Below are 72,089 nucleotides of genomic sequence, written 5' to 3' on the forward strand. Positions count from 1 at the left end.
CAGTGCATTTAAACATAATTCTTAGAATATACCAAATTGATGTTTAAAAATATATATTAGAATATAACATGAAACGAAAACAACATAATTTTGAAACGAAAGGAACATGCATTTGAAATTGATTTAAACATGCTTAACAATTTATCGAAACGAAATATTCATATATCAAATCGAAGGAATATATCATGTCGATCGATTTTTAGAAAACATACTTAAATACTTTAAAACATAAGCCCACTTACCGAAAAGGTGCTCCAAAACTACGGAAGAAACAAGCTAGAATTTATCGTCCGAAAATCCGTAAATTAGCTAAACTCGGTTGAAATCCGAGCAGTTTTCTTGCCGAATTGTTTCACAAAATTTGACCGTATGGATGAGGCTGAAATTTTGATATGATGTTTAAAACATACGAAAGTGTAATATGAACGGTGGAGATTAGATTTGAATAAACCGTTGGACTGGAAGTTTTTCTCGAAAATGAACAGAATTTCTAGCTCGAAAATATCACTCAAGAAAATGTTGATGGTGTCCAAGCTTCATTCATGCTCTAGTTTGAGAGGTTTATGGTGTGTCTTCCCTCATTCTCAAAACATCTATTTATAGGTAAGATTGGAGAATAATTCTTATAATTTAATGCATGCTTTAAAATATTTTAATTATTTTAGTCAAAAATTTGGACACAATTGTTTTTCAATGTTTTGAACTCTTGTTTTTTTTTTCAATGTTTTGAACTCTTGTTTTTCAATGTTTTGAGCTCATGTTTGTCAATGTTTTGAACTCAATAATAGATAATAAATATAATACTAATACTAATAATTAATAATAATAAATCATATTCTTACAGTAACTGCTGCTGCTGTAACTGTTGCTCGAAGAGACGAGCCATACCCTCTAATGCACGAGTAGCAAGATCCCCCGGTGGTGGTGGTGGTGGTGGTACGTTTCCTTGTTGATTCACACTGTTCTCTGCTTGGTTTCCATTAACGGGGGCACGTCTAAGAGGCATTTTATCTGAACGTTTTCCAAATTTCTTAACGTAACCAACATGCATTTAAATCTAAATTTTCTAATCATGTGACATAGCCTATCTCATTTAACAATTTAAGCATGCACGCATAAATACTCAAGAATCTAATAAACATGTAACGTAAACACCTTATTCATGACATAATGCAGGTAACACCATATAATCATATAACGCATGTATACTTATAATTTGAGGCTTGACGACTGATCTTTCCGGCGCTGATGGTGGCACAACCCTTTACAGGACCCTTGGCTCTGATACCAACTGAAACGTCCTGCCCTTTTTATTGCTTGAAAAGTACTAGAAAATTTTTTTTTCTAACTTTCATCCATCACATGAAAATATCTTTATAAAATATTTTTCCCTTCTTAAAATAAAATACCAACCATCTAGCATTTTAAAAATCAAATGCAATAGTCATAAAAATGAAATCGTCGCATGTTTACCAAACCTAAAAGCAATAAGTTTGAAAAGTATAGCCCATACTAAACCTCTCAAAAATCTCTCAAATCATAAATAAATAGTCTTAAAAACCTCTAACTTAAAATCATAAAACGTAATGCGGAAAATAGTAGCGCTGGTCCTCGGGTTTTGTACGTCTTTAGTCCAGTCAGATCATCCGTCAAGACCTCCCTCATACCCACCTGCATCCATCACACCTAGTGAGTCAAAAGACTCAACACACCATAATCTTGATAACAAATAATACATATAAAATCACATGCAACAGTGAAAAATACTTTTACGTAAAATACATTTAATGACATGCAAATATAATCTTTTAACTTTTTCCTTTATCCTTAACATGACATAACACATTTTAACATTAACATAAACCTTTTCCTTTCTCCTTTGTTGAATTCAGATCGTTAATTGTGACTTTTCTCACATGACATGATCGATGGATCCATCTACATATAACCACAGTACTGGGCGGCGGGGACATCAGCGACGCTCTCACCGGCAACTGAGCCTTGGCCTAACATGATCGAATAGAAATACGATCGTCGGGGCTCCCTCTGGGGCCTTCTCCCATAAATGAGCTCCCTCTGGGGCCTTCTCCCCTCACGATATTCTCATTCTTCCTCAAACCTCATAACCTCATATTCGCAATAATGGAAACACGATCGTCGGGCTCCCACTGGGACCATCACCCTCACGACGTCGCCATTATTAACGAATTAGTCACAATCACTTCACCTCCTCCAACATTTTTTCCATTCACATCACTTTATAAAAATCATGAATAACATAACATTTTTCATTTTTGAAACCAAGCATGCAACATGTTTTTTAAATGTCTTCCTTAAATCATAAAAATCAATCAGACATTTAAAAATCATAATTTAATCGTGAACATTTCATAAACATTTAAAATTTGATATAATATCATGAAAATAGCATTTAGGGCACTGCCATGACGCTTACTAATTTTTAGGTGTAAAAAGACCGTTTTACCCCTAGACGTAAAATTTTACGTTTTTGACTTTTTCTTAATTTCGTTGACTCTAACATGTCCCAAATAATTATTTAAGCTTACACGAATTTTCTCATAATTTTATTTGGCTTAAATCGATGACTTTTAAATTAATCTTTAAATGTGACGTATTAATGCGTTTTAATCCCGAATTAACCCAAACCTTAATATAAAATTCCCAAAGTAAAAACTTACACTTATAATAATTATTTAAGCTTAAACCAAATTTTCATAATTTTATAAAGCTTAAAACTAGGCGTTTCAATTAACTCTTTAATTAACGTTTCGTGCGACGATTAAATCCCGAATAAATCCAAAACTCGTTATTTTGAACTCAAATTTTAAACATAACATTTTTAGTATTTATTCTACCCTTCCAAGCCATGAGCCACCCCCGTGGACCCTTGGATCAATTTTTCCTTCTTTAATTTTTGTTTTTGACACACTAACGAACTCACCGAGCCATCTCCCAAATTACTCGAGCCACGCCCGAGCCACCCTGAGCCAAAACCTAGCCAACCCATCTAGGGACCCTACTGACAAAGCCTAGCCCAAAGAACATGACCCTAACCCACTCAAAAACTTGCTGGAAGTCGACCCACGTTTCCGCATGTGTGTGTGTGTAGTGTCCTTGAACAAAAGAAACTCCTATCTAGTCTAGGACTCCTCCCAACCCTTAACCACCGAACCCACCTAACCCTGACCATCCCTAGACCACGCCCAGACCAAGCCCAGACCAGGCCAGCCGCTAGAACCCAAGCTACGAACCACTGAACTCACGACAGCAACCTGCGTGTGCTTGCTTCTCCTCACGGTTCCAGCTTTTTCTTCGAGCCAGCAGCGGCCCAGCCGCTCCAGCCCCTTGCCCGACCCCTGCCCATGACCCTTGGACCCTGATGGACCTACCCAGGTCGCCCTTAGCCCCGCTGCAGCCCCCCTCCCGAAACCCAGCAAAGCGCAGCGCATGGGGGGAGAGTCCCACCTCACGTGGACTCTTCCCCAGCCGCCTCCCTCGACCCTAGCCACCCTACGACCCTACCTCACCTTTGAACCTGACCCTGGCCAAGCCCCCAACCAGCCCTGGCTAGCCCCATAACCCCATGCAAGGAAAACGAGCCACATGCATGAACAACACACTCTCGGCCCTTCAATATAGCATACGGTTCTATCATGCTTTTATGTGCAGCGTGTCGTGTCTTTTCTAGGACCCCTTAGGACGTGTAAATCATGCTTGATCATTACCTAAATCATGGCAGCCCCTCAACACATATTAAACATGTTTTTGGAGCAACAATTCACAAGTTTACCACATATACATGCAATATTTCGAAAATATTCATAAACACCCCATGCTTTTCATTCAAATATAATTTAAACAATAATACGATGTGATAGACGAGAAAAGAAGATGTATGGCGTGCCTTTACGTTTTATACGCTCGAAAATCCGTTGACGACGAGGAACGGAAGGACACCTTGTCTTGAACTTGCTAGCACCTTTGAAAATCCTTCCCAAATTGTATATGTGCCGTGTGTGTGTATGAGAGAGGGGTGGGGAGAGTTTTCTATTTTTTGAAAGAGAGTGGCCGATTGTTTTTGGTTTCTAGAATAGGGTTTTTGATTAATTAATACTTTAAATACTAATTAATCAACCTCAAGGCTTTTAGGCCTATTAAGCCTCCCAAGTAAGCCCATTAGTCTAATTAGGATTTAAATCAAATATTAACAAAGTTTTTCTTTAATTAAATATGTGAATTTATTAGCCGGGTTGCCAAAAAGCTCGTATTTTAGTTGAAAAACCAACTCCGATAAAATTTACGTTCCGGCGTATAAAATCACCTCAAAATCCTTTATTTTCAAAAATACTTCAAAAGCATCGACCATATTTTAAATAATTAAAAATAATTATTTGATAAAAACATTTTACATTTATCAGCCCTCGGTCCCCGTTCCTCGATCGTCACTTGAATATTCTTTCAAAAATACCATTTTATGCATGATGACAATAAAAATCTCATTTAACATCTAAACAAGTATGTCACACAATTAAATGGCAATTAAAATCAATCATTTACTTATTTTTCATTATTTCTTAGATTCGCATGCAGTTGGATTACGTCGTTTAATTTTGGACCTTCCAATTCCTCCCTCCTTTAAATAAAATTTCGTTCTCGAAATTAGAACTTACCGAAATCAACCTTTTTCAGCAGATCTGATTAGTTTGGTTCAATCTAGTTGTCGAGCCTAACTAAATGAGCAGTCTAACTGACGAGCCTAACTGATCGCAGACCTCAAAATCAGTCGGGCTCGAGAAAAGCGTCCAACAAGGCGGAAATGACCGTTCTAATGTTAGAAGATGTCGAGAATATTCCCAAATAGTCATGTTCTTGTGTCTAACATATATATCATTCTTGGAACATATATGATACTCACGGGAAATTTCGGGTCCGATCCCAACGAGCATAACTAGTTCAAACGTGGGCTTTAAGATCACCCTGAGCCTGAAATCAAGAATAAGACCGTTAGAAGGGGGCCAGGAGGGTGTCCTGGCGTAGCCCCTCCGACGCTCAAGTCAGAGACTGAGGATATATGGGGGGAGCAGCTAAGGGTGCTGCTGAAAACAATATAGTGAATTTTTGAAATAAATACTCAAACCTGGTATTTATAGGAGAATACATGGGCCCTTGATGGGCTTCTCTTCCATTTGGGCTTGGGATGGGCCAGGGGTAATGGGCCCATCCATGGGGTATCACCAGTCTCCCTTTCCTGAGTCGAACTGAATCATAGGTTCAAAGTTCGATTAATTGCGTTGTCCTCGGGTTGCAATATGTGAGTTTTGCATTCTCCCCCTATTGCTCATTAGTCCCCACAAGTTTGAAAACAAATTAAATCACCTTCTCATTTCGAAGGGTCAGATCTGTGTTGGGCTCCATCAACTCTCTACTTTATTCTTCTCTCCACACACAATAATTCCTCCTAGCTTTAGACCTCTTCCTTGTAACACTCACGCTTAGCACCTTAGCTAGTCACTGCCCTTGCATCGGCTGTGGACGCCTGCCCTCTAGCGCGCGCTCTCGCCCATCAGCATCCCTCCTGCCAGCGTCTGCCCTCGCTCTAGCCTTGCGCATTCGCCCTCTCCCCGCCTCGCCAGCACCGCCGACTCTCGTCCGCACCAGCACCTCGCCTAGCCACTCTCACCCCTGCCCCTGTTCGCCGAGCACGGCCCTCCCTTGCTTCTCCTCGCCTAGCCTCCTTCACTGAGCACCTCCTATCGCCACTCGCCCCACCGTGGCCGCTCGCCCAGCGCGCGCCTCGCCCTCCCGCAAGCTCGCCCAACTCTCCGCATTCCCGCGCGCTCTCGCCCTCTCGTAAGCTCTCCCCCAGCGCCTGCCTCGTCCTCCCGCAAGCTCACCCTACTCGCCGCCCGCGCGCCCTCTCCACTCGTCCAACCTTCGCCCTTGCCCTCGCACCGCTTTGTCGAGTGCATGCTCGCCCCCGCCCTGGCCCCTCGCCGCGAGCGCACACTCGCCCAATAGCAACAGCAAAGCCTCGCCCTCGCCCCTCGTCGCGAGCGCACGCTCGCCCAACAGCAACAGCAAAGCCTCGCCTCGCCCTCTTCGACAGTGCACGCTCGCCCTGCCCGAGCACAGTCTCGCCCCAGCGTGCTTTGCTCTCGCCCATCCTCACCCGAGCACGCCTGCGCTCGCCTCGCCCAACAGCGTCCACCCTGCACGCCTGCACTCGCCCCTTGCTCCCCCTCCACTCTCGCCCTACTTCGCCTACGCCCAGCTGCCGAGTCTCGCCCAAGCATGCCCACCCTCGTCTTCACATCTCCTCGTCGCCAGCCCCCGAGCCTCGCCCACGCACGTCTCTCGCAAGCCTTCGCCCACACGCCGAGCGCTCGGCCTCGCCCAACTGCTCCCGCCTCCTTGCCTTGCTGCCCCAGCCTCGCCATGCATAGCCCCCCTGCACCAGCCTCGCCTATCCGCCTACAAATCCTCGCCAAGCATAGCCCCCCTTGAGAATGATTATGCGGTTTCTGAAGAGCCCTTGCACGCCCTCGCACTCGCCCTTCGCCCGCAGTCCTTGGTTTCTAAAGAGCTTTTGGGGGCGTTGCCCCCAAGCCCCCACGACCTGACCGGGCAGGTCGATCCCCGTAATTTTCGCAGCGGCAAACATCATTCGTTATCGACAAACCAATTAAATTTTTCTAACACGGTATGCCATTGTCGTCCCATCCTCAAGGTCCTCTACTTAGCTTTTGAAGAAAAATAATTTACACTTCCACGCGCTCTTGACTCCTCAGCTAAGCCGAGCCTTAGCAAGAAAAATAAAACTTCAACCTCCTCACCCTCTAACTCCTCTGCTAGGCGATGTCTTAGCATGAAAATAAAACTCTCACCTTATCATCTCCTAACTCTTCTGCTAAGCTCGGCCTTAGCAGGAAAAATCAAACTCTCACCTCATCATCTCATAACTCCTCTGCTAAGCGGGGCCTTAGCAGGAAAATAAAATTCTCTACCTTCACACTCTAACTCCTCTGCTAGGCGACGCCATAGCAGGAAAATAAAATTCTTCTCCTCCCAAACTCTCTAACTCCTCTGCTAGGCAATGTCTTAGCAGGAAAATACTATGTTCCTCTCCTAGGCGATGCCTTAGCAGGAAAATAAAATTTTTCTCCTCCCCACCTCTGCTCCTCTGCTAGGCGATACCTTAGCAGGAAAATAAAAATTCTCCACCATCACCCTCTAACTCCTCTGCTAGACGACGTCATCGCAGGAAAATAAAATTCTCTCCTCCCAAACTCTATAACTCCTCTGCTAGGCAATGCCTTAGCAGGAAAATACTATGTTCCTCTGCTAGGCGATGCCTTAGCAGGAAAATAAAATTTTCCTCCTCCTCAACTCTGCGTCTCTGCTAGGCGATGCTTTAACAGGAAAATAAAGGTTTTACCTCCTTACCCCTGACTCCTCTACTAGGCTCAGCTCAAGTAGGAAAAATTTAAAGATGTCTTTACTCCACTCCGCTCCTCTACTAGACGACGCCTCAGTAGGAAAAATTTAAAAATTTCTCTACTCCACTCTGCTCCTCTACTAGGCGATGCCTTAGTAAGAAATTTTAAGATGTCTTTACTCCACTCTGCTCCTCTACTAGACAACGCTTTAGTAGAAAATTTTGATTTTTCTCCTCCCACACCCTCTAACTCCTCTGCTAGGCGACGCCTTAACAGGAAAATAAAAATTCTCCACCTTCACCCTCTATCTCCTCTGCTAGGCGACGCCCTAGCAGGAAAATAAAAAACTCTCCACCCTCACCCTCTAACTCCTCTGCTAGGCGACACCTTAGCAGGAAAATTTAATTTTTCTCCACCCCAACTCTGCTCCTCTGCTAGGCGATGCCCTAGCAGGAAAAAATAAAACTTCAACCTCCACTATGTTCCTCTGCTAGGCGACGCCTTAGCAGGAAAATTTAAATTTTCTCCATCCCAACTCTGCTCCTCTGCTAGGCGATGCCTTAGTAGGAAAATTTATTTCTCCTCATCCACTCTGCTCCTCTGCTAGGCGATGCCTTACCAGAAAAATTTAATTTTTCTCCACCCCAACTCTGCTCCTCTGCTAGGCGACGCCTTAGCAGGAAAATTTAATTTTTCTCCTCCCCAACTCTACAACTGTAAGACTGAGCTTAATCTTCCATGCGAATGCTCGCGACCTCTCTTTTCTTCTTCCTTCACGATTCTTTCATAACAACAGCATGCGACTTTTTGGTCCCTGCACAAGACTCCAACTCCTTTTTCCACATGAAACTTAAGCTTCTGATGATAAGTAGAAGCTACGCCTCTAAAATCCTTCAGGGCTGGCCGTCCTAGAATTCCATTATACGTTGACGGGTTATCCACCACGGTGAATGCTATCATTTTTGTTACCTGCCGAGGATCAGTCCCCAAGGATAGAGGAAGAACAATTTGACTCAAAGGCGGGATGGCGTGTCCTTCAAACCCATACAGCGGGGTGGATACCGGCACAAACTCAAATCCTTCCATCTCCATTTGATCCAACGTGCTCTTGAACAAGACGTTCAATGAGCTTCCATTATCAATAAATATCCTCGCCACATCATAATTGGAAATGGTGGTCGTCACCACCAAGGCATCGTTATATGAAGTCACAACGCCTCGGAGGTCTTCCGGCCCAAAGCTGATGACGGGGTCTTGTGGTAAGTCTGCACCCCTAGATATCTCAAAGTTCTCCAACCTTCTCCCATGTGCCTTCCAAGCTCGCCCATAGTCTCCATCAGTAGTACCCCCCCGAGATCATATGAATCATTCCTCTCGTAGGGTGGTTATCCTCATCCATTCTCCTCCTCGGTTCGACGGGCTCCTGAGGAACATCTTGACCTCGACCTTCCCCTCTCTGATCCCCAACCCTTTGATTTATCCATGGAGGGCCTTGACCACGCCTAGGGGACGGGCGATACTTCGGTCGACTCCCGGATGCGGATCCTTCTCGTCTGTCCCGCGAAGGCAATCTAGCACTGCTCTTAACCATTCGTGACTTCTCCCACCTCCCTTCGGGCTCCCTCACCTCCATCACCTCGTCACGACTCCAATCTAGAGGAACATGTGATGAGAATTGTCTTATGTCCCTAGCTTTATCCTCCTGCCTTTCCCCTGCACCCCTCTTCCTTCTTCCTCTCTCTGCTCCCTCAACTCTTCCTCCCCCAGGCCGCTGCTCCATCCTCTTGTGTCGTTGGGCATCCTCTAGATTTATATATTTTTTCGCCCGAGATAACAGATCATCATAACTTGATGGAGGTTTCTTGACCAACGATTTAAAGAACTCCCCTCCTCTCAGTCCTTGGGTAAATGCACTTATCATGATGTCAGGGGAAGCAGTTGGTATATCCAGCGCTACATCGTTGAAACGCCGGATAAATTCTCGCAGAGTTTCATTTTCTTGCTGCTTCATCACAAACAAGCTTAAATAATTTCTTTGTTGCTTTCTGCTGCTAGAGAATCTATGCAAGAAAGCAACAGAAAAATCCTCGAAAGATCGTAGGAAGTTGGGCTGCAAGGTGTTAAACCATTGCTGGGCTGACCTCACCAACGTGCCCAGAAACACCCTACACTTGACTCCATCTGAATACTGATGCAACAGAGCCGCATTCTCAAATCTTCCCAAGTGTTCTTCGGAGTTAGTATGTCCGTCATATTCTCCCACGTTTGGCTATCGGAAACTTGGAGGAAGCCCTTTTTCCAAGATGGCTATTGAAAAAGGACTTCCTCTCTTGTGTACCGGCGCCCTGCTTCCTACCTGCTTTCTCAACATCCATATCTCCTTCCACATCTTCCCCATCTCACTAATCTCCCCACTTTGGAGGGACTGTGACTCTTCAACCCTACTCTGGTGGGCTTCGACATTCTCCTCTCGCTCCTGGCGAGCGGCCTGCTCTCCTACAAACATAGACCCTTGATTCCTCTTCATGGCCTCATCCGCTGTCTGGTTGATAAATTGGCCCAACTGTTCCAGTGTCAAGTTCCCCACATTCTCATTGGGACGGGGTTGCTCGGCCCTGGTCTCGTGACGAGTTTGTTTAGCTCTTGTCTCCTGACAGGGTTGTTCCTGCCTCGTCTCAAGACGCGGTTGTTCCTGCCTGGTCTCAGCATGAGATTGTTCGGCTCTCACCTGAGGACGTGACAATGCTGAGTTAGTTCTTCTGTTTCCTCCTCTGCTTACCATCTCTACTTCTCAGCCCAAACTTCCCACAGACGGCGCCAAGTGATACTCACGGGAAATTTCAGGTCCGATCCCAACGAGCGTCACTAGTTCAGACGTGGGCTTTAAGATCAGCATGAGCTTGAAATCAAGAATAAGACCGTTAGAAGGGGGCCAGGAGTGTGTCCTGGCGTAGCCCCTCCGACGCTCAAGTCAGAGACTGAGGATATATTGGGGAGCAGCTAAGAGTGCTGCTGAAAACAATATAGTGAATTTTTGAAATAAACACTCAAACCTGGTATTTATAGGAGAATACATGGGCCCTTGATGGGCTTCTCTTCCATTTGGGCTAGGGATGAGCCAGGGGTAGTGGGCTCATCCATGGGGTATCAATATAAATACAACATCTTGAAGATTAAATACTGACTTTGGAAGGGGATTCAAAGCATGGGCAGGCTACATAAAGAAATTAGCTAGAATGAGAGCAATCTCCAGTATGAGGATACATTTGATATATACTTACACTGTAAAAATCATCACTCACACATATACATGAGTGTTGAGCTTCAAATTTTAGATGAGTGAGTCTTCACACAAAGACATTAAGATGGTGTTTGTATTCTTGGCATAAGATACGTTAAACATTATGCGGATTTTGAGGTTGCGGTCTACAATCGAGAGTGTGCTAGGAGTTTCGATTAGGCAATGAATAAGTCTTAAGTCGAAATGTGTTTGTACAAGGAGTTATATATATCAAAGTCTTTTATTAAATCTTTTCTTAGGGGAAGAAGGAATGGCATATGAGTTGTTAATCTCTGAACATCTATAAACAAATTTGCGTCTATTTATTTATTGAATTTATTTACTTGTTACTATTTTTAAGATGCATTGTTGAAGCATTTTATGTGTTCTTCAAAAACCGTTTTTACATTTAACTTGCATATTTTTTTAAATATTTTACCAAATATTTAATCAGTTTCAATGAATGATTATTTTAAGTGTGTTCCGCTTAATTTTAAAACCAAACTTGTTTTAATTTAATCGGTGTTCAATACTACAATAACTGAGCTGTTGTAGTTCAATTATTATTCCCCAATTGATCCTATCATTGTGCAGAGAGTTCGTTGAATCTTAAGATAACATTATATAGAGAAATTTGCAACGTTCAGATTTGAATGAATATAATTCAGTCCTACTAAGGCCATTACATAAATAGAACTAAATACCACGTGTCACTTGTCTTTTATCAAAATATAATAGAGCTATAAATGTCTAGTGTACTGTCATCAAACAACCATAATTTTTTGTCTTTTATTCTCATAACATTATTTGATAATCAGAACTGTTTATTATATGTTTTCACCAATTAAAGAAATATATCAGATTCTAGCCGACAAAACGATTCAGTAGTCAGTAAATATATATATATATTTGGATTAATCAGTATAGACTTTCTTCCTCTTAATTCGGTAAACCCACAAAATCTGAGAAAGGATATTATGAATAAGAGCGTGAGGGGTCTGCTCAAAATGAGCGAAGGGCTTCTGAAATATGGTCTGCTAGATTTCTTGTTTTCTGAAGTTTAATACTTGTGTATTTTTATGGCTTATAGCCCATCACCAAAACTTATAAATAGCCAACATAATTTATTCCAAAAAATATTTGTTAACACTTTAATTAAAATATTGATACACTAATATATATATATATGATATCATACGTACAATTATTAATATATTAATTTAGAGTAATATCAAAACATATTTAAGTAATGAAACGATTAGAATTTCGAAATTAATATAATGTGTATGACTACTTAAACTTATATGAACAAAAAGGTCGATGAATTCTTCTGAATTTAGTTAAATACTATATATTTATTTGAGAATATTTTCGAAACGATATAAAAAAATTCATTGAAACTTTGAAGAAATTTATGGAAAAAACATTTGTCCATGTTTTCTCATTTTAATTTATTTAGTGCGTCAAAACAACAAGACGAGTACTGTTTAAAATATAATTTAGCTTTTTTAGCCCTATTTTTTTATTACATTATAGATGTTTTGAATATCATATATTATTTATCTATTATATTTGAAATCATTTTTCAACTATCTTTCTCCATCCCAAACGGCCAAACGTATGGAGACCTTTCATTTATAAATTATTATGTCTCTACAAGCTGATATTATATGTATACACGCACATATATACATAAATCATAAATACATGTGTGTGTGTGTATATATATCTATATATATCTCTCTGTGTGTGTGTGTGTGTGTCGGGGAGAGGGGGGGAGGGGTGGGTTGGGTTCTGCATGTATGTACAAGATGAGTTACAGGCACGGGGTCCCTTGTCCTTGGAAAAATACTGCAAAGATGGGATTGACATTAATGATATGGATAAATATTATCAGTCCAAGTTATGCAAATATTGAATGCATACATTTGAGTATCCAGTCAGACGGATTTCCTATGGGTGATCTTTCATGAAAATAATATTATTTATATTATTAAATGTATTATTTTTTATTTCGATTATAATCGAATCGATTCATCTCATTAATATAAATCTATGAAAGACTTTTGAGAAAACTAGTACACTATCTCAAAATAATTCGTTTATCTGGTATACAATATGCATGGACCTGAAATACATGTTATTCTCAGCTTTTAATTGGAGGATTTCGGAGACAACTGACAATTCGGAAAGAACAAAAAAACATGGATTTTTTTTAAAAAATTGACCGTTTATATACAAAGAAATAAGGCAGATTTTCTTCTAAATTCTCGACAAATAGTTAAATGTGTGTTAAGTTTTTATTAGATCGAATATTTCTATGCAGTTTTTGATTCACATAAAAAATATTTTTGCAGTTCCTGGGTCCATAATTGTTTTTCGAATGAAATTCGATTAAAAAAATTGAAAATATGGAATACATATATGATATTGCAAAACAAAGTGTTTTACATCTGATACAAAGATAAAATTTTGAACATAAAATTGAAACAACTATATTAATATCGATAATTTCTACACTTGTTTGTTTGTTCGAATATCATATATTAGTACCACAAATTTAATGTTTTATACCAATTTTCATCCGAAAAAACATGTATCATTAATAAAAAATTTGTTATACATGTTTGATACTCAAAAATCATATATTAGTGTCAAATCTAAAACATTTAATACTCAAATATAATATATCAATATCAGATTTTCAATGTTTTGATCCGAATTTTGAAAAAAGACGTGTCATTAATTAAAATTTGTTATATATGTTTTGGAACTCGGAAATCATATATTAATATCATATCTGAAAAATTTAATACTCTAATATCATTTATTAATAGTAGTTTTTAAAAATTCCATATCAAATTTTCATATGAAAAAAACGTGTTATTAATATCAAAATTTATTATATATATTTGAGTACTCAAAAATCATATATTAGTATTAGATCTAAAATATTTAGTTCTGAAATATCATATATTTGTTTCAAATTTTCAATATTTTATACTGAATTTCATCCGAAAAACACGTGAGCTCAGGGAATGCAGAAAACATTTTTTTAGTTAGTCGGATACTTTAGAAAAAAATCGGTATGACAAGGAGTAAACACATATTTAATTACAAGGATAAAGATTTATTGAATCATGGAATGGGATTTGAATGCAACAACAACAATAGTAATAATATTAAAATTATTACAAAGTCATTATAATTGAATTATACTTGAGGGTGAAAAAATAAAAACTCAAACATTGTTTGTTAATGAAGATTACGTATCATTGAACGATCTTTTGCAATGAAGAATGGCTCCTTGAATCCCATCCTGCACCTGCAACAGCGAGTCATCGCGGCGGTTGCAAGCCATCTTAGTCGTTGGAACCGCCGCCACGGCTGCCGAAGCCGGCCTGCTCCTGCCGGCCAGAAGCCCCATTTGCATCCATTGCTTTTGACTGGTCTTCGCATGGCCGGACGCCGCCGCGTCCACAACCTTCACATTCCCATCCTTCCCTTTCTCCGCGGCGATAAGTACTGGAGGCAGAACCCCGCTGCAGGTCTCTGCACCTGGTATGTCTAGCTGCCCATAAAACTTCAGTTTCCCTACGTTACCCTTTGAAATACGTACATACAAAGGCTTCACCATTTTAAAGTAATGTTTCTTTGATTTTCTGTCCTCTTGAACTCCATTTGACTCTAAATTCTCCCCATTTTGTTTCGACTCTTCTCCTTGTTTTTTTTCTTTAGAATCATTCTCTTTACTAAACAGAGATGAGAAGGGCATTTTTACTTCCTCAACCTTAAATTTAAAAGAAAAGAACTTGCGACCCATTTCACCATGGTTTCCTTCCGTTTTTGACATGTTCTCTGTTTGTTCAGGCTTAGATTTCTTCAGCTTCAGCAGGACTACACCAAATTTTGCCGCTGCTTTCAGTACAGAAACTGGGAATTTACATTTTTGATCAGAATCATGCAGTAAAACACTTGAAGACTCGATGGGAACTAATTCTCCATTAAACAAGAGCTCGTCTGAAGTGGTCACATTTTCTTCAGTACATCCGTCGCTGGTGACTCTGGAGTTTAGCTTAGCTTCCTTTTCATTATCCGAGTCTTCTCCATAAGACGATCCATGGCCTCCATTTTCAGGTTTTCGAGATTTGTTGTCATCTTCTTGGTCTTTCTCTGTTGGTTCTTCGTCAATATCATCTTCAGGGAGGGTGAATTCCAGATCAAAATACGGCCCGTCTTCTCCATCGGAGGAGTATGGACTCACGTCGGCGGCGATGATGGTATTGGTGGTGTCGCCGTCTTCCGTGAATGTAGTCGCTGCTCCACGCAGGTGTTTCGCCAGTAAACTGAAAGCTTCCATTATTTGAAGCGACAGTGTCTTAATGAGGGGAATGGGATAAAGTGATCGCTGCTATATATATTACAATGCATACATAATATCTCTAAACTGAAAATCAACTATTAATGTTTACAAGTTATAAACTGATCTCGAATCTAGCTCGAATCTATACATAATCTTGTGGATTAAAAGTCCACACGAGATTCGTTTCAAATTTAAAACTTTGATGTCAGATTATAAACTTCTGTCTATAAAATAAAAGTTGATGTAAAAAGAACATAATGAGCAAATAAAGAGTTGGGGACAATAATGTCTTCATAAACAATAACTTTGTGTAAATGTTTACAAGTAATGTCAGGATAGTCATGTGATGGTTGCAGATTGTGGACTCACCAAAATGTCTAGAATTAATTTATTGCAATTCACGGGTTTTTTATGAAATGGAAGGACGATGTTTAATTTTTATATATGAACTTCGATATTGTCGTTTAAAATTATGTTAGATGATATATATCTGGCTTATACTAATCAAGTCACGTTTTGATCTGATCGTCGAATCATCTTCTTTCGCCGGACATTAATAACATGTACGTTGAATATTCAGGGTAAGAAAAATTTAGGATTCGAGTCGAGCTAGAAATTTGTCCTTATCAGATTCATGTCTTAATTTATGAAGCATTTTGAGGAGTCCCCAATATAGGAAGATAAATAGATAGATAGATATCAGTTTCACTCTGATTTGTTTGGAAGGGTGGGGGACTACTAATTCTACTAATTCTATTCCATCATTGCCAACACAAGTGGCCAAGGGACATTTCTACGGTTTCGAATGAGTTTCGGATCCGGATATTTATGCCAGTATATATGGATCCGAACACTGACATAATATATATAAAGTAATTCTATTGTGAGACGATCTCAAGAATCTTTATGTGTGAGATGTGTCAACCCTATCGATATTCACAATAAAAAGTAATACTCTTAACATAAAAAGTAATATTTTTTCATAGATGACCCAAATAAGAGATCTGTCTCACAAAATACGACCCGTAAAACCGTCTCACACAAGTTTTTGCCTATATATATCAGTGTACGTGGTATGATGTGTGCTTGTATATATTAAAAATATATATACATATATGTGTATTTTATGTTTTAGAAATAAAAAATAATTTAGTTAACATTTTGATTTGTAATATATTATATATATTAAATAGATTTTTCTTTTAAAAAGTATTGGTATCTAAATAAATTTATAATATAGAAAATAATTATATATTTGTTAGTTAGCTAAAATTTTGATGTATATACAAATATTTTTCTCATCTTGTAAATTTAGGGGAAAAAAATCATTAAATAAATATTGTGATAAAAAGAAAAATAATAATAATAATTTAGTTATGTAAAACATTTACTGAATTTTTAAATTGTAGTAAAAATGATAATTTGACTTGAAAAATAATTTTAATTTTCAAAAATAGATTTTATGTGACAAATTCGTCAGGACACTTATCAGTCCCGGTTAGAGGTGGTCGGTACGGTATACCGTACCGAAATTTAGGATACCGTATACCGTACCGAAAATATCGATATGAGAAAAATGATATCGTTATCTTATCGACTTTTCGGTATACCGAAAATTCAGCACGATATCGGTAAAATACCGTCATACATAAAATATATAGAAAAATATTCATTTCCCTTGTAATTTAAAGGCCAGTGATTACCAATACTAAACAATTTCTCAAGACAGACAATTTCTCAAGACAGTCAAAGAGACCAGAAAAGATTTATACAAAACAAATCCATAAAGACAATAAATACCAACCGCAACATGTGTCTGGAGATCCAAGACGTCAATTAACACCAATAAACTTCAACCGCAACTTGTACGACTTCTTCATCTGCTATCTTTGCAACAATGTCTGAGGTCCTGTGATTTATGAAGCCTGTCAGCTTTTCAACAAGTCGAGGCTCAACATCCAGTCCTCTAGCTAGCTGTAAGGTTAGGCTATAGAGATAAGACTTCTCAACAGTATAAATTCCCAACTATGAGTCGAGTTGCTTCACTGAACTTTGATTTAAACTATTCTAATATGATGAGTCCAAACAGAAGTTAAATTCTTTATTTTGGTACAGTATCGATATATATAGTTTGATACAAAAAATATATATTTTTTAATTTATATATATTATTTCGGTATATACCAAAAATTTCAAATTATATATCGTTACCATACCGAAAATTTCGGTATCGGTACCATACCGTACCGAAAATTTCGGTAGAACAAAAATTTTGATAAATTTGGTATCGAAAATTTCAAATTCCATACCGTTACCATACCGAAAATTTCAGTATCGGTACCATACCGTACCGAAAATTTCGATAAATTCGGTATTTTTCGGTACGGTATATTTTTCGGTACGGTAACCTCGATATATCGAAAATTCGATATTTTTTCTCACCCCTAGTCCCGTCATAATGTGCCAAATGCTTTTTGATTTAAAAAAAAAATCAAAAATTGAAAGTTTATTTAAGCACAATATGGTCGAAGCTTAACAAAGGGTTAAGGGTTTTGAAATAAATTTTATTTATCAAATGACCATTATACCCTTTTTATTCACGGGAAGTTGTCCGGAATACTGTCAACATGTAACAATTAGACCATTAGTAAAAGTTCGTTTATCAATTTGTCATTTATTCAATACTTGTATCAAATTATTTTTTTTACTCTCATAATATCCTTGTGTAGAACTCTAGCTCAAATCATATTGCTCGTAGTTTACGAGTTGTTGGCGAGCCTTGATAATTTATTAATATAATATAAATATTAATTAATTAGATTTCGAATCTTTCAAGTATTTATTTTCGAGCAACAGTTCGAATAGCTCGCGAACATGTTCGAATCTTTCAAGCCAAACTCGAACCCGAACCCTGATTCGAACCAACTCAAGCTAAACATTTTAAATTTTTCGATCATGAATATATCTATTTTCAACTTTAAATTTTTCATCATATTCAGCTCGATTCCATTAGTTTAGACAAAGTTTAAACGTCAACGATAATCCCAAATTCCCATGTCATATTGGGCTTTGGCTTTTGGGCCGTTAATGTGGATGCAATATTGCGGCTTTTGGGCTTGATGACATCCTAATTTTCTTGAAAATCTATTAATCAAACAGTCCGAAAAACTAATAACAGAGATAACCTTTTTTAAAAAAAGAAATGTAATGAGTAAGAAAGAAATAGAAAATTAAATAATTTAAATCGAGTGATTATTTAACATGCAAAACAAAATATATAAATCTTGATTGACCAATTTGAGATTTTGATGAAGTTGGAGATATTTTTCTCCCACGTCGGATCAGTCGAGGTATAGGTTTTGATCAAAATAACGGATTTTGGACGAATTGGACAAAAAAATATGCTACTTAATATCTTCGTTTAGGACACCAAATCCATGTTTTTGTCATTTTTGGTACCATTTTGTTTTAGAAATAAATGGACTGACGAAAATCTAAATCCGATTCCGATTCCGATTCCGATTCCGATTCATTTTTTTTGGAAATATTTCCCGGTTTTTGTTATTATGAGTCTGTGATGTGCATACCAGCATGGTTTCAATGTATAAGATAATTTATGATTGAAAAAAAAAATTATCGTGAGTTTTGTTTTGTTTTGTTTTTTGAGATGTTATAGTATTCTATGTCAAGTTAATCTTAAAATATGTTATAGTATTCTATAGACTCACGAGTTTTGTTTTGTTTTTTGAGATGTTATAGTAATCTTAAAATTATCGTGAGTTTTGTTTTGTTTTTTGAGATGTTATAATATTCTATGTCAGGTTTTCCAATTGTTGGATCAAGTCTGACCGCTCAAAGAACTCAAACTTCATATCATTTGTCTTTAGACTCGACCATGTATTAAATGTAGTGTACGAACATAACCGTTATAGTCCAACCGTACTGTGAACTCAAGTCATTTCTGTTAAAACATTATTGTGCAGTACCCTACCAACTCCAAATGACAAAATGTTTACCAAAGTTTTCAAAGTCAATAAACTTTTAAAAGGCCATATAAGATAAAGCCGGAAAAATTGAAGGAACATTAAATGAAATTTATTACAGTGTATGATGCAGATAGAGACATAGCCATTTTGTTGACAAGAAATAACAGATGATCACTGAAAAGCATTATCTGACCATTGTAGCATTTCAACTATATTGCAGACTCAAGATTGAAGAACCAATTACTTAGAACCATGATTACAAGCTTACATATTTTAAGTTTGCATTCTTTCAAAAAAATTTTAGCACACTTAAGCAATCATATTTCAAATTGCTCAATGGGCACACATGTATAAAAATATATCAGATCTCCAATGACCACTTTGTGATACCCTACCAACTCAAACCATTCAAGTTAACCGTTGGTTTTGTGTTATTTTCCGGTGATTGATGCCATGCAGATGAATTAAATCGGTTAAAGAGGAACAATGTATGGTATTTGGTACCCTGTCCTAATCATTAGTCAATAATCGATACTAGATGTGTATTTAGGAATGAAAATGATACAATGATTAGAAATAAGACAAGATTAGTAGCACAACGATTAGACAAGAGTAAGTAATTGATTTTGATGAAACTTTTTTTCCAGTAGCTCTTTAGAAGTCATTAAAATATTTATTGTTTATGTTGCTTACAAAAACTTTAAGGTCTTTCGGATGGATTTCAAGAGTACTTTTCTGAATGCTTTATGATACATTAAATGGTCAATGTATTATAAATTCGAGATGAGTGTGATGAGATAACTGACATTTTTTTTAGTATTACAAGTCAGACATATGGATCTTGATTTTTTTTATCAATCAGGTAAAGTACACCAAAGAGCTACTGAAAAATTTTGGAATGGAAACATGTTTTTTAGTAGCGATCCCAATAGGCTCATCAACTAAGCTTGACAAAGATGAAGCAAGGATCTCGGTAGAGGTACAATGTATCAAGGTCTCGTGAGATCCCTACTTTATTTAACTACCAGTAGAATGTTTTCGGTATGTATTTGTGCTCTCTTTCAATTTGATCCTAAGCAATCTTATTTTCTTGCTGCTAAAAGAATTATGAAATATTTAAAAGGATGTTAGAATGTTAGATTGTGGTATCCAAAAAATTTCACATTTAATTTAATTTGATATTCAGATGCTGACTATTCAGGGTGTAAATTAGATAGTGTTCATGCCAATTTCTCGATGATCGACTGATATCGTGGTTCCATACGAATCAGACTTCCATCGCTATATCAACAGCAGAGGCTGAATATTTGGCTATTGGAAGTTGTTGTTCACAGTTGTGGATTCAACATCAGTTACAAGATTATGGAATCCAAGCTTTTCAATCACCTATTTTATGTGACAACACAAATGTGATTGTGATAATATATAATCCAGTGTTGCACTCCAAAACCAAGAACATTGACATCAAACATATTTTTATCAGATATCATGCCATGAAGAAAAATATTAGATTGGAATGTGTTCCTATTGAAAAAAAATTTGATGATATCTTTACTAAACCTCTTCCCGATGCTAAGTTTTCTTGTTTCAGAAATACTTTGGGATTGTACATATACTTTTTCACTATCACATTTGTCTCATCTGGCTATACATATATTCTTTCACTACCCCACTCTCAGTTACCGTTTTCATCAGAAATCTTTTCATATTTTTACTCTCAAAAATCTCTGAAATATTTGCAATATCTGAAATATTTTATGTCCGAATACTTTTTGAATTGCAGAAATGGCAGCCTAAAAATGAACTCTTACCAAGTCAAATTAGAATTCGCTTATGGCATTGAGAATACTTCAATGGTTGCGATGTTCAAATCACTGGAGGCTTCTGGACTTTGAATATTTCTAAGCTTATATGTGATCTTATATGAACACTTTGTTGGAATTCTATGCCAACACCTCAGTTGCAGATGCAAAAATTTTTGTACTCTGGGTGGCAAGAATATTGTTGTCGGTAAAAGCAATGCTTTCTTCTTCTTTCAACTGCCAACCCAAGGACTCTCCGACATATCTCAACTATCTCCATTTGTTATTTGTCAAATGAAATTGAAGTTATATGCTTTTGATAGTTTCATTTCCGTCTCATGCAAGAAAAAATAAATGAAGATGCAATTTCAAGTTCTGATGGACCTTATCTCAAAGGCTCTACTGGTCAATGCTAGATCTTTCGATGCTAGCACTAAAGAGAATTTTTTGATAATGGTTGTTATCATCGCATGAGTCAAGGTTAATTGGTCTTCTATTCTTTTCACTAAACATAATCAATAAGCGATCTACAGAATTTGTCGTTCAGCTCAGCAAATTTTTTAATATTTTTTATGTCTCTTTTTCTCCTACTCAAGATTTGAGCAAGAAAATATGCTAGATGCAACAAACTTTTTGGCCTTTCATACCATGGTTTTTGTCGTTCAAGTTGTCACCCTCAAGAAAGAGCGTGGTGAAGCTCAAGCATCTGCCACAAAAAAAAATCCCAAAGGAATGTTGATTTTAGAGAGTGACTCTGAATAGATCGCCTCTGAAAGATATCTTGTTTTATATATTTCTAACCGATGAAGAAGAAGCCTAGAACCATCAAGGTTAAGGTTTCCAATAAAACAACATATGTTGGTGAAATCTTCTCCAAACCATCTGCAATGCTCTCTCCTTCTGATGTTATACCGATCATACAAGTTTTTGCTCTTACTCAAACTAAGCCAGCACAACCTGTCTCTATTATTCCTTCTAATTCTGGTTTATTATCTCATACTTCATTTGCTCCCAGACCAAAAAGGTCGTCATTCGGTACCCTTTTCCAGAAATTACCAGGTCTGGGTTGGATCTTCCCTCTGTTACTGGAAAAGAGAATGACAAAAAGTTTGATAACCCTATTGATCTACACATAGAAGAGATTGATGCATTAGCTGGTCAGGAGATCGATTACTTTGACGAACGAGTACAAATGCGTACAGTAACAAGATTTGTCGTCTTTGAGAAAAGTCAAAAGAAGTTAAGCAAGGTCGTGAAGCTTGAGGACATGGTTTTTGACAAAGCCATGACATCGAGAAAATCATTCCAACCAAGATCAAAGTGTCCAAGATTATTGAAACTCTCACTGCGCTAAAGGCCAACTATGACCATCAGGGCCCAATTGCTTATCATGATGTTGGAGTCATTTAGCAGCTCAGCAATGACTTATCTACTCTAGTGATGAGAATTTCCATCATAGAAGTTGATTTTGCATCCATTGTTTCAGCAAGAAACAAGCCAAGTAAGCTGCTACTGAAAAGTCAGTAGAGGAAAGTGCAAAGTTTCTTCAAAGAGATAATACATCTAGTACTCTTGCACTTTCTATAATCATGTTTACCGATGTTGTTCAACCTCAACAGTCATCCTCTCTCCTCTCCACAAGAAATCTAGATTTATCAATAGTGGATGATGTGGTCAATTCCATAGCTCATGTCGCCTTATATATCGATGATGTAATGGCTACTCAAGCCACTGAGACCAAGTTTCAGCACCGCCTTTTACTCAAGTTCAACAATCTACGGATCTCAATTTGTCATATGTCATCCTACCCGAGACCACTGATGTGAAAGTTGTTCTAGTGGCAACTTTGTCCCCTACTGCTGAAGTACCAATTGCCAATCATGCAATGGGTCACGATACAACAAAAACCATTCAAACATTGACTATTTGCTATGGTGTTCCTCAGCCCAACTCAGAACTTGCCCTGATTGTTCCTAATGTTGGTATGTATGCTGATCCTAATTCTCTCTTTATTCATACTGATGAAACAGCAGAAGCACGATCTGGTTCCAAACTACAAGAGAAAGGTTTTCTCGATCAGAAGCAGTATCTCAAGAATCTGACTTTATCTCTCATGTAGAAGCCAAACTTGATGATATCGAAGTCGGGGAAAACTTTATAACTGGTGATCAAGGTCACCAAGTTCGATGTCACTAACAGTCTAACCAAACTTGACAACATTAAAACCAAGGTGGTCGATTAAATGGAAAGAATACAAAATGATATTATCTCCTTTCAACGATCTTTAGTTCATTTCAAGGGTATTTTACTAGAATATCAAGCTACTATTGTTGTTAAGCATAATACCAATGCCGATAGTCAGCAACATGGCTATAAAGGACTTTTACATAAGATTGATAATGCGCAGACCTCTCTTATCGCTCTGATTTCAGAACTGTTTCAATACATTAAGGAGGTTGATGCCAAAAATGGTGAAGAAAGGCCTGAAAGTTCAAATGATGCCAGAGATATATCGACCATAATTCGGACCCTATGCATTACTTTTGAGCTTATTTGGTACTTTTTCCATTTCAATGATTTATAAAATTATGCATTTGAATTACATATTTTCCTAAATTTTGGCATCATGAAAAAGGAGAAATTGTTGGGTATTTATAAGTTTTGGTTATGTGTCCTTTAGTGCTGTAAAAGTCAGAATCATTAACATTCATCAATAGCATTGTTTCAGTAATCCACATTCAACAAACCTTCCGTGTAATTCTCAAAAAAACTAATTAAGGTTTACCAAAGTCAGAAAGATAATATCTGCTGAATGATCAGAGTTTCTCACAGTCTATTGAGTTGTACAAACATCCAACTATCAATATCAGATTTTCTTCCTTTTTTATGAAGATATTTTATCAACAAATCTACTTATCCAGATAATGTTCGGATAATACAAACAAAAATATTCTTGTCATTGAATGTTAGTGTCACACACATTAATTTTTCTATACTATTTTTGGAATACAACGAATGACACGTGACATCCAATACTTTTTTTTTTGTTTTGGATCGTGATACAACTGAGTTATAGCCTTTCAAATTTGAACATTGGAAATCATTTATAAAAGATCATCTCAAAATTCAGCAAACTCTCTATATGCTCAATTATTCAAATATTTGTTACTCAAGAATCAAAAGCTTTGTTGATAAATACTCAACCACATGCATAAAATAATATCATATCTATTCAAAGATTATTTTTGTTAAACTTATACTCGCATATGTTTTAAAGTTTATTTTGTAAATTTGTGTGATTTTTTGTAACTGACAGAAATAGTCTTTATGTTCAGAAGTCGAACAAAATTCTGTTTAGAAGTTGTTGCTAAGAGTTTCAGCAAGTAGTGTGTAAATCTTATTGAAGTGGGTGTTTGCAGAAATTATAAAATCAAAGTCTTTTAGTGAATATTTTTTGGAAACGAAAGAAGATGAGACGTATAAAGATTCAACCTTCAAACATCTAGAAAAAATAATTGTGTTATTTAATTTACACACTATATTATTTCTTGCTCACTGTCTGAAATCTACTGATTTTTAGTTTGGTTCACGAAGTTCTACTGGAATTATTCCGCACTTATATTTAAAGTTGCTTACTGAACTTTGAAGATTGAGTACGGTTGCAAGTGTTAACATCAGTTGAGATCACTATATTCAGTTTATTGAAGATAAATTTGTTAGGTGTTTATTCAACTCCGTCTAAATACTTCTACCAATCTTAACATATTTGGATACCGAGCGTGACAAAAAATGGTTAACCACTGGACTAAATTTTGCTTCTCTAAGAATCTCTTCATTGATGAATAGTAATAGATACAAATTGCATTTGTCCTAGTCTAGTTATATCGACACACAATATGGAATAAAGATCTCATTTTTAAACCCGCATAAAATTCATCCTTAAATATAAAAAAATAAAAAAAAATCCTCAAATATAAAAATAAAAATTTTTTAGTTTTTTGTATAATATAATATGATAAAAAGACTACGTGTCCCTTAGGCCTTAGTTCTTCTAGTAGTTTCCATTTCAACAAGACATCCACCTTAAGTTAACTTACCCATCAAGAAAATTAATTAAAAACATAATCCCAACACATCCGGCCGGTCATTTACTGGCCCACATAAATCAACGGCCACGATTCGACCTCCCTTTCCTAACCCCACCTCGCACATAAAGGTCCCTTGCCAGAATCCCCTCCACATTTCAAGATTCATTCAGTTCACTGTTGCTCGAATCCTCGACACACACTTTCGTATAAATCTATAGATTCACTTCGCTGTATCTATACCTCTGCTGATGGCGGATCATATCAAGGAAGAGGAGAAGGAGGGATCTTTTGTGGAAAAGATTGCCGAAAAATTCCACGGCGACGATTCTTCTTCGTCATCTGATTCTGAGTGTGAGAAGCCGGCGGCGTTTAAAGATAAGGTGTACCGTCTCTTTGGAAGGGAGAAGCCTGTCCACAAAGTCTTCGGCGGCGGCAAACGTGAGTCAGAATAGTGAGGAAAAATGAAAAATTCCATTTAAAGTTTTAGTTAGTTTTGCTCGTTTGTGTGTGTATAGATAGATATATGTATATTTTTGAAAAAATTTGCTGTATTATGCAATCTAAAAAATTGTAGAAGCTTTCAAATCTGGGTTTTGGGGTGACTTCAATTTCTGAAAAATTGAACCTATGAAGTTTGTGAAATATCTGTGGTATTTCATTTTTGGGTGGTCTTTAATGTTGTGAAATTTTATATTTTTTATTCAAGATTTTTTTGTTGAAATTTTTTATTTTTATCAAGATTTTGAATTGATGACCGTGTTTGATGAGGGGAATTAAGCTTTTCAAGGACCCTTTCATTTTGCAAACTTTGAGTAGTTTTCATCTCTGCTTTTTTTTTTTTTTGGTTCTTATTCCTGTAGTTGGATCCAGATCTAGTTTGTGAAATTGAAGAGACGGTGCTGATTAATTTTATAATTTCGTGTGTACGAATAAAGCCTTCAAGTGGAATTCCACTCGAGATTTTGAATGAACTCTAGGAACGTTACTCATTTAGATTTGATTGATCAGTTCAGATATTTGAAGCTAAACATGTAAAAAAAATGAAACTTCCTTGAAATATTAAGCTGAACTATGTATATTAATTGAATCTTTAATGTCCTTGATTCTTAGCTGCTGACTTGTTCCTATGGAGGGACAAGAAACTCTCGGCGGGAGTGCTTGGTGGGGCGACTGCGATCTGGGTTTTGTTCGATGTCATTGAATACCATTTGCTCACATTGGTCTGCCACAGTTTGATTCTTGTTTTGGCTCTCTTGTTCTTGTGGTCAAATGCTACCACTTTTATCAATAAGTAAGATGTCTATTTATTTGCTTTATATTCTTGCATAAATGGGATCTTAATGATTGGTGTTCTACTTCTTGTTTAGGTCTCCTCCACACATCCCAAAAATCGAGATTCCTGAAGATCTGATGATGCGATTTGCATCTGATCTGAGGGTCGAGATCAATCGGGCATTTGCTGTTCTCAGGGACATTGCGATGGGAAGGGATTTGAAGAATTTTCTCTTGGTACGTCGTTCCTGTGTATAGTGGCTAACAAAATAAATTCTTTTGTCGTTTTCCAAAATTAGATTTAGCCGTAAATGGATCTGTTACTGAAGATCTAGCCACTGTCATTCCTTGCTAGTTATTCCTTGCAAGTTTCTAAATATAGCTCGCATGATTAAACAAATTTCAGTCTCTGGTTTCTTTTATCCTCTAAACTACAAGTGTATGGCAATGAGTGAAACCGAGTGCTACGATGTAGTAAATTCATGTTGTATATCTTTGTTCCATTTTGAACTCAATTCTCCTACTTTGAACGCTGTTACTAAGCAGGTGATTGCTGGTTTGTGGGTAGCGTCATCCGTTGGAAGTTGCTGTGATTTCTTGACCCTACTTCACATAAGTATTTCTCAAAATCAATATGATGTTAACTAAATCGTCATTATTTATGATGATTTTCTAACTCAATCTTCGTTTTATAAACAGTTGTTGTGTCGATGTTCATTGTGCCTGTGTTTTACGAGAAGTACGAACGCCAGGTGGACTCTTTTGCTGAGAAGGCAAACGCCGAGCTCAAGAGACTGTATGTAGTATTCGATGCTAAGGTCCTGAGCAAGATCCCAAGAGGGCCATTGAAAGACAAGAAGGCGGCTTGAGTTGAGTGCATGTCATTAACTTATTTTGTGTAGGTTTGACATGTTCATTTGCTACTTGGGTTTCGTGAGGGTGTCGATGATGTTTAATATGTTTGGATGATAATGCTATTTCTTTCGTTTAGGATTTTAAGTTCGTTGTCATAATGAAATTTGGAATGTCACACAGAATGGATATTCAACAGTGGGGTGAATTTCTGTGGTGATTATCCTTGGCATGGTTTACAGTTTTAATACATTTTGTTCATGTTTTTCATGTCTGTTTCATAATATTTGTGCGTTTAAATTTACATTATATGCCATTTTCCATCGAAATATTATTCACATAGTAAAAACGTTCGTGAAAAAAGGAGGAAACTTCGCCAGCTTGGCTTGGTTGTGGCAATGATAATGTGCTGGTTTGTTGATGTAAGTAAACATCTAAATTTCTGGGTTTGTTAAAGCATCAATCCCAAATCATGTTACGGATAAAGATTCGATTATGTAACAGTATACGCAAATTTACATGGAAAACCCGTGATGGGTAAAAAACCACGGACGGGGATGGGAGCATCTACCTTCAATACTGCATATTATGAAGGGCTAAATCATCTACATCAAAGTTTTATTTCATCATTTGAAAACTGTGTAGATCACGAGGACTTATTCATAGGCGCCGTTTCGATGAAACAGTCGGACCGCCTTATCGGAGTGGCTGGGTTTTGAGGATGAAAATGGTTTGTGAACTGTGCTGTAATGTTGATGAAAAAAAAAGGATCGGCGGATAACCTGGAAACTCCATTTTCCTACCATATGGTGTGAGAGTAAAAGATTTAAAAAGGACGCATGCGTTTGCCGGGAGTCGAACCCGGGTCTATTGCTTGGAAGGCAATTATCCTAACCGTTGGACTACAAACGCTTCAATGCGATGGTCCTTCACTATAATAATATGTGTTATTTCTAACTGTTGGATTACTACGCTGCATCGAATGAGTCGCTATTTGAGAAAGATAATCTAAATCTAGTAATACTGTGTGTTATTATACACAATAATGAATATGTTGGAGCAAATAAGTAAAAATCATAGTTTGTATGCTGCTGCGTTAATTCAAGGGTTTATCAAGCGTTAGTCCAAAGGTCTACTGAGTATACATCGAAAAATAACAACTGCGAGTTCTCAAGTAATCAAAAAGTAAAAAATAAAAAATAAAACGATAACAATTATGACAAGTACACGCACATACANAAAAAAAAAAAAAAAAAAAAAAAAAAAAAAAAAAAAAAAACTCCAAAGAAACTGTGTTATTTGTCAATTTTGTGATACAAGCCTTTTACCCGACTCATAAAAAAAATTAATTTTTATTTCAAAAGTATTATTTTTCACTACAGATATGGAACAAATCAACCTATATCACAGGAGACCTACTCTATAATGTGTACTTACTATATTATTAAACTTGAGGGAATTATCATAACTAATTTTGGCAAAAACTTGTGTGAAACGGTCACACGGGTCGTATTTTGTGAGACGGATCTCTTATTTGGGTCATCCATGAAAAAGTATTACTTTTTATACTAAGAGTATTACTTTTTATTGTGAATATCGGTAGGGTTGATCCGTTTCACAGATAAAGATTCGTGAGACCGTCTCACAAGAAACCTTTTTATAAAATTGTGAATATCGGTATTATTTTTATCGTTTTTGTTGGATATCCTAAAGATTCCCCAATCTGTCCCAAGTTGTCAACGGCTGTTAAGCTCGATCAAAAAGTTGCAAGAAACAGAATCATCAGTTCATCATATCGGTGCTCGAAAGTGCTTGCAAGATGGTGTAGTCTTCCCCTCTTTCTGGTTTATTGAATATATCGACAAAACAAGGTGTTTCATTGGGCTTACTTTCTGACTTTAAGACATCAAGTTGAGTTTCTTGAACAGGTAAACTCTAGCTCTATGGCTATCTGAGGAGGAATCGATTTCATGGGGAGATTCGTTTGGGTTCTAATTATCGATTCCCCTCCCTAATGGCTATCAGAAGAGGGAACAAGAGTAAGGCGCGTACTGTTAAGATTTGAACATGTGTTTTTTGATCAAAATTTTATGTATGAAAATTATGCATATGTTTATATATGTCGTCCAATGCGAACGTCCGCACTATCATCCAAATGGTGGCTAAAAAAGTTTGAATTTACCGTCTTTCACATCTGAAAATTTTGCTATATATAGAGCTCATTTGCTAGACATCTCACTTATTAGTTCGAGACTAAGTTCATCCATGGCCTTCGACAATATCCACCAAACTACTTGATTATTCATGCTGTTTTCCAAAATTATATTAAATTGCATAAGAAATAAAAGTGGGCCTCCACCCATTGAGGTCCAAAATCTCGCGCAAGCCCTGAAAGAAGAAGAGGCCTAAATTACTCATTAGAAAAAACTTTCATTCGGTGATTCCCATGAATAGGCCCAAATAGGTATTTTTCCCAAAAAATTATATTTTTATTTTTATCAATCTCATTTGCATCGATTTTTTTAATACGTATTCTTGTTAAATTGAAATTAAAATTCAGAAAATAAAAAATTAAATTTTTCTGGTTTTTAAAAAGTTTTTTAGATTTTTTCCATCAAAAATTACAAATTTCGTAATTTTAGTTTTCCTCATAATTAACATAATCCACTTTACAAAATTTTTAAAATTTCTAAAATATTTATTTAGTTTTATCTAGAAATTTGAATTTTTAAAGGATCATATCACTCCACGAAAAAAAAATTTTATAAGCAACCATAAAATTAATAATAATAAAAAAAAACCTTGAACACAATTTTTTTTTTTTACAAAAGTGCGAAGAGACACTAGCATATATTATTTGTTCTGGTAGGTTTTTATTATTTTCATCAACACATCTCCCATGATTTTAAAAATCCACATATATAAATTAGAGTAGATCTCTTGTGAGACGGTCTCACGAATCTTTATCTGTGAGACTGGTCAACTCTACCGATATTCACAATAAAAAGTAATACTCTTAGCATAAAAAGTAATATTTTTTCATGGATGACCCAAATAAGAGCTCTGTCTCACAAAATACGACTCATGAGACCGTCTCACACAAGTTTTTGTCTATAAATTATATTTTTCACCTGAAAAATTTGTAAAAGATAAAAGTAAAGAACACGAACATTTCATCACTAATAATTTAAGCTCATAGTGCTATCTATCCACTATTATAAAGCTTTCAATGATGAAACATCTTTACGAACTTAAGCTGATTTAATGGTTGCCATGCACCCTGGCAAGTGTTTTTGTAACATGGGGTGGGTGGATTGATTTCATGGGGAGCATAGATTCTCCCTTTTTTAGCAAATGGACCGAAACGAAGATTTAAACAGATTCTGAATACAACTCATAATTTGATTAGATTAATGGAGAATAGGACTTTCAAACTGATTAAAGTCTATTTAGAGTTAATTGCAGATACTGTCTCGGTAAAATCCCAAAATTGCTAAAACCTCATTATTTAAAAAAATGATCCATTGACTCGCGTATTTTAAACCAAACACGATCTCATGCTTTCACATCTTGAACACGCACACCTTTGTTTGTACATGTTATCAGCGATATGTGTTCTCAAAAAATTTGAATACAAAGGGAGAGTTAGATTTACTCCATTCAGATACAGTGAATGTAATGTACTAAAGATACAGACACTCACACAGAATGTGAAAATAAGAATAGCAGAAGGAATAATTATAAAGTTCCAACAACATGGCAAGCTCATGTTTTATTCTCACAACAGCATCCATCTTTGATAGCACATGAGCCGGAAAAACGAGACTGAACAAAGATGAACTATTTACATGAAGAGAGGCACACTTGAATTGTACAGATATCACACATTATTTTCCCTTATTCTCACACGAAGAGAGGGAGTTTTTATGATCAAAACACTAACAAACACAAAATGCAATAATAAAAATTACAAGCCCAATATTGTGCTAGTTAAAATTATAGGAAACGGTGTAAGATAATCTTACATCCAGGTTTGATGTCTGATGGAAGATTTAGCTGGTTCTGATGGACCAGTTATGTCTCTGCTTCTAATAAAGTTGAAACCGAGATTGCTTGTATATGATGCCACTAGATTCCCTCCATGCACCCTTCCTTCTGCGGATGGGCTCGACAATTGGCAGCTTGCAACAGATGGAGGAGTTGACTGGAAATCAAAATAATTCCAACCGCGGTTGGAAGTCAATATGCTATTCTCCATTATTGTTATGTCAGCAGATGTATGCTCAATCATGACTCGTTTCAACTTAGCAGGATGATTGGCCTTAGAACCCTGAACAGTTCGTACAGTTGCACCACCACCATGAACCCTTTTGTCCTGAACCAGAGCACTGTGAGCTGCACATAGTCCAGTCTTCCCCCTAATGAATGAGTCACAAGGAACTTCTCCGTCGCCAAATTCAGAGTTAAAGTGGCCCCAGGAGCATCTCTTACCTTCACCATGGGACTTGCAGAAATCAGTGCTGCCCTGAGCACTTTTTCCACACCCCACAATTTTACATCTCTTGCCTCCACCATGACGGACACAAAAGTTGGTTCGTCCCCTGGCACTCCTTGTGCACTCAGTTATAGCACATCTCTTTCCACCACCATGCGCAACACAGAAAAGCGTCCCTCCATGCACACTCTTTGGACAGGGTCCACCTCCTTGGAAGGAGCAACGTTTGCCTCCCCCATGACCCTTGCAGAAAGAGGTGCTTCCTTCTGCACCCTTGTCGCACCCTGGATGTGTGCAGCGTTTGCCACCACCATGTCCCTTGCAAAACAATGTGCTTCCTTGAGCACCTTTGTCACATTCAGGATGCTGACATCGGCGACCACCTCCATGTGAGATGCAGAGACCAGAAAGACCTTCTGCACTCTTTGTGCAATTCTCTTTCTGGCATCTCTTGCCACCACCATGCCGAATGCACAATCCCGACTTTCCTCTGGCAGCTCTGGTGCAGTTATCACCAGTGCAACGTCGGCCACCGCCATGGGCGATGCAGAAATCAGTACGTCCTTCTGCACTCTTTGTACAACCTAAAAACTCACAGCGTCGACCACCACCATGAGCCTTGCAGAATGCAGTCCGGCCTTCAGCTCCCTTCCAGCAGTCAGGACGCTGACACCTGCGACCACCACCATGAGCAATACAATGACCAGAAGCACCTCTTGCTCCCTTCAAACATCCCTCAGCTTTACACTGTTTAGTAACGTTATTGCGCTGCTGTCGTGACTGTAAAATCCCGGAAGTACAGGTGACTGAACTTTTTGGTGCTGTCATTACACTCGAGGAAAGATCAGGAGATACCAATTTTTGCTTCCTTCCCACCAGAGCCTGGTTCGGATAGTTAAGGTCTTCCATGTTCACCGGCGACAGGAAAGGGGGAGTTCCTGTTGATCCTTCATCAGTGTTCAAATCTCCAGTACTGGCAAACATTTTAGTAACTTCCCTCGGGGCACTGGAGCTTGGTTGGGAAGCTGCAATATCAGACACAACTGGCAAGCTAGAAAGGCTCAACTGCAGATCAACATTGGGCAACATATCCAGGGACTTCAAATTATAGCTGCCTGATTTCTCAGGGCCTGATGATTTCTCACCGCCAAGATGAAGGGTGAAGTTCAAATCTAGCATCATCGATGATTCTTCTTCACTTTCCTTGGCTGAAGACATTAGGGTGCATGCAGTAACTGTACTCTCCTTGCTGTCTGACGAGCTTGACGAATTGCAAAGGTTGAGATCTAGAGAAGCTTCAACTTGTTGATTAGCAAGACAATCTACTAAACTCCACTTTCGTTTGACTCCTTTAACAGAAGCAAAGGGGCTTTCAAAACTAGGTGAAACAAGTTGTAATGTTATATCTGCCTCGCACACAACTTCACTTCCATCTCCTTTTATTTGAATGGAGTTAAGCAGATTCTTGAACGCAATTGGAGTGGGATTAGCAGCAAAACTCAGATTGTGCAATCTGGAATCCATGAACAAGTAGCTAATGATGCAATGCAAGTCTCTTATAACAGTCGGCCTGACTTCCGGGGTTAGAGTTATTAGCTACAATACTAGGGGTTAGATGTCTCTAAAAGAGTACACCAATCCCCCACTCACAAATCCTGAAGTGTCACGTCGATCCATTGGAAGTTAAAAGTGGTCGGGAGTATCCCTAATTAGCAGTAGTGACACATGATACCTTCACAAGAATTCAAGTGTTCCAAAACAATCTGGCAGTAGACCATCCTGCGTAAGGGTAGAGACACAATATCAACCGAAAGAAAACACTAAAGCAAATTTAATTCACTTTCCAGCACATAATTTTATAAATCACCAACTATAACTAAAAGGAAGTCATTCCGCTACACAAATTCCCAACAAGAGTCAGCTTTAAAAAGATTATGCAAAGTTTGATGAAGATAAAATCATCAAGAACAACAAGGTTTTATAACTCGAAAATTTAGTGCTTATAATCTATTATCGGGTGGATAAATTTAAAGGAGCCAGCGACAAAAGAGCGCCATCCGTCGAGAATATACTGTCGATCCTGCCAGTAGTTGGTACAAATTTAAGGTAAGAGAGGAAATCAAAACTTTTGACAACTGATAAATTTATCATTAAACTTCTTTCATAATATAAGAAGTAGATTCACATCAATGGCTAAGGCATTGACATTTTACGGCCGGGATATGCAAGAAATCAAATTTTTTTCAAAAACAATACACTTGAGGAAATTTTAGGCTAATCAGTAAAAACAAAAGCATGCCAAAAAAAATCATACCATTACTCTTAGATCTCTTCCTCACACCTCAAACAAACAATCAATCAATCAAACAAACAAACGGCAAGTGTATAAAGTATAAACAGAACTAAAAAACAAAGCAATAATTCATATTCCCCGATCATTTTTTTCACTGTTTCCGAGTCTCTTCGTCAATAAGAAAACAAAGGAGAGAAACTATTCAGCTTAAATTAGGAAATCGATTATTCAAGAAACTAATAGGGAGATAAGAAACATGCCGCCAAAAAAATACCCGGCCAGAGGCGTATCTACTGACTCTAACACACGTAGCACACAGAATTAGGTCTGATAAGAGTCACGCGAATATATAGCAGAAGAAATGACCAACAAAGAAAATATTTAGTGATCAAATAATTTCTTGTTCCAAATTCAATAGACTGGCCCAAATAGTCAAAACAGAATCAGCTCAAATCACCACACACAAAAAAAATTGTCTGCACCAAAACTAAGAAATTACATAAATATAAATTCAAAGCTCAATCTAAAAAAATTCATCTCAAAGAATTTGGAAGCTTATGATGATGAAGTCAAAAACACCTAATTCACGGGTGAATATCACTTGAATTCGATCAGCAATTCAACGCATCATCAAACACATCTAGCGGTAGATACGTACATGATTTAGAGAGACGGCGGCGGTAGCGGTGGACCGTGAATCTAGGGCTTCGTGAGCGCCGCCAACTTACGAAAGTGCCCTGGGGAATTTATTGACCTCCGAGTGAACGGATACTGACAAGAAAGCGCATGTTAACTACAAAGAGCGTATGATAGCATATATATATATTTTTACTTTATGAGTATAAATAGTGATAGTCACATCAAAATTTCAAATTTAAAAAATTTAATATTATATAAATTAAATGTTAAATATTATGATTAGTTTTTGCGAAAAATATACATTGNGAAAGCGCATGTTAACTACAAAGAGCGTATGATAGCATATATATATTTTTTTACTTTATGAGTATAAATAGTGATAGTCACATCAAAATCTCAAATTTAAAAAATTTAATATTATATAAATTATAAGTCAATAAAATATTTTTAAATGTTAAATATTATGATNGAGATTTTTACTTTTTACCGTAAATTTTTACTTTTTCATAACAGTTAAGATTTTTTTTTTGTGGTGCAAACAATATTGATTGAGTTTAGAACAATCAAAATAGTACCAGTCGAAATTTTATTCTATGTAAATATAAACAATTTTGACCAGAAAAATCTAAATTAGTTATGTATTAATGTAAATTAGAAAAAGATCTTCAATTCAAGTTGCACTTTAGGATTTATTTCTTATTCTATAAAATTTTAGTTTGAACTCCCTCAATTTTGAAAAAAATGAAAAAAAGTATCCTTGATTTTATAACTGAGACAGAAATTATATCAGAGTCGATGTAAAATTATTTCAAACATACAATATTATTATTATTATGTAATTAAATGTTTGATAAGGAGATTTTTCTCAAAAATTATGGATGCGAACATATGTTCGAGCTTAAATATTTACAGAAGTTGTTCCAATACTTTGGAACATTTAAAAAAATAGCTAACCAATGTTAGACATCATGAGCAAAGAAGAACACATCAGAATTATAAGTTAAACTTGTGATTCAAAGTAAAATGTTCTTAAAAATAGTCCAGCATTCCTCTAAACTCTCCAGAGTTCTTAAAGAGATCCAAAAGACAGTACAAAATTATGACAATCAACTATACTGTGTATCACATAAAATTGAGAAAATCCTTGAAAAACAAGAAGAAACTATTAGAATATTAAAAGATATTCAAACAAGAATCCAAACACTAGAACACGAACCAAGTTCTAGTAAAATGATATTGAAATGAAGGTTATCATCATCCTTTGATACTGAACACTTATTACACCAAAGAGATAAGGCTAATATAGTGCCAAAACCTTTAACCGACGAAGAAAAATTTATCAATATGAGTAAAACTATCTGAGAAAAGAAATTAAACTGATGACAACTACAGAAAAAATTGGTCTAGAAGATCTTCAAGATCTTACGGAGTATTTTGTGAATCTTAAGGTTGCAGATCTGAAGATGAATACAACAGGGGGTGAAGCTCCCTCAATAACTTGGTCATCGTCCCATGAACCACCAAGAGAAAGTGTGAGATATCATAATACAAATATGAGAATATCCCAAACAAATTTTCAAATATGTGGAAAAGCACACCCAACAGGAACAACGTCTTGGATAAATCAAATTCTCTTGCACCAAACACCCTACGAGAAGTCTGTTTTAGAACCAATACATCCTTATGAGATTATGCTTAACCTTGATGTACTGGATTTCAAAAAAGAGAATATCTCATAGATGACTGAACATTGGACATGAGAATCGCAGCAGGAACACTTGATCTCAACAAAGATAGATTCATTAAAATTTTAGAAATGAGTCTAATAAGATCACTTAAAATCATCTGGGACATGACTTCAACAGAAACCAAAGAGTCAGTTCTAGCCGGAGAATCTCTTAGTGAAATAGCTGGAGAATGGGTACTATATTTAAAGCACAATTTATAGGGGTAGACTATATTAACAGTCATGAGACCAAGAAGAAAAAGAAATATCATTAAGCATATATAGTCTTGAATTACATGACATATATTTGATAGATGAATATATTATGTTATTCACTAAATATAGATGAAGTTCAAGGGTCAAAGAAAATATCGCAATGCGACTTTTATTCGCCAAAATGTCAACTCTCTTTGGAGAAATACTAATTAGAAGATACTTATCTCGCAATCCAGATACTTTGACACGGATGACCTCTTTTCTCAAAGAAAAATTGACATAATTATGTCATATGACAGTATTTTAAAAGAATTACAAACGATTAAGGGGTATTAATAAACATAATATTTTATGTTGTAAAGAAAATGATCTTCCAATAATATTTGGAAATAAGCAACAAATGCAGAAAATTAAGAGGTTTAGATCTCATCCTATGCCAGAAGGGGAAGAAATGGAAGTAGTTCCTGGAAACCAAGAAAATTATGGTCTTGCAAAAAACCAAATCTTACAAATCTGAGCAAAGAGGTAGATCATCAAGAAAAAAGATATCATTCCAAGAATTGAATTCATCTCAAAGCTCGGGACATACACCAACAAATAAAAATTTCAGAAGAGATCAAACCCGAGCTAGTTAAGTTTTAAAGATTTTAAATTCTGAATGTGTGAAGCAAGAGGTCATATTTCGACCAACTGTCCATAAAATGACAGAAAGAGAATAAAAAGCTTCGAACTAACTCCAGATATTGAAGAAGCGATTTATTACTAAGATCTAGTTCAAGTATAACAGTTTGAAAATATTTCTTCAGACGAGAGTATATATGAAGAAGATGAAATTTTGAGTCATGAAGAATCTTATAGAATAGATTCAGAATATGAATGAAGATGAGGTGTTTCGACATGAAACATATGAAGACTTGTCTGGTTTCTTTAGCCAGAAAACAATAACTCATAACATGGTCTAAAAGATCATGAAGAAAAATCTTAGCCTGTAGAAATATCAAATATTCTCTGCAGGATAAATAGAAAAGTTCTTAAGAAATCTTGGCCTAAGAAATATAAAACATCATCCAATCTATAAAGTTTCCAGAAGGGAAATTCCAATTCTAATGGAACTTACGGGAAACCGAATGGATATGCAATTAATTCCTTCTGAAGAAATTAAGGAGGAATTGCAAAAAATCAAGATTGAAGTAGCACGAACTATGTCCTGAATTCATATCGGAGTAATCCATATTATGATCAAAGCTAATTTTAAAAAAATAATAGATTCACCTATTAATATTGTTATATGCGATAGGTAATCTTCAAGATTCAATACTGAAAACAATTTCAAGGAATCTATGTGCTGGAAAAATTTTAGGAGTAATTTACCTAAGAATTACCTACAATCTGGTAGATCAAGATTGCAATCGATCTTTAACATGACATCAAAATTTCAAAGAAAAAAGACTGATGAAAGATGGTAATAGGTCGTATTCTATTACATATTAAATTTCATATGTTCTATATAATATAAATCACTCAGAATTGTTTATTAGAAATGAGGTTATTGAAATACTAGAAATATTTTGAAAATTTTCTCATGCAATTTATTTAGAAAGAATCGAGTTTCCTTTAATTCAGGAAATATATATCAAGATCCAAGATAAATTCATTCTACAAAGGAGTCAAAGTCTTAGGCTGGAATAAAGAAGAATATATTTTCAAGGAGATAGAATAATAAGCCACGTGTGGGTGTTAGGATCGGGAAAGAGTTTAGAGAGGGGGTGAATGAACTCTTTCAAATTTTCTCTTGTACGAGTGTGATTTCAACCGTTTTTAGGCGGTTGAAAACGTCTTCTCAAACGGTTGAGAATGTGAACCACTATTAAGTGCGGAAAACGGTTCACAATCTTCAATGCAACTTAAAACACAATATCAGGCTAAAACAATTAATAGAGACTAGACAGATAAATGATTGCGGAAAGTAAAGTGACACATGTTTGTTATGGATGTTCGAAGAATGAATACTCCTATGTCACCCCTTCTTCCTCTTTATGAAGGATTCCACTAAAAGACTTTGGCTTTACAAACTTCTTGCAACAGCCCGCTCCAATCAGGACTTATCGCACTGCCTGTTTTAGAAATCTTAGTGATCACTTTACACTTCTGGATATTTAAGAATACTTAGTTCACCAGATATCAAAGTTGAATCAAATAACCAAAGGGTTAATGATATGAACAAATAGTTTTGATTTAGTAGCACGTAAATGATCCTTAGATGATTAGATAAATTTCTCTTTCTGTGCGTGCTGATTGAGCGATGGAGTATATGAACTTTTAAGAGCCCTTTAAGATCTTTTTGAATATGCAAGAAAGTTGTAATATTGCAGCTGAGAATCGAGAGAGTTTCTGCCCGTGTACTCTTCCGTTAATATAAACGATTTCCTTAACGGTCGGAAAGGACATAACAACGTTAACCTGATTCTCTGTACAGACATGTTGTTGTCGATATGTTGAGCATTAAATGATCTTTGATAAACGCATTTAATGTTCCTTTTGCACAGCATCGTTCTGAGTCGCTTTTCTTGAGGAGTTCCTTTTAAGGAAACTGTTTTGGACAACAGAGCTTTAAGTCTATGCTTGATCTTCCTCTTTCTAGTAAAAATAATTGAATGTAGATCAATCTTGGAACTGATGTAAGTATGCGTTGACTTCAAGGCGATGTAATACTTTGAATGTATTAGGCCGGTCAGAGAATGTTTTTGAGCAATAAATAGTTCTCTTTAATGATCCGATTCTGAGATACAATAAGTTTGAAGTTGAATCTGCTATCGGTCTTGAAGTAAGCGGTTGAAACTCCTTTGAGCTTTGAAGCGGTCAAACTGAAACATATCTTATAAACGAACTGCAGCTGATTTCGAGCTGGTTAGTTTTTGTCATACACCAAAATTCTTGGGAATAATAATTTTTCAACAATTTCTCCCTTTTTGGTGATGACAAAACCTAGCTGTATGACTTTTACTTTGATCCACTGCTTTTCACCTCATCTCCCATTTCTTTTAATTTATGTAATTTCTTCATAACAGATATTTCTGCTTCTTGTATTGCCTTTTGATGCTCTCTTTCCCCCTTTTTGACATCACCATAAACAAGAAATTCCATGATTTTGGCAAGTTGAGCACCTTGAGCATCGAGGCGTTGTTCAAAATTTATTTGAAGACGGGCTATTTGCCCTGATAGACCAAGGCATAGTTCAAGATGTTCAGAATTATGTTTTGCTTGCTTGAGAGAAAAACTTGATTCCATGGTGGAAAGATCATTTCGGAGAGCAGTCTTGAGTGATTGAAAATCTTCCTTGAGATCAAATTGTTTTTGAGTGAGAGACAAAATGGATTATCCATGGTGATCAACTGAGTCAAAATCTGTTGTTGACGACTCTCTTCTAGAGCTATTTCTTCTGCATGTTGTCTTTCTTCGGATAAAGACTTGTCTGTGAACGTAACCAATTGAGAGGAGGAGAGCTTACCAGCAGATTTTGAGTAATCGGGCTCATGGAGTTCAGCGGTAAAGCTCGCAATGATTTTATCAATATCATCCGTGGAGTCAGAGGTTTTGGTGCAAGTTACAATTTGTTCCTCAGGTTTTGTTGCTGAAGGACTAGATGGATGAGAGTGGGCAAGCAGTGAAGACATGATCGGCTCGGTTTCCTGTACTTCCTTTGTAGAGGACAACAACTGTTCTGAAAGAGCTGTTGGATCATTGTTAGTGGGAGAGACCGGTGGAGAGACTGTTTGATCTTGAAAAGTCACAGCTTTATCAAAATCAGATAAAAACTTTTCTGCCCCATCAACCGAGACAGTTTGATCTGCTGAAAGATGAAGTGGAGGCAGTTGAGTAGACTTTTCCATGGCAGAGATCGTAGGAGACTCGGATGGAATATCGGTGGCAATCTGATGACTCTGTGTTTCAGCACTTGGAAATGCTTCAGGCGTGATTTCTTCAGAATGAGGCATATTAGTTTCTTCATCACCTGATTGAGCTGGCACAGAGAATACTGGTGAAGAAGGTTAAGTGCTTGTACCAGGAGAAAGAGATGAAGAATCCTCTTTGGTAGGGATGGCTTGAAGCTGTGCTGAATCCAGATCTTCATTAATTTCCATCAGAGAATCAAACTTGCTCTGTTCTGCATTGACTGGAAGGTTGAGATCCTGACGCATTTGAGCAACGCTCATAGCAAGTCCCAAAGCGTCCATCTCAAGTTGAGATATTACTGCAGAATCATCCATGGCAGTAGGACTTACATGATCAAAATTTTGCCTTTTTAGTTGAATAATGATTCGGAGAGTGCTTTCCTTCATTTGAAGTTCCAGAAAGTCTCGTCGACGAAGGGCGGTTTGAATATCAGCCGTTTCTACCCATTCCAAAATGGACCGTTCAAGCTTAGATGCTGCTTTTATTTTTCCGGATTCAAGTAGCGAATCAAAAGTTACAGCCGTCCGATATTGAACCCATTTATCAAACAACTTGATCTTTTTCTGGACAGCCTCATTTACACGCTCTCTTGCGAGTACTATGGCTATATGAACTGCATTGTTTTGCGGTGGATTTTCAATCATGACCTGTTTGCCCTTATCTGAGGATATAATGATTGGAATTCCAGAATAAGATGACTGAATTTCTGGTTTTGCAATTTGAATTCCCTTCAGCTTAGTGATTACGATTGCAGGAATTGGGGCAGGAACTAATGGTGCCGAAAGATGCTTGACTAGCTTGATCTTAGCTGGTTGTGCGGTTTTCTTTTTCTTAAAGACCTGAGCAACTGGAACGTTATTTGTGGATTCTTCATCAGAGCTGGTCTTTAGAACCAGCTTCCTTTTAGTTGCCTTGGCGGTCGAACCGATTTTTGCTGATTTTTTTTGTTTCACAAACTCTTCCCCGGCTTCCGTCTTGATTGATACCAACATTTCATCTGTCATCCGATTCTTTTTGATGAACTTTTCAACTGACACCCAGGTGAAGAGTTTAGTTTTGCCAACATCTATCATATCAACCGGTTGAACCCCGGCATCAGTCAGCATATAACATATCTGAACTGCAAAACCTTGCGATTGATTTTCTTTGTTAATCATGGCCACCAATATCTTAAAAAGAACGTCAGACCAGTTTACTCGTAATTTGGAGGAGATAGTAGCCATAACAAGAAATTTTTCCAGGGTGATTTTATCATAAGCTCCTGCTTTGGCGAGCAATCCTTTTGCAACGATATCTACCAGAAGTCTGAATTCAATCTTTAAGTCCCGCTTTTGACAAGTTGGATGAGAGATTGGAGAGTCTGTGTCTGAGAAGGTACTGCAACAGATATCGATATTTTCATTTGGCAGTGTGGAAAAATCAGTCACTCATTCAGTGGGTAGGCTGAACAATTCAGCAAACATCTTCTGTGTGAACAGAAGTTTTTTGTTTTGGACGGCACATATAATTTTGCCGTTCTTCATGTGTGCCGACTTGAAGAACTCCTTCAGTAGTGTGTCGGAATATTTATAGTTGCAGCCCAGAAATGAGCGAAGCCCAGAGTGTTCTATATCTCAAAACATTGCTTGCATTGATTTGTTGGGCATGGCAAAGATGGTTGCGAAGTTAACCGCGACAGTGTTCTGAGTGATAGAGGCAGCCATTGTCTTGATTTATTGAGAGAGTTTGAATTCAGCACCTGCAAGTTAGATGAGAGTGCGATCGAGTTGCAAAAACAAAATAAGCTCAGCACGATTGCAAATGTAGAGTATGTATGTGCGGTTCAATTACTCACTAGTTAGTCCACGTGGAGGACTGTTAGTGGAGAGAATTTGTGAGAATTTTGAAAATCTTGGGCGGCGATAAAATAAGTAACTTCGTAATTACAAAAATAACAGCTGTCACGTCAGTCAAAAGCAGTTGAAAGGTTTGAGTAATGACGTGGCGGTATTCTGCCCAAGTAAAATGAACCGTATCAGTAATGTAGTTAGATGGAAACGGTTGAGAAGTCTATTTGATTAATGACTGAACCGTTTTTTCCCCTAAACATGTGGATTAAATCCTAATCCATGATGATAAACCGTCGATGGCTTTAGATAGAAAGCCTCTTTGACTTCTAGTGTCTGTCAATTTGCGAGAGACCCTTTCATCTATAAGTATCAGTAGAGGGGTTAGTTTTGCAAACAACAAATATCAAGATGGCAAATGCAGGCAGTTCAAGTGAGCCAGATATAGTGAAAGAATTTATAGAATCGGTGTTAGCTTCCCGCAAGGCTGTTCTTAAAGATAGCATTTTTGAAAAGACGTTGGCAGTCTGGACAACGATCGAAGAGCTTCGGTCCTCCATTGATGGAGGAGTAGGTGTTACTGCTGAGGAGATGGCACTTTTGAAGAAATATCAGTGACTTCTTTATGTCGCTGATTCATCGTACGTCTTCTCTGATGATGGCGTCTACCTCCTCATGCTCTTAAAAGAGCAGAGGACTCCGAGGAAGATTGCTTCCTTAGATGACTTTTTACGCACCACCACCGGTAAGCTGACAGCTTGGTTGCACAGCTGGTCGATGGCGGTTGATGATGAAGTTGGGGATGTACAACGCCGACTGTTTGTTCAATAAAATATTTCTATTTCGAATTACTTTCTCTATCTTTACATTTCTGTTTATTTCCTGCAATACAAACTAAAAAAACCGCAAGAATTAATCATATCAAGATATATCAATTAAGCCAAGCATATTACGGAAATGAGAGAACTTAGCCTCTGGAAATGGTTTTGTGNATGGAGGAGTAGGTGTTACTGCTGAGGAGATGGCACTTTTGAAGAAATATCAGTGACTTCTTTATGTCGCTGATGCATCGTACGTCTTCTCTGATGATGGCGTCTACCTCCTCATGCTCTTAAAAGAGCAGAGGACTCTGAGGAAGATTGCTTCCTTAGATGACTTCTTACTAAGCCATGATATCAACCGCTTGCCTAAAAATTGACACGAACCACTTGTACTCTTTATATCGACTTTGCACCCCGCATAATCTGCATCTGAGTAACCTACAAGATTAAGACTTGAATCTTTGGGATACCGAAGACCCACATTAGCAGTTCTTTTAAGATATTTAAGAATACTTTTAGTTGCAATAAAGTGAGCTTGCATTGGTTTAGCTTGAAACCGTGCACATAAACAAACCGCAAACATAATGTCTGGTCGGCTGGCAGTCAGATATATCAGAGAACCAATTAACCCTCTGTATATTTTTGTGTTAACAGAGATTCCCCCTTTGTCTTTATCCAACTTGATTGATGAGCTCATTGGGGTGGAAGCTGGAGAGCAATTGTCCATGCCGAATTTCTTTAGCATGTCTCGAGTATATTTGACTTGATTGATAAATATCCCATTTTAGGACTGCTTGACTTGCAGTCCTAAAAAGTAATTTAATTCGCCCATCATGCTCATCTCAAATTGCTCCTGCATCATCTTAGAGAATCTCTTACATAGCTTGGGGTTAGTTGATCCCAAAATAATATCGTCCACATATATTTGTACAAACAATGAATGATCATTTTTTGAGAATGTAAACAATGTTTTATCTACCGTTCATGCTCAAGCAAGAATTTGGTTAATGTGTCATACCATGCTCTTGGAGCCTGCTTTAGTCCATATAGAGCTTTGTCAAGTTTGTAAACATACTCAGGGAAAGTGTGATTAACAAAGCCAGGTGGTTGTTCTACATGAACTTCCTCATTAAACAATCCATTCAAGAAAGCAGATTTAACATCCATTTGATATACTTTGAAATCTTTAAATGCTGCAAATGCTAAAAATATTCTAATGGCCTCTAGCCTGGCTACAGGGGAAAAGATTCGTCAAAATCTATGCCTTCTTCTTGTCTATAGCCGTGAGATACTAGTCTAGCCTTGTTTCTTATAATCAAGCCATTTTCATCCATCTTGTTTCTGAAAACCCATCTAGTTCCAATTACATGAGTGTTATTGGGCTGAGGAACTAGATGCCAAACTTTATTTCTTTCAAACTGATTCAGTTCTTCTTGCATGGCTTCTATCCAATTTGTGTCAAGTAGTGCATCATCTATTTTCTTAGGTTCTATCTGAGAGATGAATGCAGCATGCATAAATTCATTTATCATTTGATTTCTAGTTCTAAGAGGAGCAGTAGGGTTACCGATGACCAGATCAAGTGGATGATCCTTTTTCCACTGAAGACATGGTCCATATGGATTTAGCTCGGTTGGTTGAATGATTTCTTCTTCTTGATCCAAAGCTCCTTCTTCATTTTGTACATTTTGCGGTTGCTGGTTGTCTTCTGGTTCATTCACTTGTTGAGTTTGTTCTTGAGCGGTTGGATTTCTTTTGGTATGCTTCCACCTGTTTTTCTTAGATCTACCTCATCCTCACTGTTTGCTTCAAAGTTAGTAGCATCAAAATTATTTATCAAATCATGTATGCTGCTAATGCTATTGTCATGACATATAGATGATTCATCAAAGACAATATGTATGGATTCTTCAACAGTGAGAGTTCTTTGGTTGTAAGCTCTATATGCTTTGCTCACTGCTGAATAGCCTAAAAATATACCATTATCAGCTTTTACATCAAAGGCAGTAAGATGTGTTTTACCATTAATATGAATGAAACACTTACAACCGAATATGCGAAAGTACCCAACATCAGGATGTTTACCGGTCCATATTTCATATGGAGTCTTCTCATGATTTTTATTAATCATGGACCGGTTTTGAGTATAACAGGCTATGTTTATAGCTTCAGCCCAGAACCTTTGTGAAATACCAGATTCAGCTAGCATGGTTCTAGCTGCCTCCTTCAAAGTGCGGTTTCTCCTTTCAGCTACTCCATTCTGTTGTGGAGATCTTGCTGCTGACAGTTCATGTTTTATGCCATGATCTTCAAAATAAGATGATAGGAATTGGTTTAGAAATTCAGTTCCTCTGTCACTCCTGATTCTGTCAATTGCTTTGCTTTTCTCATTCTGAAGCCTTTTGAGCAGCTTGATTAGTTGATCAGCGGTTTGATCGATATTGGTCCGAACAAGTCCATATGAAGGAGTTCCAGGCATCTAGTTGATGAGTTTCTTCCTCTATTTTTGAATGTTGAACGGACCTGTTTTCCTAATTGACATGCATTGCAAACTCTATCTTTGGCAAAATCAATGTTAGGCAATCTAGATACAAGATTAAGTTTACTGATAGTAGCAATGGATTTAAAATTGAGATGATTAAGACACTTATGCCAAAGCCATTTTTTATTTCCATTTAAAGCAACAAAACAAATAGGTACGCTAAGACAATCATCATTCCATTTGACTTTGTATGTATATTGCTTTCTATTTCAAGTTATCATGATATTACCAGCTGTGGTTCTCACAGTGCATAAGAGTTTTTGAAATTCTATGATGTAACCACTGTCACATAGTTGGCTTATACTTATCAGGTTATAACAAAGATTTTTTACTAGAAGTACATCTCTAATGATAATTTTGCCGTGGATAATCTTACCCTTACACACAGCTTTACCTTTAGAATTGTCGCCAAAGGTGATTATTGGACCTTTGCAGTTAACTACTTCTGATAAGAGATCTTTGTTTCTAATCATGTGTCTAGAGCATCCACTATCCAAGAACCAAATGGATTCTTCCAGGTTCTTTTTCTTTGACACCTGACATTATTGAAAATAGAAATTGGTACCCTTTTCTATTTGGGTCCTGAGTTTATCAGTCCTTTAGGGATCCATACTTGAATTATCCTGAAGGATTTTTCATGATGTGTCCTAAAGTAGTTGCTGTTGTGTGCGTAATCAAGTGATGTATGCAGTGCTTGTGTAGTATGCTGTTTCAACCGTTTGTCATTGTCACTCAATTGATACCTCTTTTGAACAGGTCGGCTGTTGTGGTAATGGTTAGGTCTAGTTTTTGAATGATTTCCAGTTGACCCTGGCTTTCTGCTGGCCCAATTTGAACCGTTGTGAGCGGTTGTAATAGGCCTGCATCTGAGCCATGATCTGTTGGTTTTAGCATTCTCAATTTCGACGTATCCTAAGCCACATCGCCTTCTGTTATTTTCAAGATTTACATTCTGAGTGCCTTGATCTTCAGGTTTATCATGTTCATATACCGTACTAGATCTGATAAATTTAATTGGTTTTAAATTGCCTTTTTCTAGTAGCGGTTGAGTTTGTGCTCCTGAGGTGCTGCATTCATTAATGCTATAACCTAGCCCGGTTCTGTCTCCGGCTGGCTTTTGCATTTCCTGCATCCTATTCAGAGAAACAGAGGACTTGTTCCAAGTGTTGACTGTATTTATCAACCTTTTGTTTTCTTTCAAAGTATCATGGAACAATCTTCGCAGATCATCATTCTCAGCCGTTAGTAGACTTAACTTTACTCTCAAACCGTTAACCTCTTTTTGTTGCGAACAGCTAGAGAGAGTTAACTTGTTTTTTAAGTTTTGTTTTTCTGTTTTGGCTTCATTGAACTGCTGTGATAGCCTCTTAAACTCATCTACCATGTCGTGAAGTGCGGTGACAAGATCTACTCGAGTGAATTCATCAGAGTTAAAGTCAAATACCATTTCATCAGTAGATTCTTGATCTTATTTGGCCATGAGACACTCTACTTTCTCATCTTCGCTTTCACTTGAAGATTCTTCGGAAATAGATTTTTCAGATTTTGATTCAGCCCATTTGCCTTTGTCTTCTTCTGCAACTAGGACTCGTTTACTTTTCTTTTTGATGAATCTTTTGTTGTCTTTAACTCGTCTTCTATCACCTGATTTCTTTTCATCTTTTCTTGGCCTGTTGCATTCTGCAATAAAGTGTCCTCTCTTTCCACAGTTAAAGCAAGCTTGACCATCATCAGTATGGTCCTTGTTTAAGTGAGGTTTATTCATTTGAGATTGATTATCACGCATGAATTTATTGAATTTTTTAACGAATAAAGACATGGCTTCATTACTTAATTGCTCGGCCGATTTCTTACTTGAGGACTCTTTGACCGGAAGAGTCACTATGGTAGCTGGTAGTACCTTTGTTTGTTGCAATGTGGATGGATCCTCTTCAGTTCATATTCCTAGCTCGAACTCATACGCTTTAAGGTCGGCGAAGAGATCATGAAGTTCCAGTTTGTTCAGATATTTTGATTCTCGCATTGTTATAGTCTTTACATCCCATTCTCTGGGAAGAGCTCGCATAACCTTCAACGCAATTTCTCTATTGGAATATTCTTTTCCGAGTGAGGTGAGTTCGATGATGATACTGCTGAACCGTTCGTCAAATTCTGCAGGAGTTTCTCCTGGCTTCATCTTTGCGTTGTCAAACTTCTGGATAGCCACTTTCAACTTGTTTTCCTTAGTCTGATCATTGCCTTTGCATAGTTGAGTAAGTTTTTCCCATATTTCCTTCGCAGTAGTGCAGGTCTTGATTTTAGCGAACATATTTTTGTCCAGAGTCTTATAGAGGATATCTTTCGCAACGTTATCATAATTTGCCTTCTTTTTATCCTCAGCTGTCCATTCAGATCTGTGCTTTTCAACCATCTAGGAGCACCTTCAGTTGTTGTTGCAGCTGTATTCACCTTCAGAATTCTCATTGGCCCGTCAGTGATGACATACCACATGTCGTCATCTTGGGCTGCTAAGTGTGCCTGCATGTGAATTTTCCAATCATCTTAATCTTCTTTAGAGAACATAGGAATTTTATTGAAAGATGCCATATGTATTCAAAATATATCAGTGTTTGAGAAAACCCCGCTCTGATATCACTTGTTAGGATCGGGAAAGAGTTTAGAGGGGGGGTGAATGAACTCTTTCAAATTTTCTCGTGTACGAGTGTGATTTCAACCATTTTTAGGCAGTTGAAAACGTCTTCTCATACGGTTGAGAATGTGAACCACTATTAAGTGCGGAAAATGGTTCACAATCTTCAATGCAACTTAAAACACAATATCAGACTAAAACAATGAATAGAGACTAGACAGATAAATGATTGCGGAAAGTAAAGTGACACAGGTTTGTTATGGATGTTCGGAGAATGAATACTCCTACGTCACCCCTTGTTCCTCTTTATGAAGGATTCCACTAAAAGACTTTGGCTTTACAAACTTCTTGCAACAGCCCGCTCCAATCAGGACTTATCACACTGCCTGTTTTGGAACTCTTAGTGATCACTTTACACTTCTGGATATTTAAGAACACTTAGTTCACCATATATCAAAGTTGAATCAAATAACCAAAGGGTTAATGATATGAATAAATAGTTTTGAATAGTAGCACGTAAATGATCCTTAGATGATCAGATAAATTTCTTTTTCTGTGCGTGCTGATTGAGCGATGGAGTATATGAACTTTTAAGAGCGCTCTAAGATCTTTTTGAATATGCAAGAAAGTTGTAATATTGCAGCTGAGAATCGAGAGAGTTTCTGCCAGCATATTCTTTCGTTAATATACACGATTTCCTTAACGGTCGGAAAGGACATAACAATGTTAACCTGATTATCTGTACAGACGTGTTGCTGTCGATATGTTGAGCATTAAATGATCTTTGATAAATGCATTTAATGTTCCTTTTGTACAACATCGTTCTGAGTCGCTTTTCTTGAGGAGTTCCTTTTAAGGAAACTGTTTTGGGCAACAGAGCTTTAAGTCTATGCTTGGTCTTCCTCTTTCTAGAAAAAATAATTGAATGTAGATTAATCTTGGAACTGATGTAAGTATGCGTTGAATTTAAGGCGGTGTAATACTTTGAATGTATTAGGCCGGTCAGAGAATGTCTTTGAGCAATAAATAGTTCTCTTTAATGATCCGGTTCTGAGATACATTAAGTTTCAAGTTGAATCTGCTATTGGTCTTGAAGTAAGCGGTTGAAACTCCTTTGGGCTTTGAAGCGGTCGAACTGATGCATATCTTATAAACGAACCGCAACTGATTTCGAGCTTGTTAGTTTTTGTCATACACCAAAATTCTTGGGAATAATAATTTTTCAACAGTGGGGAAAAACACCTGTACAAGATGCCATCTTTTCGATAATAGGAAATCTTAGATGTCCAGAATTGTGGAGATAAGTTGAATTAATATTTGATATTACAAGACAATTCAATCAATTTTCTTGTAATAGTATTTACAATTTGAAACAATCTATGATATATTCTTACCAAATAATGATCAATATTAGTGAATTGGAAGTTCATATCAAAAGAATCTCAGGAAAAGAACCAGTTCGATTGGTTCTTGGGATAGTTTTTTTAAGAAACAAACCTTGACGTCTAGAGAATAGAACTGAATTCAAGGCAGATGATAGAATGTGGAAAATTCAATAACCACGAGTCCATTCTCGATTGTTATTTGAACAATATAAGACATAATATTTTACTAGTTATATTGATTTCGGAGATAGAATCTGTATAGAAAAAAGATGAGTTTTTCCAGAAGAATTGGAAGAAGAATTACCTCAAATTTCTGGACAAGATTTCTCCAAGCGAATCTTAATCTTACATAAAGGGATTAAGATGACATAAATATTAATCGGATGTGCTGGACAAACACCTTAGTACACGGAGAAAAGGCCACTGAGTTATTTTCATGAACAAGAGCCGACATTCTGTTAGGAAATAATTTCATGCAAATGTTTAAATCCTATAAAAAAAAAAAGAGACTAGAAGATTAGTGTTCACAATATCACGTAATCACAAAATCATAGTCCAGAGACTAAGAGAGACATTTTATAGAAAAATGTCAATCCAATTTCGCAGCAAGCATGATGATGAAGGAAAACTTCTGAACCCAAAAATGAAAAATTCTAGACGGTTTGGAGAAACAATGCTTCAATTAAGAACAAATCAAAACCTCCAACCAGAAGAAATAGAATTCCACAAAACAGCTCTACACCAGAAGGATGTAGTGTTCAAATCAAAAGTATCCCTAGAAGATGTCAAGAAAATGATCAAAGAAAACTACAATGCAGGTCCCCTTGGTAAGACATAAACCAAATCCATGTCAGTCTTAAATTTAAGGAAGAAATATGAGTTTGAACACAATAGATCAAAAGGATATGCAAATTATTATCAAGTAACATTTAAATCTTGGTTAATAAAAGCAGTAATATCAGCATATAGCCGTCCATGTTTCTTGCTAAGAAATCATGGTAAAATAAAAAAGAACGAACATAGATTAGTAATTAATTATCAGGAATTAATAAAATTCGTGAGTTTGATGTGTACTTTATACCTAGTAGAGAACATTTAATCAGTTGTATATATATGCAATGCCAAAATGTTATGTAAATTTGATTATAACTCTGGATTCTATCAAATTCGGATGAATGTCGAAATCAAAATATTCACAGCTTTCTCCACATCACAAGGTCTCTATATTTGAGAAATATTGCATATTACTACTGTGATTGGCTAATTTAGCATAGATATTTCAAAAAAAGATGAATAATCTATTCAAAAATTATTTTAAATCTATGTTTGTTTATATTGATAATGTTTTAATAACATCTAAAAATATAGATGAACATATTAAACAATTAATAGTTACTCTAAGTTGTGTAAAAAAGAAGAACTAGTCTTCAGAAAAGAAGGCGGTCAACGCAACAAGGAAAATTGAATTTCGTAGAATAGAAATTGATGATTCGAGAATAATTATGCGAGAACTCATTGTGCAAAAGGTGCATAATTTTTTTTTTAAAAAAATCTCAAAGACAAAAAACAAATTTAAAGTTTTTTAGGAGTTGTTAACTTTGTTGAAATGTTCATAAAAAATCTAGAAAAAAAATGAAAGTGTTAAGTTCATTAATAATAAGGATGCAAGATTCCTATTGACATAATAATACACAAAATGATTAAGCCAAAATGATTATTCCTTAAAATGAAGATGATCTGATATTATATACAGATTCCAGTTATCAATGAGGGCCAACGGTTCTTACAAAGCTCATACTAGAAGGAAAACAACCATACAGGTATTGCTATGGATCTCAGATGCAGAAGCCGTAAGATGAAAGTAAAAAGAGCTTTTGAAAAATGATAATTATTTGTTGAGAAGACCATACATGAACATTAAGAAGTTCATCAAGGATATCTCCTCTTGAGAAGACGATATATGAACATTAAGAAATTGTGAAATGACCATTATTATATTCTGAAATCTTTCACATCATTAAGTTGAGAAGACCATACATGAACATTAAGAATTTCATCAGGGATCCTCGGAGAATGAAACACCTCTAGTTTTCATCACTCATTGAAGACGACATCTCCACTAGACAAGCCTGGAGATTATTGGTATGTCTAACAGAGATGGACAAAGTCAAGTTTCTATTTAAGTTTTATCAAAATTATGTAAATGGATATTTTCTGTTAAATACCACGACTAGAAAAACTACAAGCTTTGCAAAAAAAATATTTGAAAAGAAATCATGTGTAATAACAAGCTGTCGAGGAGTAAAGAAACTCGTCAGAAATTCTACAATATGGCTCATGTGGGAAGATGGTCAGAAGGAATCTGGGTAGAATGTCCAAACCAGAAAGAGCTAGAATTCTGGAAAGGTTTCGGCCTAGATCTGACTGAAAACATAATGCGGAGACAAGTCCAAGTGGTGAAGGTCCACACAAATCGTGTTTTCCCCGAGGGTCATACAAAAGCAAAATAATCCCCGACAAAAGTAAAGAATATTTCAAACTTTGTAGACAACTTTACATTATTGTTTGCCAGTTTTTATGAGTTATTGTTGGCAGCTACTTGTGAACTTGTCCCTTTTTCTTTTGTCTGCCACTCCTAGTAGTGGTTGCATGGTCTTATCTTCCACTGATGGAGTGGTTGAATCATATTATTTCTTTAAATTTGTTGGAGAATCTTTTACTTTTTAGTGGTTCTTAAGGAAAATGTGTTTCGCAAGTTTCTTCATCACTTGGACTTGTCTCTGCAATATGCTTTTGGTCAAATCTTGACCAAAAACGCTTATTGAATTCTAGCTCTCTCTGTCTTTGACATTCTGGAAAATTTTTTTTGACATATTCCAATGTGAGCCATATTTAAAAATTCCAGTGAGTCTCTTTGCTATCTGACAGCTTGCCATTTCACATAAGATTTCTTTTCTTTTAAAATAAATCTTGTGCAAATCATGTAGTTTTTCATGTCATTGTATTAAACATAATGATTTGTTAACTGAATTTTGATAAAACTTAAATGAAAAGTTAGCTTTGTCCATCTCCACAAGAAAATCCCATAATTCTCATACTCTTCTAGTGGAGATGTCATCTTCAGTAAGTGAAGCAACAAATGATGTTTCATTTACTTGAGGATCCTTGATAAATTTCTAGACATTCATATATGGTCTTATGAGCTTGATGAAATGATGTGAGGCTTTTCCAAGTGGTTTAGTTGTTTCACTAAAGAAGTACAGATCTAGAATATTTTCTCTCAAAAAATAATTGTTATTTGATCATGTTTATTACCAACTTTCTAGTTCCATTTTTGTAGTGTGGATATCTCGGGGGAACTGGGTGTTGTTGTGAGGCCCGGGGCCGAAGTGAGCGGGGGGTGATCGCCGGTGCCATGAGGTTGCACGGACAATGAGCGGCTCCTGGCAGGCTTCTAGGCGGAGGGAACATGAATGAACCGATCTTACACCGGAAGGAGAGGGATTCCGAGACTGTTCAATGTAATGGACTGTACAGTTGAAGAGGGTTTAAAAGATTTGATATGTATTACTCATACCACGAAGGTGCATCTTCTTTTCGGTAGCTCATCACATAAGAACTCCAAAGTTAAGCGTGCTTGACTTGGGGCAATTATAGGATAGGTGATCTCCTGGGAAGTTTCCTAGGGCGCGTGTGAGTGATGACATAAGCACGCTGGAAATACTCATCTTGGTACAGTGAGGACAGTCGTCGAAATTGGGGCGTTTCAGTTTAGCGCCTAGGCGCTATAGCATGACTTTTAAACCACTATTTTAGGCTCATGTCTTCTATGTTTTGGGAAATGTTCATACATCATTTTAGGATTTGTTTCGGAAGTTGACGTCATGGTTTAGTACAATGATTAGAAGAGGTCAAGTCCCGAGCGATTTAGAACGTCATAAGAAAATTGTCATTTTGGGTGGTGAGAACGATTGTTATGTCTAAGTATGGAAATTAAGTGCTTGAAATCTTGTTAGTATGTGCAGCAATGGCCCCAAGCGAGATCCAACGAATTCCTCAACGCCAAGTAACTATGTTCGACGTGCAAAAAAAATATTTTCAAGTTTTGAGGTATGCTAAATGTCTTGTGACCAAATTATGTATGGGGTTGGAAAGCGGTAAAGCATGACCAGGGACCAACCCACCCCGTTAAAGCATGAACGAGTTTAGATCAGGATTGGAAAGCGTTAAATCATGAACAGGGACAAATCCGCCCGTTAAAGTATGAACGGGGATCTCACGTATGTGGCAGTGGATTTTTCCATGTCAGCCCAGTACTATGGTTTAGTCTGATCAGGCGTATTTATGTATGGGTCACTTGCTTTGAAACATGCATCTACGCAAAATGATGAAGTTATGTATGTACAAGTATGCAAGCATGTTTATGAAAAGTTTTCACGTTATGTCACGTCTATGTTATGTATGTATGTTCAAGTTTAATTGCAAGTCCAAGTTTCACGTATGTACGCTCTATTTTAAAGTTTCATGTGGTTTTATTACGTACTACTCGTTACTTCTAGTTTATACGTGTTGAGTCTTTAGACTCACTAGACTTTATCGATACAGGTGAGGATGATTTTGAGGAGAATAGGGGTGGGGATCAAGGAGCTGGCTTGGACTGAGCGGGAGGCTAAACCCGAGGACCATCATGTTTTAAGTTTTATGAAATGATCAAAATACTCTGATTTATTTTACTGGTTACGAGATTTTAATCAGACACTTTTGGCAAACTTTATTTTTAGCTCTTTTGTTGCAACCACTTTTGAGATTTACAGTTTATTTTATCGAATTTTGAAGGTTCACGACTTGTTTAAGAAAATTTTTAATTTTTCCGCAATTTACAAGTAGTGAAAAGTACGGAACGTTACAGTTGTTGTATAGACCGAGACAAAAGCCACAAATTCATTTCATGACTTGACCTCCTTATGATGGGCATTGGGTTTCATCCACATCCTTAGATATTTTCCAGCTATGTCAACGACCTATAGCTGGGTTAATTCTTGCTCTAGTTTTTAATCTCTCGGTTCCGTGAATATACTTGAATGAAGAAACTATAAACTCGTTAATATCAAATTATATTTTCCCTTGTCTATTTGAGTGTTAAGATCTCTCTCTCTCTCTAAAATAATCGCGGTGAAGGGTTGACTTGATGGCCCGAGATAAGGATCTGGAGCCTAAATTTTTGTTTGATCGGACTCATCTAAAAATGATCTCGACCTAGCACATGTGCTAGGGGTACTTGAATCTCCTACCAATTTTCCAAAACGTTTTCTTGCGAAACTATTCCTGACTCATTTATTACAAATCCAAGGAATTCAATTTTCTTTAAAGCGATGACTACCTTCTTTTCAAATAGGACCAATCCTTCATGTTCACAAACTTTAGAGAAAATTTCTAAATGCTTAACATGGTCATCCATATTTTTAGATGCTATTAAAATTTCATTATAGACGAACATAAAATCAAGATAGACTTTAAATAGATTATTCATATTTCTTTGAAATATATTAGGTGCGTCCATTGGTAATATTTTCCAAATATAATGACCTTGTGTTGTGAAGAAAGTTATGGCTTTTTTTCTTTCTTCTTTCATTCGAATCTGATAGAATCCAGACTTACAATGAAATTTAGATATTTATCGTTGTGTATACAACAAATTAAATTATCTATTACGTATAAAGTACTCATCAAACTCTGGAATTTTATCAATTTTTTTATGATTAATTACTAATCCAAATTTGTTTATTTTGATTTCACCACGATTTCTTACCAGAAAATCGGGCTACTGTATGATGATATTCCTACTTTGATTAAACTAAGATCCAAATTTGATAATAATCTGCATATCTTTTTGATCAAATATGTTTATCGGGATAGACTTGTATATGACGAACACATATTTCTTGAATTCCTTAATGTTAAGGCTAGATTGGATTTGATCCCCCCCCCCCCACCCCACAAACCATGACAAGGGATATTTATTGTAGTTTTCTTTGATCACTCTCTTGATATCTTCTAATGACACTTTTTATTCAAGCTCTACATTTTTATGATTAAAAATTATCTTGAGGAATTCCACTTCTTCTGGTTGAAGGTCTTGTTCTGTTCTCATTTGGAGCATTGTTTCTCCAAACCTTTTCGAATCATTCATTTTTTGGTGTTGAAGTTTTCCTTCATCATCACACTTGCTACGAAATTAGATTGACAATTTTATGTAAAATGTCTCTCTTAGTCTCTGGACTATAACCTTGTGATCATATGGTGTTGTGAACTAATATCTAGTTTCATTTTCTTTTGTATAAGATTTAAACGTTTGTAGAAAATTGTTTACTAATAAGAAGTCCAATTATCTATCATGAAAGTAAACCAGTGGTGTTTTCAGCTTGTACTAAGGTATTTGTCGTACACCTCCAATTAAGATTTCTTCTTTTTTAATCATTTTACATAAGATTAAGATTAGATCCTGAATCAATATATGTAGTAAATTACTCTGCTTTATATTGTTCGTATAACATCTCCACGAGGATGTATATCGAGAATGAACTTGTGGTCATTGAATTTTCTACATCTGATCTTCTGCCATGAATTCCATTATGTTCTTGAGTCATTTCAAGGTTTGTGTTTCTTAGGAAACTCTAATCTAAGAACAATTGTTTGGTTACTTATCCTTGAATTCCTTTAATATGAATATCCAATTCTCCGATGTTTATAATTTCTTGGTAGATTCCTAACTTGGGCTGAACCAAATAGTATATAGTATTACAAGAGAATTGATTTCTATTTCTTGTAATATCAAATACTATTTTGACTTCTCTCCATGAACATTTAAGTGTTCCTATCATTGAAAATCTTTTTTTTGTTAGTTGGGTTTCATGGACAGGTGTTTTTATTCACCCGTAACTTGTTATTGCCCACCCAAATCGCCTGATTCACTTGGTCGTCATCAATTATGATTAGACGATATTTTATATTTCTTAGGCCCAGATTTCCTAAGAACTTCTCTACCTGTCATTTAGAGAATAATTGATTTCTATGTTGACTATGATTTTCTATTAAAATATTTTGGACCATGTTATGAGATATATTTTTCTGGCCAAGAATCCAAACAAATCTTCGCGTTTCGTGTTGAATCACTTCTTCTTCAGTCAGATTCAGATTATTTTTCTCCATCCGACTCTTCTTGACTCAAGAATTGTTCTTCTACATGTACACTTTTGTTTGACGGAATATCCTCAAACTAGTATTTTTGAATCAGATCTTGATAATAAATTGCTTCTTCAATATTCAGAGTTGATTCAAACAGCCTTATTCACTTTGTATCATTTTCTGGACAGATAATTGAAATGTGACATCTTGCTCCACATGTACAATAGTTAAAATATTTAAAACTTTCATTAGTTCTGATGTGAGATCTTTTAAAATTTTTTCTTGTTGGTGTTTGTCCCATGCTTCGAGATGAGTTTAATGTCTGGGACGACAACTGAGTGATGGTCGACTTATTTATCAAGAATTTTAAGATATGGGTTTTTTCTAGATTATATTGTTCTTGTTTTCCAAGAACTTCTTCCATTTTTTCACTTCAGGTATAAGGATGAGATCTAAGCTCTTCATTTTCTGCCTTTGTGGTGTATTTCTAATAATTATTGGAAGAACATTTTATCTACTACCTAAAAGAGTATGTTTGTTAACACCCCTTAATCTTTTGTAGTTTTTTTTTTGCAACGTTGTCAAATGACACTATTCTGTCAATTTTCATTTTAAAAAATGAAACTCTTCTAGGCAGAGCATCTGGAATTTCATGGATGTATTCCCATATTAGCATTTTTCTCCAAGAGCTTGACATTTTGACAAAGAAAAATTACATTGATGTGCTTTCTTCGAGTCCTGAATTTCATCTATATTTAGTAAATAATATAATATATTTATCCTCTTCCGCTAAACACATGTAATGTAATTCAAGATTGTACGCAGTTTGAACTTTTTTTCTTATTTGTATATGGTCTATTGAAATAATCTACCCCTATAAATTGCTAAATAGGGTAGTCATTCGTCCAGATATCTCGTTAAGATATTTACTGACTAGGACTGAATCTTTGGTCTCTGCCGAAATCATGTATCATGCTATTTTAACCGATGTCATAATACTCGTTTCTAAAAATTTAATGATTCATTCTTTAGTAAGATCAAGTGTTCTTGTTGTAATTCGTATAGTCAATGTCAAATCACCTATGAGATCTTATCTGTTTTTTTATTTCTGTACATCAAGGTTAATCATAACCTCATAAGGATGTATTAGTTCTAAAACAATCTTCACATAGAGTGTTTGATACAAAGAAGTTTGATTTCTTCTTGACCTTGTTCCCGCCTGGTGTTCTTCTATACCAACCTGAAATACGCTTTGGGGTCCTTCCATGTTGGTATCATAGGATCCCACATTTTCCTCGGTGGTTCTTGAGAAGGTATACTATTAACTAAGGATTGGTCACCCTTAGTTGTGTCCATTTTCAGATATACGACCTTGAACTTTGCAAAAGAGTCTGCAAGGTCTTGAAGATCATCGAGACCAATCATTTATATGGTTGTCATCTTATTATTTTCTTTTCTGAGAACCTTTGATAAGATAAATTATTTTCTCGTCGTTTGTTAAAGATTTTGCTTCATTTTGGCATTCTCTCTTTAATGTAATAAGGGCTCGTTACCAAAAGAGAATGGTAACCTTCCTCTCACAATCTCATAGCTATAATTGAGTTGATTTCCGGTCTTAGGATCCTTGTTTGAATTTCTTCAAGGCTTCAATAATTTCTTCTTGTTTCATAAGGACATCTTCAATTTGTTGTTATACATAATATAGTTGATAGTCATGATTATATATCGTCTTTTGGATTCCTCTAAAATATCCCAAGAGTTTAGATGAATCAAGAACTATTTCTAAGAATCTAGTATTTTGAATCATATTTTATTTTAGTAATCTAATATGTTCCCAGTTGGCTCTCAATTTCTAACATTTGTTAGATTTCATTGTGTTAAATATTCAAAAATATTGGAATCAAACCCGCAAATAATAAATCTCAAACGTATATTCGAATCTATAATTTGAAAAATATCTCCTACTCATCAAGTTAATAATAATAATAGTTTTATATGTCTGAATAAAAAAACATAAGCTCTTATTCCAGCTTCATGGTATTTTCTAGGAATTTTATAATAATAATCAAATAAGCATTATTATGGTAATTTTTTTTAAAATGTTTATGTTTGGAGGACTAAATTGGGAAAATATTTTAGAATATAAAAGAATAATTTAGAAACGTCCAAAGAAAAAAATAAATTGAAATTTTGTAAAATATTAGGGATTAAATTGAATTTTTTTCCCACCTCCTTTCATTCTGTTACGAATTAAGCATTTAATAAAGAAGTTATTGTTTTCCTCAATCGTAAAATTTTAATTCAATTGGATTTCAACTCAATAAATTTTTAAAAAGTATATTTTAATTGGAAATTAAAAATCATATTCAATTTGGTTGTAGAAAAGATTTAAATTTTTACGGGTTGGACAGCACATCACGTAATGGAAAGGTCATAATGATTTTTTTTAAAAAATTATAATATATTTATTTAATAATTAAATTCGACCATTTTTTTATCTATTCTATTTTATTAAAGTTGAGGACATGATAGTAACCACATAAAAAGACACCAAATTTTTCTTTCAATTTTACCCTTATATGATATTAATATTACACTTTTGTTTTTTTTAAAATTTCAACACACACTTTTATTTATTTTTTTTATTTCAACAATTCAAATATCAATTTAGTCCCTCCATAATCTGTCAAATTTGACTTTAGTCCAACGACAATAATAAAAAATATCATATATCGTATGTGCAGAATAACTAGTTTAAACGATACATAGGTGATAGGAATGAGACGCTCATTTTTCCTCACACTAAACCGCAAGAGCGTGCACGTTTCTCGGCCCGCTGAAGTGACCTTTTTATTTTTTATTTTTATTTTTATTTTTGTATTATTTATCTATTTAAATATTATTATTATTTTAATTATTATTTGCGGCACATTGTCGCCGCTAATTCCGATTTCGCATTGACCTGGTCAAATCAGTTGATTAAATATAGGGTTGTGTAATGGATTCGAACCAACCCAAACGAAAACATCAAAACTGAACAAACAATTTTTTCCCGACCAATCGAACCGACTGATTAAAATAGATTATAACAAATCGATAAAATATCGATTATTTCGGCCGGTAATCATAATAATCTATATATTTTTTAAAAAATATACTTTTTCATTCCTCATCTAATTTTATTGCATTCAAGCACTCAATAAAATAAAATAATAAGTTGTGAAATAATTATAACAATTTATAACTTATAATAAAAAAATTGGACTTTTGTTTAAAACTCAATACTTTTTTTATATATGTTTAAAGTCCAATATAAAAAATAAATAAAATTGCAAAAAACTCAGTCCAATAATAATTATATATATAATATTAGTGAAATCGGTTTAACTGATTTTTACATTCAAAATCAGAACCGAACCAGTTAAACTGATTTGACGAGGGCACGCTAGATTACTTTCAACATAACTTGAAACCTGAGTCGTTATTTTATCGGTCTCAAATACTAAGTTTATTTGTTTTTGACACAAATTTTAAAAATCATTAAAAAAACAAATTTACATACAAACTTTCAAATTTATCTTTATTTAATTTATTTGAAAAATAGTTGCATGTTTTCTAAAAATTAGTTAGAAATATCATATTGGTAAAACCGATAAAAATGCAATCAAATGTAGAAATTATACCATATATTTGAGACAAATGAAACAAGAAAAGAAATCTATATACTTGTGACGGAAGTATGAATTCTATCATAAATCTCACATGTTTGGACCGATAATGATAATTAGACTTCCAATTGATGTAATATCAAACATTGTAACATCTCACCAACAAAAAAAAAAATGACACTTAAATTATTCTACGTTATGGTTGTGTTTACTTCTTGTCATTAGTGCACAAAACTTCCGTGAGACCGTTCCAAGAATCAAATTTGTTCGACGGGTTTTTGAGCTAACTCGACTCATTAAAATATTATTTTTTATGTTCAAATTATTTTTTCATTACATAAATATAATTTTTTATAGTTATGTTCTCAAGAAATATGATACAATATATACTGATTTGGGTGAAAAATATTTGACTCTGAAAAAGATTACTTTTTATATCAAAATTATTATTTTTTACCTTAAAAGTATCATTTTTTTATTAATTGTGTTATAAATAAATATTTGGTAATACATACTGATTTGAGTGGAAAAATATTACTTTTTATATAAAATCATTAATTTTCAATTAAATGTGTTATAAATAAATATTTTGTAATATCTATTGATTTGTGTAGAAAAATATTACTTTATACATCAAAATCTTTATTTTTTACCGTATGTATAAATCGGATCGATCCGTCTCACATATATAATGCAGAATGGGGTTAATTCTATTATATCATCACTTTTGTGGTTCAAAATAATTATACATGTTCAATCACATGAGATGGAACTGTTTGCTATACATGTACGATAAATAGTCTCGTCTCCATCATATGATTGATTAATCACGTCATCTTAATAAATAAAATTAAAATTAATAGAAGATTTGAATCAATATATGATTGTACTCCTAAAATATAAAAATCAGAATAATATGCCCCAAGAGGATACGAATCTTATTTTTGCGTATTATTTATCCATTACCATGGCGGAGTCTTCATCAAATGCTAATTGCTCAAGTGCCACGATTATGTGCCAAACTAAAAAATAATTCATGCTGTTAAAGTTGACTTATCCTATATATAATTTAAGGTAGTTGTTAGGATTGATGATGTGTTTGGAGAAAAGTCAATAAATAATTTAAATTTTTTTTCTAAAAACATGTTGGGATCAGTTAATATGGGTGAAGTGTTTAGAATGGAAGATTGAATAAATACTTCGGCTTTTTGAAATCTTTTTAAAAATTGAATCATTTATTTGAGTAACTGATCCCGAAATTGTGTATATCTATATCGATCAGTTAACTAAGAATAATAGTGCGAAAATAAATTGAAAGATAGATTCAATACTATGGCTCTGATCTTGTGATAATTGAATGAGTAAAATGATGAACACGAAGATTTTTATGGATGTTCAGAGAATTCAAATGCTCCTATGTCACCATTTTTATCTCAAGGATAGGAATTCACTAAAAGACTTCGATTAATTAAAATAGAATGTAATAATACACTTAAGTTGGACTTAAACAATGTCAAACTGAAACTCTTAGCCTTTCTTTTCACTTATCAGTTGATAATTGAATAGCTCGAAAGGGTAGCCTGAATGTACAAATATATCAATGAAGTCTGAGTTATAATATGCGATTTGCAAACTGAATAGAATCGAAAGTGAATAACAACTGACTGATTGTTCTCGTTGTTATTGTTGTTCGTAATCGTTCACCCTTTTCACAACTGAACTCATCAGCTATATATAGTTTTTGATTCTAACGGTCACATTGAATGCATTTAATGATTAATATCTGTTGAATTGTCTTTCTTCATCATTTTTGCTTTGGTATGGACTGTCAGTTTGTCTTCTGAGATTCAAATTTCAACTGATGACATGGCTTAATTCATCAGGAGTCAAACTGGTCGACTGATCAGTTCAGATGGTCTACATCAGTTCTAACTGACGTCCTTTCAGTTTGAACGTTCTAGTTCAGTTTTGATCGAATCAGTTTAGCTATACAGTTCTGCGTATATTATCAGTTCTAGTCTTCAGTTCTGACATCAGTTACATTATTTCAGTTCAGTTACTTGTTCAGTTCAGGTCTTCAGTTCGGTTATTGATCAGTTTGTCAAACTCTGAAACTTATAGATTCCAACAAAACACTGTCAAATAATGCGACCGGTCTTAATAGGGTTAGCTATAAAAGAACTAATTTTCTCAACTTTTAAAAAAGCTCAGACCACAAATATGCGGAAAACAGTCCGATAATTCTTATGAATATTATATACTCAAATATAGCAAATAAACAAGAAAAGAAAATGCAATGAAGGAAATGACACATGAATTTCATTGATGTTCGGCGACTCAAGCTCTTACGTCACACAGTCTACCACTTATGAAGGATTTCAATAGAAGATTTTTGGTTTTACAATTCTTTGTAATAACCCGATTCAACCTAAGGACTCATCTTTTTCTTAAGTCAAAAATTCCTAGTTAACTCAAACGGTTGAGACACACAATCTAACAACTAATAAAACAAAAATAAAGTAAAGAAGTTAATCATTAAATTAAAACTGTCGGACAACTCTTCAAACGTTCTAAATAGAAACGGTCGAGTAGTTTGATAGAAGACCTTGATGATCCTCGATGATCTGATAAATGATCTTTGATGCGAGAGCTGATGAACAGCAATTGATATCAGAGTGATGAGTGTTCAGAAATCTTTTCAAAGAAAGCTTCAAGTGTGTAAAATCTTGTAGTTGTTAAAGTTGCATTTTTTTGAAAATCTTCTTGACATTTTCTATTTATGGTTCTTCTTGCATCTTCTGATTCAACGTTCGATTATAGCTCAATAAATGGACATTGATGCAATAGTACTGCTGTCGTCGTCCTTTCTTGATTTATCGTGAATTTTGATTAATGAGCAATTTGACATTTACCTAATGTGAGAGGAAACGACCACTGACAACAAAAAGTAACTAGTTCTGCATATAGAATTTTTAGTAAAACAATATGATATTTTGACATCATGTTTGTCGTGTATGATCAGTCTACCAACTTTTCTGATAATGCATGTGAGATACTTGTAAAACATGTGGCTTGTGTCTGTAGATGACTTTACTTAACCATTATAAATGTACTTTGATAAGGTGAATAGTTGAGTAGCTCTTATATCACAGACTTGTAAGCATGAGCAGTTGAGTAGATCAAATACGCTACTGATGATAAAACGGTTGGATAGTTTTGCATCTTGAGACAGGTTGAATGAATTATTCTGAATCTTCAATGGGCGGTTTAGTATCTGTAATACATTGCAAAGGTAGCTTGATCCAATACAATAAGTTATTGTTTGTTGTCAACAAAAGTAAGGGATCTAACAATTTTGTCCTTTTTGGTGATGACAAAACCTAAGCCCCAGAAACATAAACTACAAGAAGAATTAATTTCATTGAGATAATGACTTCTATTACTAGTAAAAGTTAAATCAGTAAATCTAAATACACATAACACCTATACTACCTCCTAAACTAGGAACTTCCACCACCTCTCTTATGTTGATCTCTCTTTATCTTTTCCTCTTTAGCTGCTTTTCTCTTAAATTCATCTTGTCATCGTCTGGCCTCTTCTTTCCTTCGCTATTCTTCTTTCCCTTTTTTGGCACCACCTTTCTGAAAATGATCCAGCATATCTTGTAGTTGGGTGCCAAGGGTAATCTGAAGACTATCAATTCGAGCCCCAAGTCTTTGTTCGGTTTGGGTTAACATTCCAGAAAAGGTGACTACAAGATCGTTGGTATGCTTCTTTGAACTCTTAAACTCATTCATGCAAATTTTGATGACTGATTTGAGTTCAGACACATTTCTCATAACATCTTGCGAAGATTGGATATGCACTCTTGAGACCAGTTTCTTGATCAGCGTCCATGCAAGTGGACCGGTTCTTGTTCAACATCAAATATAGTGGAAGGGCCACCGTCTGTATATGACCGGTTGATTTCTAAGACAATTGTTTCATATTTTTTTTTGCTTTCTCTTCTTTCACAGCCTCTTCTTCTTCTACTCCCATTTCATTTAACATGGCAAGGGCTTTGCTGGAGTAGATTTTGATTGTTTTGGTGAGCTGTTGCAGGGGTGTTTCAAACTCCCTCCATTTATTCTGGACCTTAGAGCTGAGGGCCAAAACATCCAACTCCAACTGTGAGATTACGACAATCATCGGGAGTTGTGCGGCTGGTAGCATCAAAATTTGTCTTCCGCAGGATGATTATCAGCCGTAAAAGGATTTCCCTCAATTGGAAGTCAATAAAAATATGTTGGCTGAGAGCAACTTCAATATCATCAGTCTCGGACCAATCCAACATTTGGCCTTCCACAGTGGCCAGCTTCTCAAGTAGATCCGTCTCCAAGATGGTCTTAAACAATACAGAGTTGCAATGTTCAAACCATCTGTTGAACATCTTTATTTTATTTGCTACCTCCTTCAATACTTGAGACAATTTCAGGGCAACATCTGTCTGAACAGAAGTTAGGAGTATTGGATGGCGATGGCATCTTCCACTTGCCCTTATCCTTAGGGTCTACTGGAGGAACTGCAGAAGCTTGGGAATGAACAACACCTTCAAAATTTTGATTGCCAGCCACCGATCAAGTGTGCTGGACTTTTGAGGTTGAATCACTTCAGACACCAACAACACCTTCATAAATTTGATTGCCAGCCACCGATCAAGTGTGCTGGACTTTTGAGGTTGAATCACTTCAGACACCAACTTGATCTTCTTATTTTGGGTTGCTTGTCTCCCTTCAACCGATTTCGGTCATCAGTATTCGACCGTTTTGATGTAGCGCTTGAAGCCTTGGGCCTAGTGAAGACTTGTTTTAGAGGGACGTTATCTTGGTCGTCCTCTTCATCGGTCTCTGAGTAGACTATCTTCCTTTTCACTGGTGCCCTAGCAGATGCCTTATTCTTTTTCTGAGCCTCTTGCTCAACACCTTTCTTTACTGGCAATGATTCAGCAGTGGCGGTAAAGGAGTTCTTCATAAATTCAGAGACGGTCATAGAATTGAGCCACTTCTTTGGATTTACCGACTCAATGATACCGAACATCACTTTCAACAAGTTAGGCAGATAAGAAATCTATAGTGCTAATCCTTGAGACTGTCCCTTTCCCTTGTTCATTATGTACAGAGTCCCAAGCGAGATATCAGACCAGTTCGCAGGGATCTTTGATGTGATCATTGCCATGTACTGGAACTTCTTATGGGTGATCTTTTCATATGCCCTTGCTTTGGCTAGTAGGGTTTTGGCCACGACATTCGCAAGTAATCGAAATTCTACCTTGAGGCCATTCTTCCTTGTCGGAATAGAGATAGACATACTGGCCAGAGAGAACCCAACGCTCCGAACATCAACTTTTTAGCCGGGAAGATCTAAAACTTTTGCCAAAAATGTTGTAGGTAGTTCAAGATCATCTCCAAAGAACTGACAGAAGAAGGTGTAGTTTGATCTTCTGATGGTGCAGATGATGCTCCCATGCTCCATCCTTGTAGAGACGAAGAACTGCTTGACAACAGAGAGATTGAAAGTGGAGCTGCATGTGAAAAATTCCTCAGATCGTAAGCTTCGAGCATCTCCAAAACAGAAGAGATAGCCTCGTTCTTCATGGAGAGGATGGCTTCAAAATAGATGGCAAGACACGTCGTTTGGATCGACTTCTTTGAATCTGGTAAGAAAGTTTGTGAAGAAACAAGTGAAAGCACAAAGAGTTTTTAGAAAGTAATTGCAGAAATCTCTTGAAATTTTGTGAGCGTAAATTGATGGAGTGCAGATGAATTTATATATATGATTTGGTGGGACAACCACAACAGAATACATTTTGAATTTGAATTTTGAAATCTGAAGAACATATGAAATGGCGTCTAAATGTTTTTAAAATAAATGCGTAAGCAAATGTTGGCAACTAAAATAAATATAAACCATTTTTCTCTAAAATCAATATTTAAATATAGCAATGAAGATAAAAAGTGTCAGATGTCGGATAAATTCACAGTTTTCAAAATTCATTCAATTGTTTAGATTGAAAATTTATGTACCTACTGGACAATTGTTTTATCAAACATGACACACTTGTAATTCATTATAATTCAATAAAATGTCAAGAATTATTCCCCTTTAACATATGAATTAAGATAATACCAAACCAATAATATTTATAAAATGGGAAAATTTAGCGTTCGGTAGAGGTTTGTTAAGAATACCTGCTGCCTGTTGATCGGTTGAGATGTATTCCAGTCGAATCTCCTTCTCCGTGTCATGATCCATTATGAAGTAATGTCTAATATCAATGTTCTTTGTTTTGGAATGCATGACAAAATTGTATGTACTGGAAATAGCACCTGTGTTGTCACATAAGATAAGAGCTTCATTCGACCGGATTTCGTAATCTTCGAGCTATTGTTGAATCCATAAGATTTGTGCACAACAACTTTTGGCTGCGAGATATTATACTTCAGTGGTTGAAGTGCCTATGGATGTATAGTTATTGCTGAACTAGGAGATCAGTCTATTTCCAAAGAATTGACATGATCTGGTGCTCTTATGTCAATCTTACAACTTGTATAATTTGCATCAGAATATCTAATGAGGTTAAAACTTGAGCATTTGGGATACCAAAGACCCACATTGATAGTTCCTTTAAGATATTTAAGAATAGTCTTAGCTGCAGTGTAATGTGCTTGGTTGGGAGCAGCTTGGAATCTAGCACAAAGACCATATGCAAACATAATATCTGGTCAACTAGCAGTTTGATATAATAGTGATCCTATGAGACCGTGATATATTGTTACCTCGACTAGAGTTTCTCCTTCATATTTATCTAACTTGATTGATGCACTCATGAGGGTGGATGCAACAGAGCATTTGTTCATTCCAAACTTCTTGATGAGATCTTTTGTATACTTCGATTGATTCATAAAGATGTATATTTCAAGCTGTTTGACTTGCAATCTAAGGAAAAATGTTAACTCGCCCATCATGCTCATCTTAAATTTTTCTTGCATAAGCTTAGAGAATTTCTCATAAAGTTTGGAGTTAGTAAAACCAAATATTATATAATCAATATATATTTGAAGTAGCATGATATGATCTCCCTTGTTAAATTTGATCAAGATCTTATCGACTTTCCCTATCACAAAATCGTGATCAATTAAAAATTTAGTGAGAGTATCATACCAAGTTCTAAGTACCTGCATTAGTCCATACAAAGCTTTATCTAGTTAAAAAAAACATAATTAGGATAAGCAAGATTGATAAAATATGGAGGTTGTTTAACATAGACTTGCTCTTGCAGGAGACCGTTTAGGGATGCTAACTTTACATCTATTTGATAGAATTTGAAGTCCTTGAAAGCAGCATACGTAAGGAATTTTTTTTGGCCTAAAGTCTTGCAACCAATGAAATGACTCATCAATGTTAATACCTTATTCTTGTCTTAACCCTTGTGATACAAGACGAGCTTTTTTCCTTATAATTGTTCCATTCTCATTAAGTTTGTTTCTGAAAACTCATCTAGTCTCAATGATATTTTGCATTTTCAGTTTGGAAACTAGATGCCAAACTTTGTTGCACTCAAATTGGTTAAGTTCCTCTTGCATGACTTCTATCTAGCTAGCATCTGCTAATGCTTCATCAACCTTCTTTGGCTCAAGCTGAGAGATAAAATCCGCATGCAAAAACTCATCAATCATTTGCTTCCTAGTTATAAAAGGTGCAGAAGGATTACTAATTACCAAATTGGGTGGATGATTTCTGCTCCATCAGTAGTTCGGTCCAAGAGGATGTGGATCTTGTTGGGGTTGCTAATTTTCTTCAATAATAATCTCTTAATCTCCTCTTCATGGTTCATTCTCGGTGACTGGTTCCATGAGATCCTAATCTGGTCTGGTAGGATTGTTTTCTTTGATTAGTAGACCGATTTTACGAATCACATCATTGTGTCTCATTATCTTAATCTCAAAGTCACTTCATATATGAGATTTGTGTTATCTAATATTTAACTTACTCATTTATATTTACCCGTTCTTGAGCTGCAGAAAAAGAAGATACATGAAAGATAACATGAACAAAATCTTCAACGATCAAAGACTTGTTTTTCAAGACTCTGTAAGCTATACTGTCTGATGAATAACCAATAAATATTCATTCATAAGTTTTAGCATCAAAGGAAGATAACTGAGATTCACTATTATTGTGAATGAAACATTTCTAGCCAAAGATTTAGAAACAAGAAATATCTTGTTCATGCCATGATAGATTTCAAAAAGAATTTTGCTGTGGCTTTTGTTAATCATAGGTCTCAGATTAGCAATTTATTTGAGATTTAAGTGATTCAGCTGCTTGTGTCACAACCAATTCTTATCACTATTTTGAGCAACGAAACATGTAGGAGGGGGAAGTTGATCATCTTTTCAAATTTTTTCTCTTAATATGGTTAGCATGATATCATCATTGCTAGATTTCACAGTGCAATCATGTCATTAAAATTCAATAGAATAACCATTATCACACAACTAGCTAATGCTAATCAAGTTATAACATAAGTTTTCAACCAACAATACATATTTAATGATGACATTACCATGGACGATCTTACCCTTACCCATGTTTCTACCTTTTGAATTATCACCAAATGTGACTCTTGGTCCCTTACATTTAAGAACTTCTGACATAATCTTTTTGTTTCCGGTCAAGTGCCTAAGCATCAACTGTCAAGGTATTAGGTTGACACTTTGACCGTTTTTGTTTTCTGTACCTATCAAAAATACAAAACACTTTTGGTACCCACATCTAGTTGGGTCCAGATCGGATTAATCCTTTCGGGACATACACTTAAATTACTTAAATATTCATTCATCAGCTTTAGCATCAAAAGAAGATAATTGAGATTCACTATTATTGTGACTGAAACAGTTCCAGCCAAAGATTTAGAAACAAGAAATATCTGGTTTCATGCCATGACCGATTTCAAAAAGATTTTTTCTATGCTTTTTGTTAATCATAGGTTTCAGATTAGCAATTTATTTGAGATTTAAGTGATTCAACTGCTTGTGTTACAATCAATTCTTATCACTATTTTGAGCAACGAAACATGTAGGAGAAGGAAGTTGATCATCTTTCCAACTAATTCTATAGGTTTTTTTCTCTTAATATGGATAGCATGATATCATCATTGCTAGATTTCACAGTGCAATTATGTTATTAAAATTCAATAGAATAACCATTATCACACAACTAGCTAATGCTAATCAAGTTATAGCATAAGTTTTCAACCAACAATACATCTTTAATGATGACATTACCATGGATGATCTTACCCTTACCCATGGTTTTACCTTTTGAGTTATCACCAAATGTGACTATTGGTCCTTTGCATTTAAGCACTTCTAACATAATCTTTTTGTTTCCGATCAAGTGCCTAAGCATCAACTGTCAAGGTATTAGGTTGAAACTTTGACCGTTTTTGTTTTCTGTACCTGTCAAAAATACAAAACACTTTTGGTACCCACATCTAGTTGGGTCCAGATCGGATTAATCCTTTTGGGACATACACTTAAATTACTGTTATGGGCTTACCCATATGTGTGTCCAGAAATTCAAGTAGTCGAGTAAAGTTTTATGCAGTGCTATGTAGTGTTCTAGATTTAACCTGATGTTGTTTAGGTCGTTTATTATTTATATCCAGCTCGTTCTTTTTTTTGAATTGGCCTGCAATTAAAGTATTGTCTTGGTTTTCCCTTTTGAACAATTTTTCTTGATTGAAATGGCTTCTTCCAAGACCGGTTGGAACTTGACTTGTTACCTTTGTCTAGTTCCATTTGATCTTGGATTTATCCATGTATTTCCAAACTTAGAATCGTGAGGTTCGAGGTATCTCGGTCCTTTATGCTTAGCTTTGTTCTCATAGATCACTTTCTGGTTGCTTGAATCTTAGGCTTACCATGTTCATATATCGTATTGGATTGGACAAAGTTTATTGTTTTAGACTTGTATTTGTCCATATAGGATTGAGTACTTGTTGAGTATAACTGCTGTCATCATTGCCAAAACCTATATCGGTTTTATCACGAGCTTGATTTTGTTTTTCATGCATCTTAATGAAATTTAATATTGGTTCCAAGTGTTGATTACCTGAAACAAATTTTGACTCTCATTCAAAGTGGCTTGGAACAGTCTCTGCATATTATCATTTCCAGTGGCTAACAGACTTAGTTTCACCTCGAGACCGTCGAGTTCTTTTTGCTGCAAGCAGCTAGATTTACTCAACTTATATTTTAAGCTGACTTTCTCTACCTTCACTTCCCCAAATAATTGAGACAAAATCTTGTACTCTTTGGTCATATTATGAAGTGTAGTGACATGATCTTATCATATAAATTCACTAAATCCGAAATCAAATACCTCATCATCATCATCTTCTAGTTCTGAAATTTCCATTAGGCACTCGACCAACTTATCATCAATATCAATTGAGCCGGTTTTCGATCCAAAAAACTCACTCTCTATTTCTTCCGATTTGCTCTTGTTTTCCTCAGAAATAATTATTTTCTGATCTTTCTTCTTCTCGAATGATCTTTTCTCCTTCTTCGACTGTATCCTCTCAAATAGTTTTTTTCTCATATTTCTTGGTCCTGTTACAGTTTTTAATAAAGTGACATTTCTTGCCACAGTTAAAACAAGCTTGACCATCCTCTGTCTGTTCATTTTTGTGATAGGATTTAGTAAATTTAGATTTATTCTTGCGCATAAATTTGCTGAAATTTTTGAAGAAGAGAGACATGGCCTCATTCCTCAATTGCTCGGAAGATTTTTTCTTGAAGACTCTTCGACCAGAAGAGCAGCAACTGAAACATCTGCTTCTTAAAATACTATTGAAATATTATTTTTTTAAAAGCTATGACCGAAAATACACACACTCATAGACATATAAATAAGTTAATCATGCATTTTAAAATTCATCCAATCACTGAATAAAAATAACTGAAGTTAAATTAAATATTAAAGTGTGACTTCATCAAGGAGTTACTGTTTAAAAATGAACAACGTCGAATATATATAATTCTGACGATCACCAGAGCATAAAAATCATGAACATTTAAAACAACTGTTTAAAACCCCTGACTTCTAATCATAATAAGCAGAAGAAATTCAACGTTCTTGGGTTATCAAGTGCACCCCTAGCTTCGTCTACTCAGTCTTCAGAGCCTCTAGTCTCCACATCCTCATGATCACCAGCATCAATCATACCTAGTGAGTCTAAAGACTCGACACACCTGAACCGTAATAACAAGTACATATACATATACATATCAAGCAACAGTGAAAAGTGTTGTAATTAAAATATGTTTCGTAATCTTTAAAAACAATGAACTTAACCATAAGATAAATGTATTCAAATCATGTCCCATCATATCATCATATATGAATTCATTTTCTTTTGTTGAATTCAGATCATAAGTTGTGACTTTCGTATAAGCTCTAAGTCGATAGATCCATCTACGTATAATTGCGGTACCCGGAGGTGGGGACATCAGCGACAGTTTTACCCGTCCACTAAGCCTTGGCCTTACATGTTCGTGTTCGTAT

At 35.8% G+C, this 72,089-nt stretch overlaps 5 protein-coding genes and 1 non-coding gene across 7 annotated transcripts; 1 reads left to right on the forward strand and 5 right to left on the reverse strand.

Moving 5' to 3' along the window:
- Positions 1–13,876: 13,876 nt before the first annotated feature.
- Positions 13,877–15,139, reverse strand: LOC140985082 (probable membrane-associated kinase regulator 2). The gene has a single exon (XM_073452835.1). The coding sequence runs from the start codon at positions 15,095–15,097 to the stop codon at positions 14,003–14,005; it is 1,095 nt and encodes a 364-aa protein (XP_073308936.1). The 5' UTR covers positions 15,098–15,139; the 3' UTR covers positions 13,877–14,002.
- A 9,937-nt stretch (positions 15,140–25,076) lies between these two features.
- Positions 25,077–27,370, forward strand: LOC140985384 (reticulon-like protein B3). The gene is made up of 5 exons (XM_073453237.1): positions 25,077–25,414; positions 26,087–26,267; positions 26,344–26,485; positions 26,795–26,864; positions 26,948–27,370. Exons 1-5 carry the CDS (start codon positions 25,225–25,227, stop codon positions 27,115–27,117), a joined length of 753 nt encoding a protein of 250 aa, XP_073309338.1. The 5' UTR covers positions 25,077–25,224; the 3' UTR covers positions 27,118–27,370.
- A 570-nt stretch (positions 27,371–27,940) lies between these two features.
- Positions 27,941–28,012, reverse strand: TRNAG-UCC (transfer RNA glycine (anticodon UCC)). Its single transcript has one exon. It is a non-coding gene; the product is annotated as a tRNA-Gly (tRNA).
- A 2,914-nt stretch (positions 28,013–30,926) lies between these two features.
- LOC140984316 (uncharacterized) lies at positions 30,927–34,701 on the reverse strand. Of its 2 annotated transcripts, none has more exons than XM_073451631.1 (2): positions 34,547–34,701; positions 30,927–33,374 (listed from the first exon to the last, which is right to left on the reverse strand). In XM_073451631.1, exon 2 carries the CDS (start codon positions 33,117–33,119, stop codon positions 31,122–31,124), a length of 1,998 nt encoding a protein of 665 aa, XP_073307732.1. In that variant the 5' UTR covers positions 33,120–33,374; positions 34,547–34,701; the 3' UTR covers positions 30,927–31,121. The 2 variants fall into 2 exon arrangements, with proteins under 2 accessions (XP_073307732.1, XP_073307733.1); XM_073451632.1 differs by having other exon boundaries at positions 34,468–34,680.
- Positions 34,702–43,344: 8,643 nt separating this feature from the next.
- Positions 43,345–44,237, reverse strand: LOC140983911 (secreted RxLR effector protein 161-like). Its single transcript, XM_073451066.1, has 2 exons — positions 44,089–44,237; positions 43,345–43,666 (listed from the first exon to the last, which is right to left on the reverse strand). Exons 1-2 carry the CDS (start codon positions 44,235–44,237, stop codon positions 43,345–43,347), a joined length of 471 nt encoding a protein of 156 aa, XP_073307167.1.
- Positions 44,238–47,548: 3,311 nt separating this feature from the next.
- On the reverse strand, positions 47,549–48,022 carry LOC140983912 (uncharacterized). Its single transcript, XM_073451068.1, has one exon. The coding sequence runs from the start codon at positions 48,020–48,022 to the stop codon at positions 47,549–47,551; it is 474 nt and encodes a 157-aa protein (XP_073307169.1).
- Between the last annotated feature and the right edge of the window lie 24,067 nt (positions 48,023–72,089).

This window comes from Primulina huaijiensis, chromosome 9, assembly GCF_012295235.1.
Source record: "Primulina huaijiensis isolate GDHJ02 chromosome 9, ASM1229523v2, whole genome shotgun sequence".
Classification (NCBI taxonomy): domain Eukaryota; kingdom Viridiplantae; phylum Streptophyta; class Magnoliopsida; order Lamiales; family Gesneriaceae; genus Primulina; species Primulina huaijiensis.

Coding starts and splice junctions, on each gene's coding strand:
- LOC140985384 (XM_073453237.1), top strand. CDS start 25,225: ATGGCGGATCATATCAAGGAAGAGGAGAAGGAGGGATCTTTTGTGGAA. Junction 26,268..26,343: donor GCTACCACTTTTATCAATAA/GTAAGATGTCTA, acceptor CTTCTTGTTTAG/GTCTCCTCCACACATCCCAA. Junction 26,865..26,947: donor CTTGACCCTACTTCACATAA/GTATTTCTCAAA, acceptor TTTTATAAACAG/TTGTTGTGTCGATGTTCATT.
- LOC140983911 (XM_073451066.1), bottom strand. CDS start 44,237: ATGGATGTTAAATCTGCTTTCTTGAATGGATTGTTTAATGAGGAAGTT. Junction 43,667..44,088: donor AAGCAGGCTCCAAGAGCATG/GTATGACACATT, acceptor TCTGACTGCCAG/CCGACCAGACATTATGTTTG.
- LOC140984316 (XM_073451631.1), bottom strand. CDS start 33,119: ATGGATTCCAGATTGCACAATCTGAGTTTTGCTGCTAATCCCACTCCA.
- LOC140983912 (XM_073451068.1), bottom strand. CDS start 48,022: ATGGTTGAAAAGCACAGATCTGAATGGACAGCTGAGGATAAAAAGAAG.
- LOC140985082 (XM_073452835.1), bottom strand. CDS start 15,097: ATGGAAGCTTTCAGTTTACTGGCGAAACACCTGCGTGGAGCAGCGACT.